Source organism: Spodoptera frugiperda, chromosome 21 (assembly GCF_023101765.2).
Source record: "Spodoptera frugiperda isolate SF20-4 chromosome 21, AGI-APGP_CSIRO_Sfru_2.0, whole genome shotgun sequence".
NCBI classification, from domain to species: Eukaryota; Metazoa; Arthropoda; class Insecta; order Lepidoptera; family Noctuidae; genus Spodoptera; species Spodoptera frugiperda.
Window position 1 is genome coordinate 6,216,993 of NC_064232.1, and position 50,808 is coordinate 6,267,800.

A 50,808-nucleotide genomic window follows, 5' to 3' on the forward strand; every position below is an offset into this window, starting at 1 on the left:
AAATTTTGTACATTTATTTATTCTCTCTTTTAATTTTTGTAATGTATTAATTGTGAAATGTGTTTTTTGTATTGTTCTATTCAATTATATAAATAAATAAATAATGTGTCGGAGGCTGCTAATGCTCTCGTCTGCGAGTATCGTAAAATTAAATGTTAATTCATTATTTAATTGATATTTTCAAAATAGGAGGTTGTTTTCAGTTCTTCAGTGCATTTTTATCGATATCAATACATTGACGGCATTATTGACAGTCGTGCGGACGGCGAGCAAGGGTAGCTCGCCGCCCGACCAGAACCAGACCCGTCGGCCATTGGCACCCGAAACACCAGAGGCGTTACAAGTGCGTTGCTGGCATTTTGGGGGTTAGGAATTTAAAGATTGTTAGGGAATTGTGTATTGGGAAGATTGGGAAAGCAGGTAATTTAGCCTCCGGTAACCTCACTCACACAACGCAAGCGTTGTTTCACGTCGGTGTTTTTTTGAGGCCGTGGTATAACTCCAATCGAGCCGGCCCATTCTCTCCCACACTTGAAACCTCTACTTCTCACAGACAGACAAACATACCATCAAAATCATTTCATATCATATCTACCCAACAATACGGACTCCCAAAATGTATTTTCATCCGTATTTCCGAAACCTGGCTATGAAGTCGCAAGCCCGAAGCGCTGTCAATCATTGTCCGGCGAAAATAACTAACTTGTTATTCGGAAACGTTCGGCAACATTCGGCTTGCGTTCGGGAATTAATTTAATGCGTGTGAGTGACAGACTCGAAGGGAATTGTAAATTTAATTAATTAATTAATAATTTTATTTTATTGTTAAGTTTGTAGTTTGATTTGTTTTTTGGGGGTTCTGTGGTTGAATTTGTGTTGTGGAAGTGAGGTTTGGGTTTGATTTTTGTGTTGTATAAGTATTTATTAGGTAAGTAGGTAAAAAACTATTTTTTGTATTTGGGGAAGTAGTGTTGAATGTCTAGATGACGGGGTATGAAAATTAAAAATCTATTTAGTCCGTCAGTTAGGTAATGATAAAATATTAGACACGTATTTTTTTTTGTCATATAGGATAACAATACTTAGATAAAACGAATCAAAGTTTAGGAGTGGGAGCAAATACGTCATTTCTACGTATAAAACGTACCAAGAAGTGACGTCAAACGATATTTCAAATCAATATATCTTTGAAAGTATTTGTTTCCGTAAGAAAACAAAAAATACGTGTCTAACATTTAAAAATAATCTACAAGACGGACATTAAAATAAAAATTAGTCATCTACCCTATTCATGACAAGCTAACACGTTTTAAATGTATCCCTTACATACAATCCCTGCTCACCCCTTTTTAATAAATCAATTTACTAATGACGCGTAAAATGGTATCAATATAAAATAAATATAATATTTAGACGTTTGACATTTTGTATTTTAAAGTTACGAGTCCGCAAATACTATTATTAAAATATCGTAAACTATTTTTTTGCGTAGACATAAATATTTTGCCAATATAGGTATAGGGTGACTGGTAATTAGTGAACGATATTTAAACACGTGATTGTACTCATGATTACAAACAACTTTCCCAAAGAAACTTTTCTTGTATTATAAAAAATTTCATTTGCATATACGCGTTAAGTTCCAAAATATCTACTAGTCTTCCGATAACGCGGGCGCGGGCGTCTCGCTGCTAACAGCTGATCATACGGAAGCACACACGCCCGAAATCTTCTAATTATGTTAATGTGATAAAAATATAACTAACGAGTAAACAAATAAAAGTTTCTTTGATCAATACGGCTTAATGCCGGTTCGCGATTTTAAACTTATAATTAGAAATTATAAGCCCAGGTTTCCTCACGAAGTTTTTACTTTTCCTTCATCATTTGTCAGTGGTGTCTAAATAATCTTAGAAAGTACATATAACTCGGAAAAAGTCACATTGGTACTTGCCCGGTTAGGTTTCGAACCCTCACTAATTCAAAATTCAAATTCATGTTCTCTTATTTCGGAAAATAAACCTAATATAAAAGAGCGAGAAATCCTTATTCTATGTTTACAAATATGCTTTCATGCAAATGAGAAGCGTCTTAAACCTCCAGGCTACCGTAGCAACTACATATTTCATTTATGTTTGTAAAAATATCTAAAAACCGAATGGAAAAATTCGAAAAATCATTTTTAACGTTAACATCTAAACTCTAACCTAACTTTTGTGAATTTTGCAACATGGCTGCCTCTGATTTTGACAGCAGTAGGATTCAGTGAGAGATGATTGAATTCCGTGCCGTTACGTTAAATAAATACACGAACAAAACACGTCACGGTTTGAATTTTTAGAAAAATATTGTTGTTTTACAGCATTGTGAAGTTAGCGGTTTTTGGTTACCTGTCGGTTTGTTTATTTATTTAAAGTTATTTTTTGTGTGTGTTGTAAATTCACTTCTGGTTAAAATATAGCCAATGACTAAAAAAAAGTATCGTGCGACATTTACTTACCTAATTGTTAAATCAATCTATCATAACAATAGTTTTTTAATGAAAAGAAAAATGTAAAGTACCTAATTGACCAAATGGTGAAAATTATGTGTACATTTTATAGCGGCATTACCTACCGTAATGTGCACCTTTGCCTACCCCTTCGGCGATAAAAGGCGAGACGTTGCATTTTGTTGCACTTCTCCCGCCTTGGGTAAGGTGAGAGGGAGTGACTCTCATGGACTAAAAAAGACCCCGTTCCGACTCTTGCTTTTCGAGCCAAAACCTCGGTAACCCGTCAAGCAGTCCGAGATATATCTTCGAAAGTATTAGTTTCCGTAAGAAAATAAAAAATACGTGTCGAATATTTTAAAATAATCTACAAGACGTACATTAAAATAAAAATTAGTCATCTACCCTATTGCACTCAAACCAGCTCCATAATTAACAAGAGAGAGAATATAAAAAATACAAAAATTTGCGCTCAAAAATGTTAAATGTACCGTGTTCAAAAGTAATCAAGTCATCATACCGGTTTTTTTCAAGTAATTTTTAAACATAACTTCGGATCTACTGTAGCGTGTAATCGCGAGCGAGGATTATTTATGATTCGAAATGTATTTTGCGTTTAGAAGCTTTTGAGTTTTGGGAGCGGATTTTTTTAAAGCGGGTTCCGTGAATTTTGAGTTTTAGGTAATTGGATAAGAGAAGTCTGGATTATGCTTTTAATATTCTTGATCTATGGTATGTGGTAGGAATTGTCAGTTTATTTAACTATTTTTGTTTTAACTTAATACATATAATTGAGTTATGCAAGTTCACCTTTTTTAAACGTTGCCCCACACTGGGATTTACTCCTTTGCCATGGGTGCGTTTGAACATACATATGAAACCTTGATCCGAAACAACAATTTGTAAGTAAGAGTTGCTCCGTGTGGGAATCGAACTTTAACCAAGCTCACACGTTGCGCGGCAGCCGGTCGCCCAACCACCGCACCAATCGTGCAGTCAATTTCTTTGTTTCTTAAATTAATTGAATTTTAATAATATTAAATCCAATAGGCATTTTTAACTCTCTAGGTAGGTGGTACTTTTTTAATATAGTTATAATTCTAACATTACCGGTAATTAGTGTCAATATTTATAAGAAACAATCAGTTTAAAACACAAATTAATCAATAAAATATGTCTGAATATAATACCTATCTATTTCTAGACATTTCAACCGATTTTAAACTTTAAAAAGACTTTCTCAACTCACCAACAGAACCCCAAAAGCTAAAATTAATTAATAACAAATAAATTCAACTCTTAACATCGATAAATTATCTGACAATTGAAATCGCGCCTTTTTCAATGTCAAATTAGGTCGGCCATTACGTGAAACGTCAAACAGCCATTGTTCTATTCGGATGCGTTCACGCGTGCACTTAATTTTTTAAAAAAGGGGCCCCGATTTTTTTTTATTATCAAGTTTTTATACATCTTTATACGTATCGTGTGTGGCCTTTTGCGAATAAATGTACCTAATTCCTTTTTATATCTTTTAAAGAATGCATTGTTGTATTAAAATGTTACAAATCTTAGTTATAACACGTGTTCGCGTGAGAATTTTAAGGGTTATGTGTAAAAAATGTTGTGATTTTGATGATGCCCCTTTTTGCTACCCATGTTAAGTTAAATGTGTCACAACAATTTGTTTGGGAAAGGGGTGCGGCGTAGGTGCAATTTGGCAAGTGATGTCTGATATCTATCCTGTTTTGGGTTTGAGGTATGGTAGAAATGTACTTAGTACCATGGTTAGTAATAGATCCATAGCTTTTCTTTTCTTTTTTAAAAACGTTGCCCCACACTAGGATTTTCTCCTGTGTCGTGGGTGCTTTTACAAACATACAAGTTCACATACACATGACACCCAGAGTTGCTCCGTGCGTGAATCGAAAACGCTACCCGTTGCACGGCAGCCCAGCTACCGCACCAACTGCGCAGTTTTAGTCCGTCAGTTAAGTAATGGAAAAAAATATTAGACACGTATTTTTTTTATTTTGTCGTATAAGATAACAATACTTAGATAAAACGAATCAAAGTCCCATGTAATAGGGGGTGAGCCTATTGCCATATACTGGGTAATACGTTGCCTGATCCGGGAATTGAACCCGAGACGCCTTGTCTGACAGTCGCACTTGCGACCACTCGACCAACAAGGCAGGCTTTTAAGCCTTCATACTTACAAATAAAAAAAGTCACATTTATTTTCTCTTCAAAGTACCACAACAAAATTGTTTGTCTTCAACCAAAAACAATATATAAAAACGTCTGTACCACTACTCCTGCCTACCCCCTGGCTGTTACATTAAGCGCTCTGTTATCTAAATAGTATTGAATGTACAAATTGCTTTGAAATGCTATACGATGTGAATTTAAGTGGGGGGCAGGGGTGGATTTGGGGGTACTTATTTGGAAAGTTAATAGTTCAGTTGGGGTTATAAAAAACATGGGATAGAAAATACTTCTAAAAATACATTTAATATTCAATATTTACTTGTAAATTAGTTTCTGTATTCCGTGATAGCAAATATGTTATGTTGTATGAATGTTTGGGGATTTTATTTTTGTAAACGTAGTCTGTTTTGATTATGTGTGCTAGGATAATTTTGGTATATTTTTTATTAAACCAATAGCCCATGTAAGCTGCATGAGCTGTTATAATGTCAGTTTTTTATTTTTTTTAAATTTGAAAATCTTTTTTTAAACGTTGCCCCACGCTAGGATTTTTCTGTGTCGTGTGTGCGTTTACAAACATACATTGTATGCAAACATTGTATACCGCTAATCTAATATTCACGTTTCACCTATTTGATTAGATAATCACATTCTAAGCACATGTAACTACTTAATAAACAAAAAACACGGCTGAAAAAAAATCCCGACATAAATTACGCCATTCCCCGTTCAATCTAGCGTCACTATCGATTCGCCGGCAATTCATCACTGAGTGCGGCCCTGTGCTCGTCAGAGTCATGTTAACAACTGGGAACACACACTAGTGTTGTGTTGTGTTGTGTTGTGACGTCATTGGTCGATGCGACAGTGGATGCGGCAGTTTATTGGAGAAAAGACAAGTTACATAATGTATAAGGACTTTTAAAAATATCACAAATGTTATATATACGGTGTTCTAAAATAATCTGCCACGGCTTTAATGGGAGAAATTGTTGTTTGAAGATTACAGTAGTAAATATAAGTGTGGGAGAGCCATGCTTCGGCACGAAATCTTCCCAATCCCCAATTTCTCAACAACTCTTAAATTCCTAACCCCAAAAGGCCGGCAACGCACTTGTAACGCCTCTAGTGTTTCAAGTGTCCATGGGCGGCGGCGATTGCTTACCATCAGATTATCCGTAAGCTCGTAAGTACCGGCTTATTCCATAAAAAATATTCACAGTGAACATTAAAGTTCACATGTAACCTATTTCGTACATCGATGTCGATTTCCACCCATTAATATCATGTGTGCACAATTACATTCGGTTCAACATTTAGTTTTTTGATAGTTGGCAGGTAAAATCATAAAATTACCTACACATTTCATGAGCTGCTGTTTACATGTGAACATTGGCTCATGACGATACCTAAGTACGTGTGTCGCCTGGACAGTCTACATGAGCTGCTGTTTACATGTGAACATTAGCTCATGACGATACCTAAGTACGTGTGTCGTCTGGACAGTCTACACTACATCCTTGTTGACTGGACATCTACACTACATGAGCTGCTGTTTACATGTGAACATTAGCTCATGACGATACCTAAGTACGTGTGTCGCCTGGACAGTTTACGCTACATCCTTGTTGACTGGACATCTACACTAAATCCTTGATGACATAAGATTGAGTTACACTAGATTGATAAAGTAAATCTTGATTGATCAATCATTGCAAATTGTTGCAATATTCTTGCGGTAATATGATCGGTAGTAAAGTGGTTTGGTAAACACGTGTTGGCTGACTCTGATGTGTTTGTGAGGGGTTCCATGTATCATGTGACTTTGTGCAGTAGTTTTAGTATACAATATGTACATGACGTCATGCCTTTTAATCTTTGAAGGGGTTTTTTTATGGTAGACGAGCAGACGGATCACCTGGATCGGATGATAAGCAATCAGCGCTGCCCATAAATACTCAAAACATCTGAGGTGTTACAAGTGCGTTGCCTGCTTTTTGGAGGTTAGGAATTTAAGGGTTGTTCGGAAATATGGGATTGGGAGTGTGGGTTGTAATTGGGTCTCCTGTAACCTCACTCACACAACGAAACACAACGCGAGCGTTGTTTCACGTCGGTTTTCTGTGAGGCCGTGGTATCACTCCGGTTGAGCCGGCCCATTCGTGCCGATGCATGGCTCTCCCACACTTAGAAATAAAGTTTTTTTCGAATGTTTGATAATTATTACTCCTCAGTAGTAGGTTCAATTTTAGATTGGTGACTAGTATATGGCAATAGGCCCTACTATTGTAATAGCGATTGCTTACCATCAGGTGATCTGTCAGCTCGTTTACCGGCTTATACCATAAAAAAAACACTAACCAACGCGGCAATCGAACCCAAGTCCCCTTACAACGAGCATGTTATGTTATTTGATGCAAACATTTCAATAGTCTGACCCCTATATTTGAACTTCAAAGTAAAGATAAATGCTGGAACTCTGCCGGTGACATGTATACAACCCCCTGTGTGATAAGAAAACTTTTGATTTTCTATATTATAAGCTTTTCCTTGTAATAGGGATGATGACGGGGTAAAAATACGTGTCTAATGTTTTAGAATCCGGAGCTGCGGACTACCTAGCTGGTTTACCGGGGTTCCGGCTCGAAAAGCAGGAGTAGGAACGGTGTGGTTTTTAGTCAGTAAGAGTCTGACACTCCCTCTCGCCTCACTCAAGGCGGGATAGTGAAAATGTTTTAGAATTATCTACAAGACGGACATTCAAAATTAGTCATCTATCCTATTTTACATATTATTATGACTGCCGAATAAGGGGTTGTGTGTTCGATTCTCAGTTCGGGTAAAGTGTTGTGTGTTTCTGTATTTTTTTTTATTAATAGCATTTCTTTTTTGAGGAGAACAATCATCCAATGACTTCTCCCACCTACGCTACGAAAACCGTAGCCAAACATCGTAGTCGACTACGGCGTAGCATGCTACGAATTTCGTAGCAAAGGATATTTTAATTCTAGATATTTGTCGTTTACCTAGCGCGTTTACAGGGGCTCCAGCTCGAAAACAGGAGTAGGAACGGGGTGGTTTTTAATCAGTGAGAGTTTAATACTCCCTCTTGCGTCGCGCAAAGCGGTAGAAGACATTGGAAGATTCTCGCCCCTTATAAAAAAGTACTGAACGATCGTTTTTTTTATGATTCAATACCACGTAATACGGATGTAATAGGTGTTAGTATTGCAACTCAAGAGTACAATCACAATATCAATGTCGATCAATCGGAATTGCATTCAAGACTAACCCCGGTATTCTTCCGACACCCACAGCAAGATTACCGGTATCAAAACATCTGTTCTCCTATACCATTACCAAGAGCGTATTTCCTACTAGTCAAATTCAATACTTTGCTGGCAACGTCAAAAATGATATTTTCTCCTCTGGTGGTCCATGGGCGACGCTGTTCGCTTACCATCAAGCGACCCCCGATATTCCATAGAAATTTTGCTAATCGGAATTGAAAATTCAAGACTAACCCACAAAGTCTTACGACACCCACAGCAAGATTACCGGTACCAAAACATCTATTCTCCTCTACCATCACCAATTTATAAACAAACCATGACATTTGCCATCCCTTTCTAACATCTACACGTCTCTCTCGCACACCATATGTCGAGCCACGTGCCAGTCACGTGACGCCTCAACAGATTAGCAACGGGCTCATGCGTTTGATCTAAAAATTATGATGATTTTCATAAAGATTGCAATTAATTTGTATGTCTGTTTGCAAGCTGTTGTCTCTTTGCTTGAAAGGGATTACAAGTGGTTGTGATTTTGATTAGATTAGGGTATTTTTTTGGGGGAGAAGTGGGGAGGTGTTAATACTAAAACTATGTTGTTTGTAGTGGATACTTATTCATTTGATTGGATTTTTTATGGTATAAGCTGGTAAACGAGCTGACGTATCACCTGGTGGAAAGCAATCGCCGCTGCCCATGGACACCCGAAACACCAAAGGCGTTATAAGTGTGTTGCCGGCCTTTTGGAGGTTAGGAATTTAAGGGTTGTTGGGGAATCGGGGATTGGAAAGATTGGGAATTGGTAATTGGGCCTCCGGTAACTTCACTCACACAACGAGACAACGCAAGCGTTGTTTCACGTCGGTTTTCTGTGAGGTCGTGGTATAACTCCGGTGTTATCAATCATATTCATTGGTACACATAGCTTAGCACTGGTGGCAACAGACTCAATTCGGCTATGCTACGTTTTTTTTTTATATGAAAAGATGCGTGACTTGGATCGCTTTTCCTACTATCGATACATCGCATACTCGAACTGCACATCTTCCTCACACAGCTACATACCTTAATATCACTAGAAACAGTCACATAGTTTCACACCTCAGCTATTACATCTTCGTAGCACATCTCTGGTAGAAAATCACCCTAACAGCAGTATTCAAATAAATTCACTGTCAAATTAAAAAGGAGTGCATGTAATGGTTTGCTGAGAAACGGTTTTATTTCCAATATGGCCGCCATCTGCGTTTGACATAAGTTTTGGCGCGCGACCGCCACGTGGCGTCTGTTTGCAATCGATCGGTTTAGTTCAGTTTAGTCTATTTATTTATTTATTTATCTATTTATTTATGGTGTTTATTTTTGTGGTTTGATGTTTTTTGCCACACTCAGTGTTATGTAATGGTTACTTAAACCAGTCAATTGTCCATACAAATTTGTTAATAAGAAATAGTTTAAGTAATCATTAAATGTCGTCTGAGTGTTACAGTTAGTGTGTTTGGTGGATCGATGTTAAGTAAGTGGTCAAAATGGTTTCTTTTTTGTGCAATAGGTTGCAAACGAACAGGCTAGTCATCTGATGATAAGCGATCAGCACCGCCCATGGACACCCGCAACACCAGAGGAGTCATAGGTGCGTTGCCGACGTTTAAAAAAGGAATATGGTCTTTTCTTGAAGGTTTGAAGGTCGTATCGGTTCGGAAATACCGCCTACGACAGCTCATTCCACAGTTTTGCTGTTGTGGCCTGCCAACCATCTATATGGTGGGGATGGAAATACTGTCGTGTAGGTCGATGGCGAAAAGAATCGGCAGGTATAAGATCAAACAATTTCTCAGAGCAGGCTTTTATAGTTGTTTGTTGAGATGAAATATGTAAAATGTTGTGTGTGTACTGTGTAGTTGTGAATTGAGAACGGCTGTATCGAATGTGATCGTTTTTGTAAATGACATGTAATGTGGGAAAGCTATGCTCCGGCACGAATGAGCCGGTTTGACCGGGCGGAGTGATACCACGGGCTCACAGTAAACCGACGTGAAACAACGCTTGTTGTGTAAGTGAGGTTATCGGAGACCCAATTACTAACCTTTCCAAACCCCGATTCCCAACGACACTTAAATTCCTTACCCCCAAAAGGGCGGGAATGCACGCATAATGCTGCTTGTGTTTCGGATGTCCATAGGCGGCGGCGATTGCTCTACATCATGGGGCTTATACCATAAAAAATTACTTTGTTAGTCAAATTGTCGCAATTTGCGACTGCTTAACAAGATGCTTAGGTCAATATTTAGTTTTGAAAAAAATCATACAGTATTTCTAAAATTTTAGGAACTGTATGGCAGTAGGCCCCCTTTATTGCTACTCTTAAAAGAAATCAAAATTTATTACGTGTTGATATCTATATTATAAAACCAAAAATATTACTAGAACTATATATATTTTTTTCAAAATAAATCTTTTTATTGATTCTCAATTTTTATTTTCTAACAAAAAACAAACCTCAATCGCCTACACGCCACAGAATAAAAATTGTCTACACAAAAAAAAAGTAACACCGGGCACAGGACACAGCGCGGTAGGCGGCACAGATTATAAATATGAAGGTGTGAGCGTGTGTCAACTGCAGTCCGCACGTTCGAACCGTTATTTATATTTCACACCTCTAGTTCACGCCCCGTGGGGCTCGGGGCACCTCTATTGATTATTTGTTTCGTCCGTTAAATATTACGGTTATCTGTGGAACGATTTTGTTTGTGTTTTTTCGTGTATAAATGTGGTTGTGTTGTTTAGATTACAATTCTCGTTATAAACATATTAAGTTAATCTTTATACAATGTGATAGGCGTGGGACTTCTAACCCGTTAAGGCTGAGTACTACATCTCATTTTATCGACAAAAAAAATAATAGGGGGTTGAACTCCTAATTGAAAATATTGGAAAATAGTGATTTTTTCGGTAAAAATTATTCACAAATGATTTTTTTTCTCACCAAAACATTATCAAACATATGAAAAAAGTAATGAATTAGTTAGCCAAGGTTATTAGCTACCGTTTGTCGTTTTTTTTTGTTTCTACGACGCATACAACCTTTGATATCAAAAAAGTTAAAAAAATATTAAAATAGCCATAACTTTTAGGGGAGGGGATTCGACCCTTCGACCCCCGACTTTTGTCGATAAAATTAGATGTAGTACTCAGCATTAACGGGTTAGAAGTCTCACCCCTATCACATTGTATAATTCTTCTGTAAGTGTGTATGTCACTGAACTTCTCTTAAACGACTGAACCGATTTTGATGAAATTTTTTGTGTGTGTTCAAGGGGATCTGAGAATGGTTTAGATTCACAATTTTGTCCACTGGACAATGTTTTTTGAATTAATTTTTAATTTTTAGTAGTTGTTGATTTTGGAATGTTTTACATCGGATCCGACGGACGGCGCTACCATCGCAGTGTCAAATATTAATGACGTTAGATATTGTCATAACATTTGAATAATAATTTTCATCAAAAAGGTCCAGAATGTTTTAGCTTATTAAAAAAAGTTTAAAATTTTCAAATTAACGTGTAGACAGGACAACGTCTGTCGGGTCCGCTAGTTAATTATAATACATAATTAAGTAATAATACTTTACGGCTGGCTCAATTTCGTACTGTTACTCATAATTATGAGCCCATAGCGTAGTTTGAAACTAGACGAGGGACCTTTTTTTGAAGGGGAATAATCATACAATGTTTCTTAAGGTGCGGTCTTCTTAGCAAGTTTATCGAAAAGCTGGTTAGAAAAGCAGGAGTAAGAATGGGGTGGTTTTTAGTTAGCAAGAGTCTGACAGACCATCTCGCCTCACCCAAGGCGAAGTCATTAGATGATTTTCCTTCCTCAAGAAAAGTAAAGCTACTTTCGGAAATACATGTTAAAATTGCCTTAAACTATTGACTTTAAACTCTTTAAACTTTAAACTCTTTTATGATTTCAAAGTTGATTCATCGTTGGTCGAGTGGAATACCGTATCGGGTTACCAGCCTCGTTGGACGAGTGGTCGCAAGTGCGACTGCCGAACAAGGGGTCTCGGGTTCGATTCCCGGGTCGGGCAAAGTATTACTGAGCTTTTTTAGCACGGAGTCTGGAACTGTGTCCAGTATATGGCAATAGGCTCACCCCCTATTACATGGGACGTACTCGTATAACACAAATTTTGAATGGTGTACATTGTATAGCGGCATTACATGCCGTAATGTCCACCTCTGCCGACCCCTTCGGGGATAAAAGGCGTGAAGTTGTGTGTGTGTGTGTGTATTAGAGATGAGCGATAATGAGGCATTTTCGATTTTCCGAAATTTTCTGAAATTTTCTTTTTTTATGTTAAATGGGTCGACGTTTGGCCGCTATCTCGCCTGATGGTAAGTGATGATGCGGCCTACGATGGAGCACGTCTGCCCATAAGCAACCTATTCACTCGGGCTTTGAAGACACCCAGGTTGTACCCATCAGGAAACACAGACTCCGGCAAGGAGTTCCACTCCCTGGCAGTTCGCACAAGGAAGAAACGTACCGAAGAAATACGACCTTCAAAACTTCAAGAAAAGAGCGTATTCCTTTTTAATATAGCAACGCACCTGTGACTTCTCTGGTGTTGCGGGTATCCATTGGCGACGCTGATCGCTTACCATCAGGTCACCCGTCCGCTCGTTTGACCCCTATTCCATAAAAAATTGGTAAATCAAACATTTAAAATGAAAACGGAAATAAATGAAATGAAAATCCAAAGTAATTTTACATTCGTTTATATTTGCACATTGATTTCATTTGTTACATTTAGTTTAATTATACATAAAGTCTTGATCTTATAATTAAGCTGAGATCACTTAGAAACTAAATTAATTAATAATTTATAATAATATGTAAGTTTATTTACAACATTTTTGGTGCAAATGTAACCTTCATTTCAAATGAAATAAAAGTTATGGCGGTTTAAATGTAAATAATAATGGTTCATTTAAATTGGCTTACTATGGCGTATTTTTTACTATTTTATGAAATACCTGTAGGATTTGGTGGGATGTAATTATTATTTTTTCTAGTAATTGGCAATTTTGTATTAGGACAATTAAAATGTAGGACGGATTTTAAAAATATGTCGGTATATAAATAATAAATTTTGCACCAAATTAATCTACAGATTGAATATTTACAATTACATACTTATTATTAAAGTTTCATGTATTTACAAACTTAAGTTTTATTATTATGTTATATTTATTTTTAACAGAATACAAGAGGCAAGACCGGACAGACAGATAGACCGGCAGTTGAATCTTTTAGAGTGCTTTTCCACCAGAGATGTGCTATGCTACGTTGCTGAGGATGCGTTTGGCTTCCACCAATCATATTCATTGGTACACATAGTTTAGCGCCTGATGGAAACGGCTTCATCTAAGCCATGTTTTTTTTTATGGAAAGATGCGTGCTATGTTTGGCTTCCCTACTATCAATACATCGCATACTCAGGAAACTGTCTCATAGTTTCACAGCTTAGCTATTATATCTTGCTCATTACCTCTTAAATTCTGTTAATTATTACACAATTTTAACTATTTAACGACATAACACACTTAACAAGCACCGCACCAACACAGCAATTAGCTTGCTTTAAATTTGAACTTTAAATTGTATGTCGTATGATATATTTTATAACGTCAATACAAAAATGGCGACGGCGGTCCTCTTGGTGGTCCGCGCGCTTTCAGTGTGCAGTCCGCACGCTTATAGTAAGCGTCCAAAGGTCCGCATCGCACGCAACGGATTTTAATTTGTCTTGTATAGAAACTCATACAACTGCGTCCACTGATCCGCATCGTACGGACCGCTCATCGGCAATGCCTACATGCGATGCGTACTGATGACGTCATATGGAATGCGTACGATGCGTATGATGCGGGCCTGTGGACGCTTACCTTGACTGCTCACCGACAGCAAGCGGCCAACCAGGCGCAAGCGAAACGACTTCGCATCGCGCGCTTGCTGCACGCCGTCGGCGCGCCGTAAGCACGGTGACAGCTAGCGGTAACCTTAATTTGAAATAACGCTGTGTCAGAGCCGTGTTTGTTATGTGTGTTTTGTTCTTCATTCGTATTTAGATTATGATGTTATTGTAACACAATGTTTATAATGTATTTATTACTATTGTATGACAAAACCCTGTAAAAATAATGGTTGCTTGCATTGTTATCTAAAAATACCTTAGATACATAATTTTAAATGTAACACATTAATAAAATAATACATGAACTTAGACCCTACTACGACTAAATGTCAAGGTTAGTGCCTGGTATTAAACAAATTACTTTTCATGTCAAACAGTTAAGACGCTGAATAATTGGCAAATCTACTACAAAATATAAAAAGTTATATTGTTTTTATTGAATAGATATTTTTAGTTGTAAGACTATTAAAAATATTGTTTTTAAAATGTATCTAAGGATTTTTAGTTAACATTTTTTTGTAGAAAATTATTCCTGAAAATGTTATTTCAATATTTATAATTCCATCGCTGCTGTTATTTCTTATTAAAAAAACATAGTTCTATTTAGTGGCTATTTATAATACTAAAGATTGGTGCAGACTGATGGTTTAATCATAAGTAGTTCTTTCATGACTTATTTTTTTAGTTTTTTGATAATATTGCATACTGTTTTCCACTCATATTCATTTATTTTATTTAGGTAGTTAGTTAAATTCTTATACTGACAATGTTCCGATCAAGATTGATTTAATAAAATCTTATTTTTGGAGACGATTCAAGGAAAAAAAAAAGGAAAAAGGGAAAATTTAATATGTATTTTTAAAGTAGATATTCAAGATTTACGACCTAAATAAATTCGAAAACTGTGGAAATAAATCCATATTCGAATTGGGAAGGGCCTCCGGTAACCTTACTCACACAACGAAACACGGCATGCCACGTTTCACGTCGGTTTTCTGTGAGGCCGTGGTATCACTCCTGTCGAGCTGACCCATTCGTGCCGAACCATGGCTCTCCCCATACTTAAGATTTTAGGTTTTCACAGAAACTCCTTAAAAGTAATGTCAATATCGGTATCCGTGACTCGAAATTCGGAACACCATCAGTAAAAGCATTTAACCAATTAATAAACTATTAAATTACATCCCTACACTTAGAACCAACCAAAATATACACAACACTACACAATTATCATACAAATTTCTCGTCTAACATACAAAAACAGGTCATGTTACATTAATTTCTTCATCACTGGCGCTAGCGTCGCTTTCAAATTCGTCTTCCTCCATGTTTTGATACGAAATGTCGCGGGAAAACATTTGCCCGCCCGCCATTTTGTCGTCATAACCTCTAAAGTCATTTGACGTAGTTGCATAAACCTTTTTCATGTCCTCAGTCTGTTCTTCATTTGATGGTGAGAGAGGAGATAGTTTTGGTTTATCAGCTTCAGCATCAGATAGGTCAGGGTGGGGGTTGTTCTTGTTTGGTAAGGTTTGTTCCCGAGACCCACCTGACGCGAGGAGTTCTCGCTCTTTTGAGTTCCGCCATTTCATGCGTCGGTTTTGAAACCATATTTTTACCTGTGGATAGAGATAAATTTTGTTAATAATGAGTTTATAGAGTTAAGATAAATCACAATAATATTTTGCAGATCGAGATTCGAACCCGTTTCTCGACAACGTATTATCGATTACACTCGATGAATAAATATTCTGTACCAAAAATACACAATTTTTTATTTATATCTGCGAACACCATCATTATCACCTAAAAATCATAAACCTACTAAATCCTACGTAAATATTTATAATATTTTTTTTAACCTTACATTTTTATTAGCTGTTTTTTCCTAATAGAAATATAACAATAATAACAGCAATCATTCATTTTCTTTATAATAATAAAAAAGTATTAAAACAACATTATTGGATTTACTCCATTACCGAAAAAAAAAGTCATAATCGTCAAATTACAATTGACAAATGACATTAATGACAGCGAAAAGGGCGCGAAACTGCGCTCATACATTTTTTTTTTTTTACTTAATAAATAAAAAATCACGAATCGAATTCTCGTTTTGTATCGTAAAAATCGTTTTTTTTTCGTCTCCCGCAGAAATTCTAACAGTTTTACGGAATAAATAGCGAGTAACAGCGTATTGTGTTTGACGTCGCATGTTATTGATGGTTGGAGGCGGGGCTGTACGGCAATGTTCCTTTGCCCGCGTTCGTTCGTTCGTTGTGTGTTTAGAAAAAAAAAGAGAAGCGTTGACGTTTGACCGCGCGTCGCGGTTTTGTTGTGATTTTATTTTTGTTTTTTTTTTTATTTATTTTTGTATTTTCGTTTTGTGCACGTCATGCAGTTGTTTTCAAGCCTTTAGTTTTGTGTGTTTCCAATTTATAAAATTGTAAATTGTTTGATAGGTTTCGAAATGAAATGTAACTCGTTCTAAAAATATTGCTATTTATCCATTTAAATCTAGATAAATCGGTATTGTTGGTCGAAAGATGCGTCTACCGAGCTTGATTCTTGGCTTTTATTTTTACTATTTTATAAGATTTTTTCAGTTGCAGCACGGAATCTGGAATTGATCTCAGTTTATAGTACTTTATTATTTGCAAAGTGCTATATAAAATATAAAGTGTGGTGACTGGGCAACTGGCTGCCGTGCAACGTGTTACAGTTTTGATTCCCGCACGAAACAACTCTTTGTGTGATCCACAAATTATTGTTCCGGGTATGGGTGTCATGTGTATGTGAAATTGAATGTTTATTAACGCACCGACGACACAGGAGAGAATCCTAGTGTGGGGCAACACACGACGCGGTGATTGTCGTGAAATACAGCTCATGAATATGAGCCTCTAGCATGGCTTGAAATTAGTCGAGTTCCTCGTCAAACAGTTACGTGAGTAAGCCGATAACATAATAATTATTTAAGTATGTCTCACGAAAGTTACAATAAAATAATATAAATATCGATAACCAAATACGCAAATGACAAAAATCACAGAAAATTAAATTCGATACGTTATTTTTCGCAAGAATATAAAAATAAAAATGTCCTATTCATCATCCGATCGATCGATCCGATGACGCGTAGGCGTGAGCCACTGTGTGTAGGACAAAGCTATTGTAATGTCAATATTGAAATGTCATTCTCGCATTGTGTGTAACCAGATTGATATAAATGTGTTTTTTTTTAGTGTCAGTTAACTTTTTATTCCATAAAATGTATTTTTATGAAGGATAATGTGATAATTTTAGATTTTATTTAATCACTAACTTCTGCCAGCGGTTTTGCCCGCGTTTCTGAAAGATAAAAAATATCCTATCACCCAAGTCAGCTCATACCTTCGTTCTTCTCCATAGGAATCTACACTTTGGAACGAGCAAATAGAGCAACTAGAGGACTGAGCGACAGACAGACGTTATTAATATTATTATATTTGCTTTGATGATCAAAAGTGCCTTCCTGGTCTATTTGGAATTCCTGAATAATTTTGACTTTGAATTTGATTATCATAAACTGGCGTTATAAAATATATTCTACAATAGAGCGAGATCCCAGAGCTGTCAGACATATCTTATTTTTACAAGCATTTAACCTTCGGCTTACAGTAGTCTTGTATATACTTTTTAATGCCTGAATGTTTGTAAAGCTTGCCGAGTGACACCTGCGCAGGTCAGAAAGGTAACTAAAAATTAGACTCACTTAACTTAAATTTTTATGTCTGATTTTTATATATGTTTTGTAGAATATTACTCTGAAATCATATTAAAAAATTCAGACATCTTCCATGGACCAAAACTTTTATCAGACGCTTTAAAGCTCTAAAAAATAGTGCGCCTTACAAAATTGTAATAGCAATATATGTGAGGTTGGAGAGAAATATCTTTTCGGCAAAGCAGTAGCACATTTGTAACATTCACGATGGTAATCACGTTCGTGCAAATTATCTGGTAAAACTATGATGATTTGTACTACTGTTTTGCATTACAGGGGCACCATATATTGCTATTACAATTTTGTAAGGCGCACTATTTTTTAGAGCTTTAAGCCGTCTGATAAAAATTTTGGTCCATGGAAAGTGTCTGATTTTTTTAATATGATTTCAAAGTAATATTCTATATATATATTCTAAAACATATATAAAAATCAGACATAAAAATTTACGTTAAGTGAGTCTAATTTTTAGTTACCTTTCTCACCTGGTACCTGCGCAGGTGTCACTCGGCAAGCTTTACAAACATTCAGGCATTAAAAAGTATATACAAGACTACTGTAAGCCGAAGGTTATATGCTTGTAAAAATAAGATATGTCTGACAGCTCTGGGATCTCGGACCACAACCAAAGAACTAGTAATGTACCACTAATCTATAAGAACTTGCAGTTTTTGGATTCGGTCACTTTCATTCTAATTGTGCGACAAGAATAACTACTTAAAATGCATAACTAATCGACTTTCTTCAACCATGATTAGCAAATTGATAAACGACTACCAATTCTCAACAAAACAGCGAATAAAAACGACCGTTTTATATTTTTTATCAAAAAAACAAATATTCTTTAAACGTAAAATGACAAATTGGGCCCGCCGATAGCCCGTGACCAATCAAATTGATCGATGTTCGCGCCCGATTCAAATATCGAAATCATTTGTCAACCATTTTTAAATATGGCCGCGTTTTTTTACGCGCCGAAGTTTTCATTGTGTCAAATTGAATCGTTGAAAATCATGTCAATCTTTTATTGAAATATTGAAATAAAGTAACAGATGTTGTCGGTAATGATTCTTGATTTTCATGGTCTTAATATGGCGTGATTAAAATGGTCTATGTGTTGGTAATGTGTGTTTTTCTTTCTTTGATCTTTTTGTGTTGTATTTTGGGGTAAGTAGTGTCTTAATTTTTTATTGCACGGTTGTTTAGTAGATGATCGATTGATGTCTTGATGTTCATGGTATAATTCTGATAATTTTGGAACAAGTATTGATCATTAATCAAAGAAATTTCCAAGTCGACCCAGTAGCTTTGGAGTAGACTCCACCTTTTGGCTTACTTACTGGGCCTATTTCGCTCATTTTTCGTATATTGTCAGCCAAGATGATAACAAATATGTGGTTTAAATTAAGTCATAAGAGGTTTTCCCATATGGTGTAATTTATTAACGAGGGAAGTAGAAACTATCGTTTTATTTTTCTCCTCTAATAACATCTTCTGATTTGTTTCGTTGCGGGATCCAAGACAGTCATTCATGTCCCTGGGACGCGCCAGACTTCAGTGTTCCGGTGTTTTCATGTTTTGTATCTACTGTAGATCCTGGCTTACAGGAGTTGCAGCGGTATGGGAGGTTGTGGCGGGCTTGTCCCAAAAACAAATAATAATAATATGGTGTAATCTTCTCCATCTTAGGAGGCTGGCGTTGGGTGGATGGATTAAGGGCCTGATGTAGAAGGCAGTACTCCTCGAAACGGCACGTATTGTAAGGAGATTTCTGTCTCTGGAGCCCTAACCACCGGTAGCTTGGATCACGTTCCCACTACTGATCGGCTCCTATTTTCATATTTTTAAATGTTATTTTTTTTTGTATTTTATGAGTAATATTTAAAAATATAATTTTAGAGAACTTTAAATAAATATATGGTGTAATGCAAACAGTCAATCTTATATTAGCTTAAATAATATGTGTAACCCTCCGAAAGAACTCCCAACCAAAATCTAAATCCAACGAATATGAATTCAAAATCCTTCTAAATCTTGGGACTCGAAAAGTCATTGGACCGTGAGGCGCGGCGAAAGATTCAGAGTAATCTGGTGACCGATCCCCCCTCACTTGGCGAGAAGGGTGGCGACAATATGCCGCCCGCAGATGACGCCGGCCCTTTTGCGATTAGGGATGCGGGGGTGGTTAGTAGTAAGGAGTTATCGATATATTTTTTAGCAAGTATAACAGCTCACACATAGCACCCACTTAGTTTTAAGTCAAATTTCCGCGGTACTAGGCGACTGGGCTTCTCCCAGTTGTGGAGTCTCTTTGTGCCTTAAGGCTTAAGACATTCTGTCTCCTGCATTAAATTCACCGAGGGAAGTGGAAACTATCGTTTTCTTTTCTTCTCCTCTAATAATATCTTCTGATTTATTTCGTTGCGGGATCCAAGACAGTCATTTATGTCCCTGTGACGTGTTTCGGTATTTTCATCGTTGTATCTACTATAGATCCTGGTTTACAGGAGTTGCAGCGGTATGAGAGGTTGTGGCGGGCTTGTCCCATAAAAAAAAAAAATTTTTTTGCTATTTTTTCTTCGAGATTGTTTTGTTTTGTGGGCTCAGATTTTTAAGTCTTTGACTGCCAATAGAAAACTGTTGAAGGCAAATCCTCCGCTAACGTCGGTCACCGGTGACCACCACTGCGTTCAATGTGTTAAGAAAGTATGATTTATAATTTATTAGGACAACCAGTAGTTGTTTAATTAGGACTTACATCTAAACACTAATGTTATGAATTATCCGAAACTGCGGACTATTTAGCTGGTTTACCGGGGCTACGGCTCGTCAAGCAGGTGTTGGGGTGGTTTTTAGTCAGTAAGAGTCTGACGCTCGCTCTCGCCTCGCCCAAGGTGAGAGAAGTCGGATGATTATCCCCCAAAAAAATTAATGAATTATAATTCATTTAAATGCACAACATTCACACATCCATCAATCATTAATCAACAATTACTAAAGTATGATTGTGACTATACCCCAAAAGGCCGGCAACGCACTTGTAAGCCTCTGGTGCTTCAAGTGTGCATGGGCTGCGGCAATTGCTTACCATCAGGCTCGATTACCGGCGTGTTTCATAAAAAGCAGCATTCCGCGACAAATCACTCGGCGATTGTCGCGCTGCTACTCGTCGAACAGTTACGTGAGTAAGCCGATAACATGCTAATTAATTTAGTATGTCTCACGAAAGTTATAATCAAATATTATCGATATCGATACTACAGCCAGTAGTGAGCACATCACTACAAGAGACAGGGGTTGCCGCCTAAGTATTAATTACTTTTTGACATATTCACTTTTATTACAATTTATATACGGAATAGAGATGTAACGCGTGATACTGACGTTTACTGAGTAGAGGGGTGCAGGAGGGGGGAGGGGTAAGGGGATAGTTTATTACTCATTTGTTTATTTATTAATTGATTTTGTTTTATGTCCTGATTACTTAATAGGTTCTCTTTTAATCGTTTTGTTTTTTGAGTAGATGGATCACCTGATGGTAAGCAATTAGCGCCGCTTATGGACACCCGAAACACCAGAGGCGTTACAAGTGCGTTCTGGCCTTTTGGGTGTTAGGAATTTAAGGATTGTTGGGGAATTGGGGATTGAGAAGATTGAGAAAGGGAGATTGGGTAATTGGTATCTAATTCGAACGAAAAAATAAATTTTATGTAACCAAATGACTACGTTAATTCGAACTTATCGACGTCAAACTCTAGATAATTTCAGGTTGCAGAGAGAGAAAGATCTTAGAATTTGCAGGTGGTAAGTACCAAAAGCAGAGGAAAGTAAAAATTTTGACTTTAACTTTGAAATATTTTGAAAAGTCCCTCGAATTTGAATTTTGAATTATCGACAGTCGACTGTATTTGATTTATCTTAAATTATACAGATATCAATTTCTGTTACAGAGCCACCTGCTATAGATACATTTGGGATGTAAAATAAAACTACGGGACAATACATTTAAATATTCTATAGAACCATACAATAATACAATAATATTTAAATAGCAATATTTAAAAACGATTTGTTAAAAATCAAACCGCAGTATTTGTTTAAAGGGTTAAAAAAATATGTTTACAATAATTTGAATACTGTTCAATTTGAATAGTCAAACACAAATATACAAAGTGTCAATCAAAAGTCAAAATGTCAGACAAGGATAGATAAATACCACGTTTCACTAAAAAGAAAGAGAAAAAAAATCATGTGTGAGCAAAAATATTCCATATGTTAGAAAGAGAGAATAGATATTTGTATGAAGAGCGAAAAGGATAGATAGAGGGAGACCGTTAAAAAAAATATTTTCGCAAATGGAACGCCGGCAAAAAGTTCCGAACAAAAAGGTCCCGTATCCATAAATAAATAAATGCAAATATTTTGAAATTGGAACGCCGTGAATGTAAACAGAGAACAGTTTGAATATTCATTCGAAATATGAATATTTCAAATATGGCCGATGCGACGGTTCGTCCGACGGCCACGATCAGATTCATGGCGTATACGTACCTACTTATTATGGAGTGCGCTGGACAATATTGGAGGCCAATACTGGTCTAATATGACGACCAATTTATTTATTTATAATAGTTCCCTTTCGCGTACAATTTTGGTTAATCTCAAAGGTGTCTACAGGCGGTAGAGGGCGCCCTAGACGGACATATAGACCAGATTGGCGATATATTAAAGAAGAGCCAAATTAAAAGTACCTTTAACTGACGAGCATGCATGAAAAGACTAATGACTGTTGATGAAGCGAAAGAGGTATGTAAGATTCGTAGCAATTGGCGTTCTATTGTCTCTGCCTACCTCCATGGGTGACAGGCGTGAAGTTGAGATGATCTACAGGACTGAATTTCAACAATTTGATATTACTTCCTCATTAAATTATTATGTTATCGGCTTACATACGTAACTGTTTGACGAGGAACTCGACTAGTTTCTCGAGACAGTCGCCGCGTCGTGTGTCGCAGAATGCTGCTCATTAATATGAGCCTCTAGCATGGCTTGAAACCAGTCGAGTTCCTCGGTAAACTGTTATGTGAGTAAGCCGATTATATTCGATACGGATCACCTGATGGTAAACAATTGCCGGCGCCCACCAGAGGACACCTTTGGACACCCGAAACACCAAAGGCGTTAAAAGTGCGTTGCCGGCTTTTTGAGGGGTTAGAAATTTAAGGGTTATTGTGGAATCGGGGATTGGGAAGAGGGGTACTTGAGCATCCGGGTGCTAAAACTAAAAGCAGGAATAAGACAGAACGCTTGATCGTTATTCGTAAAACAGTCAACAATCATTTCATTAAACAATTTAACATAAACAAAATAAAACATAACCTCCAAAACCGAATCGACGATTTGCCGCCAAATCTTAGCGCGCAATCTAATCTCCGCCATTGTTAGACTTAATTAATTGTCTATGGTACAACAATAGATTATAATATTAAGCTCTTTTGATGTTCCCGACTCCCTTCTCGTATTTATGGCAAAGCTATTATGATTCTGTGTTAAAATTATATTAATATGGTGGCTGTATTAATTAATTATTATAACATGTGGGTTTTTGGTTAAAAAGATAAGGAGTATAGGGCTCTGATTAATTTAAAATGTGTTGTGTAGGGGGCGCTAGAGGTCTCAAAGGGTAATTTGAATAATAATTTTGTTTCAGTGGCTTTACTCAGGTTACGAGGGTAAAAAGAATCCTATGTGTTATTCCAGACTATACCTATTCGGTACTACTGGGCCGGCTCGACCCGAGTCATACCACGGCCTCACAGAAATCCGACATGAAACAAGACTTGCGTGGTATGCGCAATAAAACGAATCAAAGTTTAAGAGTGGGAGCAAATACGTCATTTCTACATATAACGTACCTAGAAGTAACGTCACGCGATATTTCAAATCAATATATCTTCGAAAGTATTTGTTTCCGTAAGAAAATAAAAAATACGTGTCTAATGTTTTAAAATAATCTAAATACAAGACGCACACTAAAATAAAATTAGTGATCAACGCGATTAAAATTAATTTCAATTTTAATGTTTTATTATATTATTATCTACACTAAATAAGATATAAAGATTTTGCAACATCACGCCTTTTAACCTCGAATGTGCACCTCTGCCTACCCCGGCAGAGGTGCACATTACGGCACGTAATGCCGCTATACAATGTACACTCACTTTTCACAATTTGTGTTATAAGTCCCATGTAATAGGGGCTGAGCCTATTGCCATATACTGAGTACAATATTTCTGAGTTTACTGAGTTTAATACTAGTCAAATTCAATACTTTTCTATGAATTTTGCGTCGAATAGCATACTTACTTCTCTAAAATTAGCTAGAAAATTTAAATAAATAAGTAAGTATATCGTCAATTTAATGATTGAAAATAGGATTATTTTGGAATATTTAACTATATATTGAAATGTCAAAATAATAATTTGTTTTTGACCAAGGAAACTAACCAATTCCAGACTCCGTGCTACTACTGAGAAATTTTCGAAAAACCGAAACAAGTCCAGTAATACTTTGCTTGACCCGGGAATCGCACGTGCAATCACTCGACCAACGAGGCTATAAGCAAGATATAAAGATATATAAAATATATAGCACATGGAGGTGGGTTCCGTATCGTAGCTACAATCTTGGAGCTGCTTGCGTCTGACGTTAAATAATTGTTCGGTGCCCGGCGGTGAGCGGCGCTTGCAATGTGTAGAGCCGGCTTTTATTGCGCTGTGGTGTATTAAATTGTTATTGTAAAGAATAAATACTATGTTTAAAAAAATTCGACTTCAACACATTTTTTTTTGTCAGGAACCTAATTTTTTAAGTCAAGTCAAGTAAAATCATGTATTCCAATTAAACCATAAATAGGTACTTTTGAAATTGCTGCACTCAGAGACATTTAATAATTACTTGAACTATATCTTAGTGAACGATTTCGTATCGAAAACAATCGCTACGGACTGAGTTAAATAACCATTAAACGACTCTAAATAGCAGTAATAGTCTGTCAGTCTGACCGTCAGTGAATCTAGCTTAACTCTTTGAAAAGTGTAGCTTCGAATAGATTTTCCCAACGACAAAGAAACAACGCTTGCGTTGTTTCAGACTGTACTAGTTTTACCCATCTTAGTCCGTTCAATAGTTTATTTCATGTAAACCTAAGAAACATACACATCTTAAAAAATTGTGGGAGAATGAGAGAGTATAAGTGTGGGAAAGCCATGCTTCGGCACGAATGGGCCGGCTCGACCGGAGTGATACCACGGCCTCGCCAAACACCGACGTGAAATGGCACAACACTTGTGTTGTGTTTTGTTGTGTAAGTGAGGTTACCGGAGGTCCAATTACCTCCCTTCCCAATCTCCGACTCCCCAACTACTATTAATATGAGCTATTAAGAGGATATTTCAATAATGTAATGCCATGTCTATTTGTTCAAAGTCTATGGCAAAGGGGGAAGCGTCGTTGAAAATTTATTTAATGATGACCAAGTGGTGGGATTTTTGCCGTAATACGAAGATATTCCGGTTAAATTGTGTCGGTATTTCATGGGTATTTGGGTTTCTGAAAATAAGATCTTAAAAGTCCAAGACTTTTCATTGAAACTAGATGTCTAGACCGATATAAGTTATTAAACTGAGATGGTCAATAACACTGATTTGTTTCGTTACTGGATCCAAGACAGTCATTCATGTCTCTGAGACGCACCGGACTTCAGTGTTCCGGTGTTTTCATGGTTGTATCTACTGTAGATCCTGGTGCACAGGAGTTGCAGCGGTATAGGAGGTTAGGCGGGCTTGTCCCATTAAAAAAAAGGTCACTAACACTAACATTAGAACTTAAGACGGGATATTTACCATGTTTATTTATGTCGATGAGTTTCCGATATTTCGGCACTGTTGCAAGCGCCATGATCACGGATGAACTTGAGTTGTCTTCTTGAGTCTTAAGTTCTAATGATAATGTCTAGACCGCTCAATTTAGATCACTACAGCTCATATAGGTATTACTAATAAGCACTAGGGGTCCTGGGAAAACTAACAAATAATCAGTAGATTAATGAAATTCAGCCCAAAATACATAACAATCGAAAATTGCCTTTTTTAATGGGGAAAAATCATCCAATGACTTCTTCCGCCTTGTACGAGGCGAGAGGGAGTTAGACTCTTACTGACTAAAAACCACCCCGTTCCTACTCCTGCTTGTCGAGCCGGAGCCCCGGTAAACCCGCTAGGTAGTCTAACCGATCATAAAAGTATTGAATTTGACTAGTAGGAAACTACCGTATTACTAAACAGCCCTCACCACACAACGATAAAATACTGTGTAAAACAAATTCATTGTTTATTCTATATTCCTAAATAAAGAAAACATTTTCTAAATCGCCGACTCCGTTCGGAAACACCAATATCTGTTCGCAAGTACGTAATAAAATTCAGAACTCGTAAAAAAGGCACCCCCCGTACGAATATCCGAACGCAGTGTATAAAAAAATAATACAACCGACCAATGGGATCGCTTACAAACTTTTATTCGATACAAATCGGCCAATAGAAGCGGGGTTTTAAGACGTCGTTGTAGTCGTAATGCTATCTCTTTCTTACTTATAGGGTTTCTGTATTGCTGTTTCGCGGGCTCAGTGAATTTGTCTCAAGATTGTGAGAATGGTTGCTCGCGGTCGTATTTTTTTTTCAACTCTTTTTCGTAGAAAGGGGTGGTTTTAGAAAAGGTTATTTTTATTTTCAAAAGCGATACAATGAAACGATTATAGCGTTGTGCTCTTTAACTTTGATCTTTGTTTCTGAAAATTTATCTATCTTCAGCCTTTAGGCTTCAGTCATTCTGTCTCCTATATTAAATTCACCGAGGGAAGTGGAAACTATCGTTTTTTTCTTCTCCTCTAATAATATCTTCTGATTTATTTCGTTGCGGGATCCAAGACAGTCATTCATGTCCCTGAGACGTTGGACTTCAATGTTCCGGTGTTTTCATGGTTGTATCTACTGTAGATCCTGGCTTACAGGAGTTGCAGTGGTAGATTTATCTATGTGAAAAAAATGTGTAATTTTCTTGATAATATGCTTGTGTTTTTTGATGTTAGTACTATTTTTGAGGGTTGATAATCATCTAATGACTTCTCCCGCGTTGGGCGAGGCGAGAGGGAGTGTCAGACTCTTACTGACTAAAAACCACCCTATTCCTACACTTGCTTTTCGAGCCGGAGCCCCGGTAACCCGCTAGGTAGTCCGCAGCTCCGGATCGGGCGAGGTTAATACCTAATCTTGGTTTCAACGAGCGTGTATGTTGTGGATGACTTAGATCAAGTAAAAGAGGCATGTCACTGGCCATCGTCCTGTTACTCTTAAGTACCTACCTAATAGAAGACAGGCGTGATGATATAAAAATAAATAACTATCTGCCGTATTCAGAGACCTATAATAATTATAAGTTTTTAAACTGACATGGCCACTAACACTATCATTAGAACTTAAGATATTTACCATGTTTATTTATGTCTATCAGTTCATCCGTGATCATGGCGGTTGCAACAGTGTCGAAATATCGGAAACTCATAGACATAAATAAATATGGTAGGTAAATTATTTCTATTTTTCTAAGCCTGAGAAATACAACCCGGGTCTTTTCAAGGTTAGAGTGAATAGGTACTTTCTAAGTCTGTGTGCTCCATCTTCGGCCACATCTTCGCTTCGCCGTCCTGGCAGTAAGCGGGTTGGTGGCCAAACGCAGACTTATCTACGTTAAAAAAAATATCCCGTTTTAAGTTCTAATGACTGCCTCATTGGTCGAGTGATTGCAAGTGCGACTGCCGGGCAAGGGGTCTCGGGTTCGATTCCCGGGTCGGGCGAAGTATTACTGGGCTTTTTTCGGCTTTTCGAAAATTTCTCAGTGGTAGCACGGAGTCTGGAAATGTGCCCGGTATATGGCAATAGGCTCACCACCTATTATATGGGACTTACAACATAAATTGTGAAATGTGGGTGTACATTGTACAGTGGTATTACGTGCCATAATGTACACCTCTGCCTACCCCTTTGGGGATTAAAGGCGTGACGTTATAAAAAAATATATAAGTTCTAATGATATTAATATTCACATTCAAATCATCTTAAGATTACCACATCCAATTATCATCCATATTCACCCATAAGATACTAAGCAGGAACATCCCCAAAATAACTAAAGCTAAACCAGGGTCTCTTTCGCCCCCTAATTCGTTAAACGCCTTCAATTATCCAAACACATCCCCGAAGCTATCCATTTAATAGGTTCCAACCCCTACCGGTGTGGTTGAATCAAATCAGGGGGCCTACTCCGGTTCTCGAACGAAGTTTCGTTTAATCTTCGGCCGTAGGTTTTATTGATTTACTAATAGAATTACTTGAAATAACGTTTTATTTTTAACTAGCTACTTCCGCGCGGTTTCACCCGCTCTGCTCGGCTCCTATTGGTCATAGCGTGATATTTTATAGCCTATAGCCTTCCTCGATAAATGCACTATCCAACACAAAAAGAATTATTCAAATCGGACCAGTAGCTCCGGAGATTAGCGCGTTCAAACAAACAAACAAACAAACTCTTCAGCTTTATAATATTAGTAAGTATAGATTTCATATCAAAATCTATTTATTTATCTTCATTTCATTCGTTCATTTTTGTTCACGAAAGTTCGCAATAAATAGAATTGTAGTATGCAATCTGCGAAGTTTTTTCGTTCATTCGTTGAATTAGAGTAGGCCCCCAGGTTGATTCAAATCGAGTTGTGTTTAAAATTTCAACTCGACTTGTTTTAAACGGATTTTTGATACTGATACTGATTTCTTTTCTCTATGAGAAGGGTTTTTGGGAAAAAGGGGTGTTGTTTTTTGTTTTCTTTTTTTTTAAGAATGAGTGGTTGTCGATTTGAGTGTGTCGTTGAACGTTTGACTTTTAAGTTGTTTTAAAGTACCGTAGATACTTATTTGGTGGTTGGAGTTATTTGATATCAATTCATACTTTTAGGTAGGTATGTGGGTGAGTTTACGTTGCTGCCGAGGTATAATTTTCTTCTTGCAACTATTCTTATGTCAAAGTTAAAGTTAAAGCATTTATTTCAATTAATCTTTAATTAGGCACTTTTGAAACATCAAATTGAATTGTCCGTCAGTCTGTATGTCAGACTAGGTGCTCGTTTCAAAGTGTAGTTTCGAATGTAAATAATGAATTTATTCGAAGTAGCACGTGTTTCAATCGCACTTTTCATCTTTATCTATCTTCTATAAATAAAAATGAATTGCTGAATGATTGATTTCGCTATTTTTGGTCTTGAATTATTTGTGGAAGTCCAGGAAAGGTTTAAAACGTGATAAATAAATGTTTGAGGCGATACGAAGTTTGCCGGGTCAGCTAGTTATTAAATATAAATGATGTAGTCAAAATACTCCACATGTATTCAAAATAAAATCATTAATTACTTATTTAAGTCAAGTACTAGTTCCAAAGAGATTATTTTAAAAGAAAAACGACCAATAATAAATATTTAATATTAGCCATTGGACCTTAAATTGCGTGACAGGGTCTTTAACTGTTACCCACATTTTATGTAAGAACTATACTACTATATCACACACACATTAAATTTTAATTTGAATAGGTAATAATCAGTTTATTAATATCTCGTATATACCTAAGACAACAATAGAAAACACATTGTTATTAACTATCGTGAGACATACTAAATTATGTAGTTCTTTAATTTAATACATCACGGTTTACTCACGTAAATTAATGGAGAACAGCTCTATTAGTTGATCTACTACTCATTATGAAAAGTCCCTCTGTGACTCGAAACTAGTTCAGCTTTTCTCTATGTACGTGTTTTTTAGTAAAAACCGCGTGGATCCGCGTTCCAACACACGAAGGGTTATAATAATAAGTATCATTCAAAACAACAAAATTACATTAACGCTCCAATAATCGAAATCACAAAAAAAAAAACACTTAAATTCTCGAAACCGAACTCATAAAAAAGGCATCGCCATACCAACGCATCGCAGCCAGAAACTCCCGATACTAAAATTCAAATACTCCCCCCTAATTGTTTTAAATGGTTCCTAGGGGCGGGCCGGCTGTATATGACAGCCCCCTCGCTACCCTAAGGGGTAACAATTTTTTGTAACACCCTGTGTTTAACTCACCCCTTGGGGGGTTATTGTATCCTTGCGAAACTCCTTGGTACGGTTTTGATGTTATGATTTTTTGAATTATAGGATTATAATGGTATGGTTTGAAGTTTTGAAGATGGGAATGGGATTTTTGTATGAGTATCTAGTGATTTTGTTAAAATGGAGTATTTGAATAATGTTGGTTTTTTGTTTATTTGGTGATAGATAGATATGTGTAGTTTGAGTGTTAAAAGGGAAAAGAGTGGGAAAAGCTTTAGTATATGTATTAGATACAAAATGTTTATTGTTATACAGCTATTTTTATTATGTACTAAAGCTTTTCCGTAACGTAAACGTAAACGATCTCAAAACACTTTAAGAAATGAATGATAAAGAATAGGCAGAGGTAATGCCGCTATACAATGTACACTCACTTTTCACCATTTGTGTTTTAAGTCCCATGTAATAGGGGGTGAGCCTATTGCCATATACTGGGCACAATTCCAAACTTCATGCTACTAGTGAAAAAATTTCTAAAAACCGAAAAAAGCTCAGTAATGCTTTACCCGACCTGGGAATCGAACCCGAGATTTCTTGTCTGGCAGTCGCACTTACAACCACACGATCAACGAGGCAGTCAAATCATAAATTAAAAAAATAAATTAATTAAAAGCATCTCCAACTAACCTGACTATCCTTCAATCCAAGTTTCTCAGCCAGTTTCTTCCGATCTGGCTTGGAGATGTACTTCTGGACTTGGAACCTCTTCTCCAGACCCTTGCGCTGAAGGTCGGAGAAGACTGCGCGACGCATCATGCCGCGACGGGGTTTACCTGGCAAAGATGGGGTTTTGATAAATGGAGACCGTAACGGGATACTATAGGTAATTTTATTGTAACTTTCGTGAGACATACTAAATTAATTATTATGTTATCGGCTTATTCACGTAATTGTTTGACGAGGAACTCGACTAGTTTCAACCATGCTAGAGGCTCTTACCTAGTATAAGGGTGACAATCGCCGCGTCGTGTGTCGCGGAATGCTGTTCATGAATATGAGCATCTAGCATGGCTTTAAACTGAGTAAGCCGATAACATAATAATTAATTTAGTATGTCTCTGTTGATTAATTTAGTATATCTATGTAATTAATTATAACGGGACTAAGAATGCTCTCGTGTAGATTTATTTTATTAAAGACCTAGTCACTTCCGCGTGGTTAGGAATAGTAAAGTTTAAGTAATCATTAAATGTCTCTGAGTGCGACAGATAGTTTCTTATTAATTACACCTTTTTTTTTTTTTTTTTTTTTGGGGGGGGGGGGAATCATCCAATGACTTCTCCCGCCTTGGGTGAGGCGAGAGGGAGTGTCAGACTCTTACTGACTGAAAACCACCCCGTTCCTTCTCCTGCTTTGAGCCGGAGCCCCGGTAACCTTTTACGTTGTCCGCAGCTCCGGATTAATTACACCTTAAAGACATATAACTAAACTTTTATTTTCATTTACGTTACCTCTTGAACTGTGTGCCCATGGGAAGCCGCCGGGGAGGGGGAATACTTGTGTGTGCGCTTGCGCCGGTCTCACTGCAACAAGATGGATTAAATTAGCATAATTTTACAATTAAATAGTGCTTATAAGTTCTTAATAGTACCTGTGTAATTGGTCACATTTGTGAAAAGTACCCCTTTATTCGCTGTTCTACTGTTCAACTCTCAAAATAAAGATTAAAAATTCGTCTTTTTTAGTATAAGCCGGTAAACGTGCAGACGGATTACCTGATGGTAAGCAATCGCTGTCGCCCATGGACACTTGAAACTCCAGTGGTGTTACAAGTGCGTTGCCGGCGTTTTGAGGGTTAGGAATTTAAGGGTTGTTGGGGAATCTCCGGTAACCTCACTCACAACGAAACACAACGCAAGCGTTGTTTCACGTCGGTTTTCTGTGAGGCCGTGGTATCACTCCGGTCGAGCCGGCCCATTCGTGCCGAAGCATGGCTCTCCCATACTTATTGCAAACGATATACGAGTATTGTTCAAAGAAGAAATTAAAACCCCAAATATGGAATATTATTTGCAGACGATTATTCTAAGATTTACTTACAAAAAAACTATCATAAAACACTAATAAAGGTAGTAAAAGCTAATAAATTCCCAATAAAATACGAGTAAAACCAGAAGCGAATATTGTATTATCCATAATTCTATTGTGTGTGCCTTTCAACAAATAATACACGATCAATATTTCAAAAAAAAACATACAATAGACTACAAACGTCACATCAAGATACCCTAAATCGATCAAACTATTACCAACCCTATAACTAACAGGATTAAAGTTCAATATTGCATGTAGAAAATTGACAGTTTTAGGGTATCTTAATATGCTTACACGTCACGTCAAAATACCCTAAACCGATTAAACTATTATCAACCCTATCGCTTATGAATTAAAGTCCAAAATCGCATGAAGAAAAATGACAGTTTTGGGTAGTTTCATATGCTGGTATAGGAACAAAGTCTTTTTGCTCATACTAGGCTGAATACGATCGATGCGTTTGCCATTTTTTGGTGTTTTGTTAAAAAAAATCGTTTATTGGATTATTTTTGGTTAGAAAAAGTTATTGTTTTTTTTTCTATAATTGCCTTTGTGGTTGTGTGGTTGTTAATGCGACTGCTGTACGTATGGTCTTGAGTTCGATATAGTTGGGTAATATGTTATTAAATTTTTTTTATGATAAAATTGATTCTACTGCCTCGTTGGTCGAGTGGTCGCAAGTACGATCGTTGGACATAGGGTTCGATTCCCGGGTCGGGCACAGTATTACTGGTTCTTTAGTTCGCTTAGTTGTTCTTTCTTTTTTAAATTTATTTGCCCCACACAAATATTTTCTCCTGTGTCGTGGGTGCGTTTACAAACATACAAGTTCACATACACATGACACCCAGACCCGGAACAACAATTTGTGGATCATACAAAGATTTGTTCTGTGCGGGATTCGAAATCGCTGACAGCCACCGCCTGCGTCAACCGTGCAGTTGGGTATACGACACCCGTGGGAAGAGTAGAGGTACTCTAACGTCACCACACACCTTGACAATAACACCTATAATAATTTATAAAAAGCCAATGAAAACATAACACAATTTAAACGTTACTAAACTAGAATTCAAAACAGGAGTTGCCCTCTAAAAATATAAAGTTTATCTAACAGATTATTACAACAAAAGATTTGTTTTTCCATCCGTCAGTGAAATTGGGCGTGTCCGGCTTATTGCTCAACAATGTTGCCATTATATAAAAAACTGTTGATGCAACCAACAATGCGATGCGATCGGGGAGGTCTTTAACAAAAAAACGTTGGCAACATTGTCTCAGATTTACAAAAAAGGTTGAGGATTTATTAAAGTGATTTTTATTGTTTGCGGTTTTGTGAATTTTTTTATTGGTTAAGGTTGTGGGATTCTCGTCTTATACGTAACTAGTGCCCCAGCTTCGCATGGGTGCAATGGTGATATATTATGCATGTATAAAACTTCCTCTTGAATCACTCTATTTAAAAAAAAAACCGCATCAAAATCCGTTGTTTAGTTATAAAGATGTAAGCGTACAATGGGACATTGGGACAGAGAAAGCGACTTTGTTTTATACTATGTAGTGATGCCAAGAAAGTGTAAATATTGTAGATTCACGTTTTGCTAATGCTTAAAAAGAAAGATATATAGACCTATTTTTTAAACGTTGTCTTACACTACGATTTTCATTCTTGCGTCGTGGGTGCGTTTACAAACATACAAGTTCACATACACATGACACCCAGACCCGAAGAAACAATTTGTGGATCACACAAAGAGTTGCTCCATGTGGGAATCGAACCCGCTACATGTAGCACGGCACTGCGCCAACCGTGCAGTATGAACCTCTTGTTCTTCATCCAATCAGGAATCCATCCATTTCTTCTCAGAGTAGTCCGATAGGAGAAATGCCGGCCTCATCTAGTTGTTTAACGGCGTACACATTTTGTATGGAGCTTATGTCAAAATTCTACCTCTGGTAGGCAAATCTACCGATAGGTAGGTTATTGGAATGCGCCGTAAGAGATTGACGTGTAAAAGAGTTACATTGTAACCTATTTGCAAAAATAAATATCATTTAACAATAAAGAGTTATAGATTGAATAGGAATATCCAGGATATTTAAGTGTGGGAGAGCCATGCTTCGGCACGAATGGGCCGGCTCGACCGGAGTGATACCACGGCCTCACTGAAAACCGACGTGAAACAACGCTTGCGTTGTGTTTCGTTGTGTGAGTGAGGTTACCGGAGGCCCAATTCCCCCTTCCCAATCTTCCCAATCCCGATTCCCGAACAACAACCCTTAAATTTCTAACTCCCAAAAAGCCGGTAACGCACTTGTAAAGCCTCTGGTGTTTCAAGTGTCCATGGGCGGCGGCGATTGCTTACCATCAGGTAATACGTCTGCTCGATTACCGGCATGTCTCATAAAAAAAACTAGGAAATAGACACTTTTCTTACCTAAGTAGGGATGGTGACAGTGTGCCAACAGATGTTGTAGGTGCTGATGCTGTACTGGTATCGGCCGGCTGGCTATCGGCTTCGCGATGGGCCAGGGACTACCCATTATCGGCTGCCGGTATTCTGGAACAGGAGAAAACAGGGTTTATTTTTAGAATCATTTGTTAAAAAGAGCAAACTAAAATGAGATTTGAAACAGAATAAAACAGAGTTTATTTTTAGGATCATTTGTTAAAAAGACATACTTAAATGAGAATTCTCAAAAGGCCTGCAACGCATTAGTAACTCCTCTGGTGATGTAGGTTCACCGGGGTCCCAATTTTTTACCATCAGATGATTCGTGAACTAAAAATATGTGATTTAATTTCTTAATTTACATTAAGATGGTAAGTGGACACTGTAACCTAAGTACACCAGCAACACTAAAAGCATTGTGAGTGCGTTGCAGACCATGTAGGAAACCGTTTAATTAGCCCATCGGTTGCACAAACAGTCGAAAATGATAACAAAGCAGAAAACAATAGATCAAAAAGTAACCCAAAAAGTGCACATCCACTTATGTTATTACAATGAAATTATAATAAAGTCAAATTCTATATTCATCGATCAAAATCTATGCGTATCCTTATGATGGTTTCTGAACCTATTCTGAGTAATAGCCCGGAGCTGCGGACTGTCTAGCACTGACTGACTGTCTTGCCTACCCGGAGCCCCGGTAACCCGGGTAGCTTTTCTTGGTATAAGTAATGACTTAGTCTTACAAAAACCGCGAAAAATCCTTAAATAAATTTGCCTACCCAATAAATCGAAGTCAAGCAAGCCCAACCAAGTGAATACAATACATATACATACAATATGTGTACAGACAGACAGATCAATATAAAATAATCAAAGTTGAACAGCTCTGTAATGGGATAAAGACGTGATTACTGTACAATGGTTGGGTGTTGGGTTTGGTGCAAGTTGTAAACTGGTAGCGAGTACTTTTATGGTAAATAGAGTAGAGAGATTACCTGATGGTAAGCAATCGCTTCCGCCAATGGACACCTAGACTAGCAATACTAGAAGAGCTGCAGGTGATATTTATTTTTGTTTTTCAAAACATTGAACCAACTGAGGTTTTGCTCCTGTGTCTTGGGTGCCTTTACAAACATATTAGTTCACACATGACAGCCAGTCCCGGATCACACAAAGAGTTGTTCCGCGCGGGAATCGACCACCCTCCACGTTGCACGGCAGCCGGTCATTCAGCCACCGCGCCAACCGTTTAGTCCGATATTAATTTATTCATCTGGGCTGAATAAAAGAGACCTCTGAGTTTGTTTCGGCATTTATTCTCGTAGCAGTAAGATTAGAAATGCCGGTATCATCTATTGTAAGTTATCAAGTATTGTATGTTGACTTGACTATAATAAATCTATTATTTGTTTCTTAATTGTTATTTCATTTCAGTGGTGTTCGATTTGGGAGCTGTGAATGGGCAATCCGACAACTGTGTAATGTCTAGCGAGTTTGATTTCAGCATGCTACAATTGTATGTGTGATGTACGAGTTGTTCCAAAGTCTTGCTAGCGATGTACATTTGAAACTGTATGTTTAGAAACACATACACGACAGACGTTGAAAATCCTAGTCTAAGGCAAAGTTTTATTGCGACAAAGATTTTGTTGTTTCAACCTGCGCAACCTGTTTTTGTCGATCCGCCGCACTCGCCGAGTTATTTAATGGTAACTTAATCCAGTCCTCAATAATTGTTTTGGGATACAAAATCGTTACTAAGGAATAGTTTAAGTAATCATTTAAGTCGTTGACTGCCAATAGAAAACTTGAAGGCAAATCCTCCGCTAACGTCGGTCACCGGTGACCACCGCGGCGTTCAATGTGTTAATGTCTCTTAGTACGGCAGTATGTGTGATTTTTATCTTCTGTCACTTGTCATGTGTCGCCACATATCCAATTACGAATCGAACCAGCCAACACAAAAATCCAACAGTTTATTAATTGTAGTAATCAAATTGAATGAGACATTAAAGCAAGTGCCTAAACTTTCATTGTTTTATTTTTTTTTTTTTTGTTATTATTACATTACTAACATAGGCTAAGAACATTGTTACTAACAAATTATGGAAGCAATTCTGAAATAAAATTTGATTTGATTTGATTTCATTAAAAATAAATATTTCATTAATATAATCAATACGCCTACTCCCGCTCCTTGCACCACGCTCCCTGATTTCTTGCCACCCCGCGTGTCAAAGGCACACTTCTCCATTATATATTGCGCGCCTTTGTGATACCATTAATCACTGCTATCCCTTCAGATTTAAACTATTATGTTTGTTTGTGTAAATACTTCATTATACTGAAGCGAATATAATTGTTAAACGCCGCTACATAAGCCTCATAGACTGGACATCTACACTACATGAGCTGCTGTTTACATGTGAACATTAGCTCATGACGATACCTAAGTACGTGTGTCGCCTGGACAGTCTACGCTACATCCTTGTTGACTGGACATCTACACTACATGAGCTGCTGTTTACATGTGAACATTAGCTCATGACGATACCTAAGTACCTACGTGTGTCGCCTGGACAGTCGACGCTACATCCTTGTTGACTGGACATCTACACTACATGAGCTGCTGTTTACATGTGAACATTAGCTCATGACGATACCTAAGTACGTGTGTCGCCTGGACAGTCTACGCTACATCCTTGTTGACTGGACATCTACAGTACATGAGCTGCTGTTTACATGTGAACATTAGCTCATGACGATACCTAAGTACGTGTGTCGCTTGGACAGTCTACGCTACATCCTTGTTGACTGGACATCTACACTACATGAGCTGCTGTTTACATGTGAACATTAGCTCATGACGATACCTAAGTACGTGTGTCGCCTGGACAGTCTACGCTACATGCTTGTTGACTGGACATCTACACTACATGAGCTGCTGTTTACATGTGAACATTAGCTCATGACGATACCTAAGTACGTGTGTCGCCTGAACAGTCTACGCTACATCCTTGTTGACTGGACATCTACACTACATGAGCTGCTGTTTACATGTGAACATTAGCTCATGACGATACCTAAGTACGTGTGTCGCCTGGACAGTCTACGCTACATCCTTGTTGACTGGACATCTACACTACATGAGCTGCTGTTTACATGTGAACATTAGCTCATGACGATACCTAAGTACGTGTGTCGCCTGGACAGTCAACTTCGCTACATCCTACTTCTAAAATAAACAGTAGCTTTATAAAATACGGTCCCCTAAATTCATTATGTGACTATTAGCCAAACTGGGCGTGTCAAAACACACATTTGTCATAACAAATGATGTGTGAAGCAAATACCCCAAGCTAAAGTTGTTTTAATATTACAAATAGGGCTCAAAAAGATGAAATAAAAACTCCTTTGTTAAAGAGATCAAAAACTATCGTTTATTGTCTATGGATTAGCTCTGTTTGCTTTGCATTATGGTTTTATTGGGTCTATTGTCGATGGTTGCTTTTTTGTTTTCTCAAGTGTTGCCAGAGGTTTGGCGTTGCGTTTTTTTTTTTTATTGTTAAAAGAGTATTTAATGCTGATTTTTTGTGGTGGCAATTTTTAATGTGGTTTTTATTGAGTTTCGTTTTTATTGTTAGTCCATTTTATTAGTTTGTGTGTAGATATAATATGTACTTAGATTTATTTGGTTTTCTTTAGAAATCGCTCGATTGATTCTACACAGATATTTGATTCAAGAAAATTATTGAATGCAATTACTTATATTCTGTAGTTTAAGTACCGATTGTATTGATAACTATAAAAACTTGTACGAAACTGCTTTAGCGATCAGTTTAAATATGATATCTTGATCGATTTATTATGGTATCATCACGGCTGTTGTTGTAGAAGGGTAAAACAATAGAAGTAGCTGTACGGGTAGACATCAAGATCCAGGTCAGCTGACTAGACAATTATTTATATAAGTATACTGGACAGTTGGCGCAGTGGTTGGGCCGCGAGTTTGATTCCCGCGTCAGGCTAAAACTGATAGCATTTTCTCATTCATCCATTATGCCTGTTTATATGTCTATCTAAATATAGTCAAATGTGTGTTCTCTTAGTCGGTTCTTATGATACCCGTGGAAATAGTGGCGATAGTGATATCACTACATAGTATAAAACAAAGTCACTTTCTTTGTCCCTATGTCTCTTTATATGCTTAAATCTTTAAATTTACGCAACGGATTTTGATGCGGTTTTTTTAATAGATAGAGTGATTCAAGAGGAAAGTTTATATGTACATACATATTGTATGTACATATAAACTTTCATATACATGCATAATATATCACCATTGGACGGGACACCTGGGACGGGTCGCTAGTTTAAAAATAATCTACAAAACGGATATTAAAATGAAAATTAGTCATATACCTTATTATAAAAGTGGTCCTTGACCAGAAAAAAGCTGGGAAGCCCTGCTCTAATCTAAAGTGTATACACGGCGTTAACACATAACTTATCCTTACATCCTAAAAATTAAATCTATACTCGAAAATATAAAGCTGAACTTTGTTTGAACACGTTAATCTCCGGAACTACTCGTCCGATTTGAATACTTAATTAGTTTTGTGGTGGATAGTGCATTTATCGAGGAAGGCTCTATAGGCTATAAAACATCAAGTTATGACCAATAGGAGCCAAGCAGAGCGGGTGAAACCGCACGGAAGTAGCTAGTTCTTAATAAAAGCCAGATATATTATTGAAAAAATTAAATCATCATCTAACTCAATTCAAAAGTCACAATCACGAGTAATCAATAAGCGAAAGGAAATCAACCCCTAATGCTTATTATAATAAAATAATTAAAATAACACCCCGGGGGTTGAAATGTTTAAAATCGTTAACCGCCCCGGTTTTGGGGGAAACTTTTCCACGGTAACACCTTTAGGGGTGAAACGAGGGTGGATTTTCACCACCTTTATCCGTTGAGCTTTATTTTCTGGATACATGCGTTCTTAAGGGTGTAGCCAAGATTTAGTATTGTGTCCAAGAATCTTATTGTATTCTAAGGAATCTAGTTTGGGATTTATTAATCTGAAGTAAACTATTTTCCTTACCCAAAGTCCTATTCTGAGAAAATCCGCTCTTGGGTACCGAAAAATAAAACCTCCACTAGTTCAATAAAATTAGGACCTTTATCTTTACACTGACTATTTCCAAGATCTTATTAGTTTCAAACCTCATTAAGGTACCTTTAAAAGTATGTTGCCATCTCCATATTGCATTAACTACGTTAAAACATATTAACGTTCACGACTGGAGATAAATAGCTAAACATATTTTTTTCTGAAAATAAGAAACAGCTACTTTTTGTGTTGAGAAGAAATGAAAATATAATACTTTATGTAATACTAGCGACCCGCTCCAGCTTCGCATGGGTGCAATAGTGATACATTACGCATGTATTATACATATAAAACTTCCTCTTGAATCACTCTATCTATTAAAAAAATCCGCATCAAAATCCGTTGCGTAGTTTTAAAGATTTAAGCGTACAAAGGGACATAGGGACAGAGAAAGCGACTTTGTTTTATACTAAGTAGTGATTTTCGAAGAATACGCGAATGTAGGAGTAAAATGGTTTTGGAATAGTGATAGTTTGTGTGATAAAAATCAGGAAAATGAGTTATACGTTTTATAGGAATAAAATTACATGGATTAGTGTGCTTTTCCACCAGAGATGTGTTATGCTACGTTGCTGTGGATGCGTTTGGCTTCCACTAATCATATTTATTGGTGCACATAGCTTATAGCGCATTTATCGAGGAAGGTTATAGGCTATAAATCATCACGCTACGATCAATAGGAACCGAGCAGAGCGGGTGAAACCGCGCGGAAGTAGCTAGTTTTTATATGGAAAGATGCGTGCTATGGACGGCTTCCCTACTATCGATACATTGCATACTCGAGCTGCGAATCTTCCTCACACAGCTACATAGCTTAGTATCAGTGGAAATGGTCACATAGTTTCACAGCTTAACTATCACATCTTCGTAGCATAGCTACATAGCACATCTCTGGTGGAAAAGCACCGTATGCTTAACACTTATCAAGATTGTATTAAAATCATATAGCGACCAAAAGCGATCATTTCCAAATAAAGCGCCCCTCGTTCCAATTATACGAAAAAGAGTCCAATTTTTATACCCAAACAATAAAGTCGTTCCATAATTCGGGACAGAATTAAAAGCGACAATTTTCGCTCCGAACGACCCCTAGGGACCAATAAAATGGGCCCCCAACCGAAATCAATTATTTCCTCACTTGCGCTGTGAAAAAATTGTCATTGAGGCTAGAGCGGTTATTTAGTAACGGTGACCGAATCGTTTGTACGTTTCGTGGGTTATTTAATAAAGGTTTTGTGTTAATTGGTGTTCAGGGTTTTTGTTTATTGGCTTTTTATTTAGACCTGTTAGAAGGTCTATTGGTTACTGAAGTCGCGTTGAGAAATTATTGAAGATATCGAAACGTCAAAAACGTATTTCATTTTCTATGATTTTTGTATGTAATAGTGCGTTATAACGTCATCAATTTTTTAAGTCGAATAGCAGACTTATTTCCAGAAAATTTACAAGTTTTATTTTTAAATATATTAAATGAAACGTAACGAAAGCGCGTTCGGCGCTCCGATTAATTGGTTCATTCGAGCCGGCCAATCAAAAAAAGTAAAGACAACTCGAAATAAAGGTACTGATTGGCCGGCTCGAATAAACCATTCAATCAAACCGCCGAACGCGATCTCGTTTCGACTACTTTAAATCTAAAGCAAACTCGTACTAAGGGTAGAATTGAAACTTAAAACGGGATATTTACCATGTTTATTTATGTCTATGAGTTTATGATATTTCAACACTGTTACAAGCGCCATGATCACGGATAACAACAGTGCCGAAATATCGGAAACGGAATCGTATCGGAAAAGTTTCAATTCTAGTGTTAGTGACCATGTCAGTTTAAAAACTTATATCGTACTAAGGGAACTGTACTCCAGCATACTACGGGTTAAAGATCAGAGCAAAATAATGCTTAGATTTGTCAGAGAGCGCTGCTGCCCGGTCTCCGTCTGTAGTCTCTTTAAGGTAAGCGTCCACAGGCCCGCATCGTACGCATCGCACGCAACGGATTTTAGTTTGTCTTGTATAGAAACTCATACAACTGCGTCCACTGATCCGCATCGTACGGACCGCATCATCGGCAATGCCTACATGCGATGCGTACGATGCAGGCATGTGAACGCTTACCTTAAATCCATTCTTACAACTTTCATGAGATAGTAAAGTCTGTATTTTCCATTCTGTCATCACAACACTCAAAATAATTTCCATCCCAGTGTTACCAGAGCATAATTCGGAGTATTGCAACATAATAATGTCGGGCGCACGCCGCCGACCGCAGCGTTGGCAACACTGACGTTTATATTCATTGTATTTACCTGCATTTATGGCAACATTGGTTACAAGCAGTCAGACGCACAGACGTAAGTGTTGATTAATTGTTTTATGTTATTACGTTATATTTTATAGTGGTAGCACGGAGTCTGGAATTGTGCCCAGTATAATGGTAATAGGCTCACTCCCTATTACATGGGACTTGTAACACAAATGGTGAAAAGTGGGTGTACATTGTATAGCGGCATTACGTGTCGTAATGAGCACCTCTGCCTACACCTTCGGGGATAAAAGGCGTGACGTTGACGTTGTTATTACGTTATTATTTTATAGTTGGCGAATTTGGTAATTCTTTCTTTAGTTTCTTATATTTACATAATTCAATTGATCAAATGAACCTCATTAAGTGGTTAATATCACTTGTTGAGGTAGAAATGGTAATTGAAGTTGATTTTTACATAACATGACGTCATTAAATCTCTGGTTAAAGTTGTAAGTTGCGTAGCGTTTTACGCTGTTCAACTTATGTTCTATCTAGCTTATTTGCAATTGGCAAATTGCAAAATATCATGAGGGCACCGATTCCGAAAAACTCGTCAGGTCTTTCGTGGAGCACTAATATGACAAATGATTTTTTTTATGGAATAGGTGGCAAACGAGCAAACGAATCACCTGATGGTAAGCGATCAGCGCCGCCCATGGACACCCGCAACACCAGAGGAGTCACAGGTGCGTTGCCGAATTACAAGTACTCAAACACCTAGAGTTGAAATAGACATAGTATATACCACACACAGTAACATTACAACAGGGATGATGACTGGATCAAAAATAAATTATTACAACTTTTCAATACAATAATATATTCAAAAATAATCACACTCTCATTCATATATTTGATGAACTACTTAATTTTCGATTTTTTCTAGCTAAATTTCTAGAAATAAGTCTGCTATTTGACGTAAAAATCTGATGACGTCATAATAGAGTATTTCATACAAAGTTTTTGACATTTCGATAAAAGTATTGAATTTGACTAATAGGAAACTACCGTATTACATACACAGGTTACATTACAACTACACACACACACACACACACACACACACAATAACCACTAAAGCACTCACTAAATGTTGTACACCTGTTAAACGGCTCGCGTTCCAAATTTGAAACACTCCGCGCCCGTTGCACACGACCGCAGACATGTTCTGAATTTAAACGAGCCAATGGGAAAGCGTTAATCCGTTCGGGATTTTCACGAGAATTGTCGATTGCGGTCGGATCGAGTCGTATGGGGTTCGTGGTTAAGTATGTGTGTGGTGGGGTTAAAAGGGGGTTATATGTGATGTGATAGTTCTAATACTGTAGTAGCTATGTTCTGTTATTAAAGAGTTTAAGTTCAAAAAGAACGATTTTAGGGTTCAAAAAGACCGGAGCTCCGGGTCGAAAAGCAGGAGAAGGAACGGGGTGGTTTTTAGTCAGTAAGAGTCTGACACTCCCTCTCGCCTTGCCTAAGGCGGGAAAAGTCATTGGATGATTTTCCCCCCTCAAAAAAAAAAAGGGTTCAAAAAGAACGATCCAAATGGCAAAAAACGGAAACCTTATAGATTCGTCATGTCTGTCTGTCTGTCCGTCCGTATGGCACAGCCATTTTTTGGTATTAGGTGGCGCAGACAGATCATCTGATAACCGATCCGCAAATGAAAACCATTTCAATTACATGTCAAAGTTAAGTGTGGAAGAGCCATGCTTCGGCACGAATAGGCTGCCTCGACCGGAGTGATACCACGGCCTCACAGAAAACTGACGTGAAACAACGCTTGCGTTGTGTGAGGTTACCGGAGGCCCAATTACTCCCCTTCCCAATCTTCCCAACAATCCTTAGATTTCTAACCCCCAAAGGCCGACAACGCACTTGTAACACCTCTGGTGTTTTGTGTGTCGATGGGCGGCGGCGATTGCTTTCCGGTCGAGCCAGCCCATTCGTGCCGAAGCATGGCTCTCCCACACTTAAGCTTTTGCCTACCTTGGACATAGGCATCGAACCCGAGAGCGAGCTAGATCAATGTCGATCATCGATAGATAGCCACTTGACAAATGAGCTAACCTTTAACTAGTTATTTATAGTTTTGACGCTGTCATTACATTGCTCGTTCTTCTCCATTCGAAGCTACACTTTGGAACGAGCGCCTAGCTTCACTGACAGACTGACGGACAATTGAATTTGATGTTTCAAAAGTGCCTAATTTAGGATTAATTGAAATAAATGCTTTGACTAAATAAAACTAAAACAAGTCAAAATATTCACCACCGCACACTACAACAATTCAACCCATTAACGTTTTTCATAAAACACAAAGCAAACGGCAATCACGTACATAAAGCCTAAAATAACAGAATAATCATTTAACCCACCTGCTACCCCAAACCCCACCCAATCATTCGATAATCGAATAGAACTTACTGAAACGATAACCGAATCCGAAACTTTACGAGCTCAATAAAAAAAATCGGCTAATACTTTTACCGAGTTACATTTTACTGAGACGTTTTAACCTTTAAAATAAAGCAGATAAGGTTGGGTATCGCTTGATTTGGATGTAATGTGTAGGTGGCGCTGGAGTATTCAATATGGCGCTAGAATGACATGTTAATATCAGTCTTGGGACCGAAATGCATAATTTTATTTAAGTCACGATTCAGATTTTCTGCTCTCTCTCTGTTATTTCATACGATCGCACGCGGTGTAAGGATTTCTGAAGATTCTCACATTGGCATCGGTTTTAGAAATGATATTGGATATTGTTCCAACATTTTCTCGTTGACTTTTGACATTTTTGGTGACTATTACGAGGTACGTATGTTACGTGTGTCGCCTGGACAGTCTATGCTACATCCTTGTTGACTGGACATCTACACTACATGTTATTTAAGGGGGAAAATCATCCAATTACTTTTCTCGCCTGAGGAGAGGCGAGAGGGACTGTCAGACTGCCTGACTAAAAACCACCCCGTTCCTACTCTTGCTTTTCAAGCCGGAGCCCCGGCACTCCGGATCTGGCATCAGCCTTAGTGGGCCTCAACTGTGGTGGTCTGATGGCTCTCTGAGGCGCGTACGGAACGCGACGCGCCGAACGCACAGGTCTGGTTCTGGTCGGGCGGTGAGCCACACTTGCTCACACTACATGAGCTGCTGTTTACATGTGAACATTAGCTCATGACTCACTAAAAGTACTTTAGATCTAAAACAGTTATAACTATGTGCTATATAGTACACTAGCGACCCACCCCAGCTTCGCACGGGTGCAATGGTGATATTTATTATGCGTGTATTATACAAATAAACCTTCCTCTTGAATCACTATATCTATTACAAAAATCGCATCAAAATCCGTTGCGTAGTTTTAAACATTTAAGCATACAAAGGGACATAGGGACAGAGAAAGCGACTTTGTTTTATACTATGTAGTGTTATGGACAATCGTAAAAGGACCCCACCCCTCCCCAAATCTTTATAACATAAAAGCCTTAAGCGCTCAGCACTATCTCTATTCCCCTTAATTGCTCAACTCCTAATATCGGCACACAATAACAGCGTATCAACAGAACAACATCAATAATAAAATAATATAAAAAGCAACTTACTTTCCGTGGAAAAGGACATATTAATTTCGTTGGTAACCCTCGATGTGTTTGTCTCTTTCTAGCTTATGATTGAACGTATAGCGCTGTCTCGTTCGCCCGCCCGCGCTTAAGTGCCGTGCCAGATGTTGCCAGCATTTTATTGAAAAAGTCCCGAAGGCATGTCGCTTCCCGTTACTGAATTAAGATGTTGCAACGTTATAACGTTATTGGACCGTTATTAACGTGTAACTATTGTTTTTATAGTTATTTTTGTAAGGAGTTATTAATTTATTTTGATTGTGTGTTTTCGTTATTGGGTCTTTTCTGTGTTATTGTTAAAAGATCGTGTCAGTTGAGTGGACGCAGGCGTGACTGGCGAACAAGAGGTGTCGAGCTCAAAGCTCTAAGGAAGCTTCCCAATTAATCGACAGAGTGCAAAGTGGACATTCTAGAATAATATTGTAGCCATATTATGACTGTATAATTCTAAGTAAATATAAAGAGTCTTATGTCTTAAAGTCCTAAATATAATATGTATTTGATGGGCCGACGTTTGGCCGCTATCTCGCCTGATGGTAAGTGATGATGCGGCCTACGGTGGAGCACGTCTGCCCATGAGCAACATATTCACTCGGGCAATGAAGACTTACTCGAAACATCCTGTTTTATAGTACGGATTGAGTATTTAATTAAAATTACTAAGTTCGTCATCTTCGTCTTCTGAGCCCCATAATCCAAAAGAAAGATCGAAACCCGACTATCTAAAGCCTAGAAAAATCGAACCATTTGTAATTTTTTACACTCCCCAAGTAAGCTATACGACAAACTTAGCCTTCTAAGGGCGGTAGTTTCAGCTGTAGGTACTCAACTAAATAAAACAGGAACCGCACACTTCAACAATTCTACCCATTAACTTTTTCAGACGTTTATTTAGTAGATCTTCATCGTCTAACACAACCGCTACCAACTAGCCAACAATAAGTCCGTGAAAAGGATCTTATTCCGTCGCCGTCGGCCGTGATGTACTTACAGATAATATAAATTCATTGTATGACCAATAGCATGTAAAATATTTACAAGTTAAATTAATTAAGAAAATACATATATAAATTCTCAATCACACGAAGATATTAAAACTAACACCGTGACCAAAATCGGGTGCATCCTCACTGTGAATTACTCACACTCAAATCCTTTATTTGCATGTTAAGGTATTACAGGTGATAATTTAAATATTTTGTACAGCTAAACGGCCTTTTTCAGGTGTTGCTAGCACTAACTTATCATCTGACCCGGAGCTGCCGACTACCTAGCGGGTTTACCGAGGCTCCATCTCTAAAAGCAGGAGTAGGAACGGGGTGGTTTTTAGGCAGTAAGAGTCTGACACTCCCTCTCGCCTCGCCCAAGACGAAAGAGGAAATTGGTTGATTTATTCCCCCTTAAAAAAACACTAACTTATCATAAACTACATTTGTATAACCTAGGACTTACGATTACGAAGATTACAATTATCAACGTTTATAAAACGTAACAAATTCATCGGTTAGGTTTTTATCAATGCCGAACTAAAACGCACAACGCATAGGCGTAAATCCGTCGCGTAGGTTTAAGTTTCAATGGTCATCCACAATAACTAGGTATAATGTTAAATATTATCATTATCAACTGAGATTTGAACCCGGAACTGTGGACTAACTAGCGGGTTTACCGGCGCTCCGGCTCGATTAGCAGGAGTAGGAACGAGGTGGTTTTTAGTCAGTAAGAGTCAAACACTCCCTCTCGCTTCGCTTATGACGAGAGAAGTCATTCGATGAATTTCCATCTTTAAAAAAAACACTAACTTATCATAAACTAGCTGCGGACTACCTTGCGCGTTACGAAGGCTCCGGTTCAAAGAGTAGGAGTAGGAACGGGGTGGTATTTAGTCAGTAAGAGTCTGACACTCCGTCTCGCCTCACCCAAGGCGAAAGAAGTATTTTCTCCTCTCCGAAATAACAGAGTATTTTGAATGAAGGTTAATAAACAATGGATCACATCATCACCATCAACGCAGAAAAAGCTGTTTTTTTTTTAAAGAAAAAACAAATAGAAAAGTAATAGAACAATCTTCGATGGCCTAGGTTATTAGATGTAAAATAGCTGCCATAGATGTTTCCGACCGACGGCACTTTAGGCCCCATTCCTATGACGGATCAGTTTTTGCAGAAGAGGAAATAAAATTATTATCGGTAACTTGTAATGCACAACTAGCCTGACATGCCCCAAAACTGATCTGTCATGGCTACGAAAAGGGCAAGAAGGAATAGATTACTACCCCGATTACCTACTAGATTAGAAAAAAAGCCTTGGACAGCATAAAATCGGAAAATTAATTACAATAAGCGATGAAAATTAAAAATCTATCAGTTAATAATCCGTCAGTTAGGTGATGAAAATATATTAGAAACGTATTTTTTTATTTTGTCGTTTAAGATTGCAATACTTAGATAAAACGAATTAAAGTTTAGGAATGGGAGCAAATACGTCATTTCTACGTATAAAATGTAGCTAGAAGTGACGTCACGTGATATTTCAAATCATACCGATATATCTTCGAAAGTATTTGTTTCCGTAAGAAAATTAAAAAATACGTGTCTAATATTTTAAAATAACCTTTAAGACGGACATTAAAATAAAAAATAGTCACCCTACTGTGTTCCCAAATATTAGTATTAACAGGTCCACTGTCAGTCAGATACATTACCCTAAGGGCAAAACCACAGCTTCGGGATAATGAAAACTTGGGAAAAGTGGGGCGGAGACGAAATCAACAAATCGAGTCATTGTGATAATTCTTTGTAAACTTTGAATAGAATTTCTACAAAAAGTTTCAGCTTAAAATACGTTTCAAAAATATTGGTACCAAATACTTGGTGTCGCATGGTTCTTGACTTTATAAATCATACAAACGTGTTACAACACTACAGGGGTCACTCGCTAATTACGAAACATTTCTTCTGTAAATCTGATCGCCTGGTACCTGTATCTACCTAATTTTGATGTTCGGTTTCTGGAATTTTATGTATTGGAAAAATTCATAACTTCGTTCCATGAAAACATGAGTTTTAAAAACCCTTCCCGTATCGTTTGTTATGTTATCTAGAAACCGTGCACTTGATATGTATACCCCCTTTTTGTTACACCGTGTATATTACAACAAACTACATAGGTATTTACATTGTAGATTACGTAATATCAGAAATGATGATCTGATTGCACGATTGGTGCGGTGGCTAGGCAACTGGCTACCATGCAACGTGTAGCGGGTGCGATGCCCACGGAATTACACTGTGTGATCTACCAATTGTTGTTTCAGGGCTGGGTGTCATGTGTATGTGAAATCGTATATTTGTAAACGCACCCATGATACAGGAGAAAATCCTTAGTGTACGGCAACGATAAAAAAAGAAATCTAGGAGTCGAAATTAATAACCCATTTTAATAAAGCCCATCTTAATAAAATCTTTCGATTTAAAATTTTATACATTTTCATCTGTCAAAGCTTCGTTGGATCCATATATTTTAATTCATTATTGCTAAATTCACCCCCTGAAGGACTTTAAGATTAGAATATAACAATCTCAATACTGAACAAAGCAGGCCTCTTCTAAAACGACAAAGAAATAAGCATTTATCACCATTTATCACGGATCACCGATTTCAAACACATTCTAATCTTCTTTCCTATCAAAAATCAATTGCTGATCATTAGATTTAGCTAAAATTCAAAACCGCTGATCAAAATTGGAAAATTTTCCTCTTTAATTATTTGGGGAGGTCAAGGAAAGGTTTAAACCTTTAAGGAGAGAAAAGCAATTATTGGGGCGGTACGAAGTTTGCCACGTCAACTAGTCTTCTATATAAAGTATTGAGATCGGTAATCGAACCAGCCATGTTCCTAACGATATTTTCCTATACTGTATGTCAATAGTGCCTAAATTACTCCAGAAATTACAATGCCAATTACGAGCCCGTATGCATATTCTTGCGAAGAAGGCGCTTTACAACCATAAAAACTCATTACAAAATCTTTAAAGCAAAAATGTATCCTAATTAAAATAATCTTCAAACGAAACTCACCGCTAACGTTGTTACTTTTCAAACTATCTTCACCCAAAATGGCACTAACACTGAACTTCAACAAGGGCTTTTTCTGCTCAGTATACTCATCACAATTCCTGACCAGGTCATCTGTATACCCTTTATCATGTTTCTCAGCTTCGTCTCCAGAATTCTCATGGTAGTTTAAGTTAAATCGCTTCTCCAGCTCTTGAAGGCGTCGGATACCGGATTTTTTGCACGCAAACGGCGGGCATTCAAATGACCCACATGTTTGACAGCGCCTTATAAGATTAGGAACGTTTAAAACTTCTTTTTCTGTAGACCGAGATTCATCAGCTCTTGTATAAAACTCGTTGTTGAAGTAAGCTTCGCTTTTAACATAATCTTCATCCCGACTTTTAGAGTCTTCATCCTCAATTTTAGATTCGTCAATCGATTCCTCTTGACGATTTTCCTCGTCACATTCAGCTAGTTTTGCATCGTCTATTTCAGGCGTGTTGTTCCGTGATCTCTCATAGTTTTGTCGCACGTAATTCTCGATCTGTTGGTTGATATACTGATTCTGGAGTTCAGTTTTCTGTTGGTGCAATATATTGTCGACTAAAAACGGCGACGTCATGGTAAAAGGTCCCGCGTTTGACTTGTTATAGCAAAAGTTCTGTATAGTTTTCAGCATAATGTTGTGGTCTAAGTTTTTGCCAAACGAATTCAGTTTAAGCTGTCCATTCTTCAAATCTGTTGGGTACATAATATACTTTAGCTTTAGCTAAAACTTAATAAAAACAACACGAAACTATAAAAAAATTAACTGTCAATTGTCTATAGAACATCACTTCTTTTAAAATCACTAGCGTTCGAATTTGATTATGAGAATCGGCGTTCGTATACGCGTGCAAAAATGTTCTCGACACGTCCGTCCCGTTCCGTGGTTGAACTACGACTGAATAGAAGGGAGTGGTTCTTATAAAAGGGGCGTGTATCCCAACATAGGGTGGCTTTTTAGGTGCGCTTTTGTTCGAGCAACCAATTTACAAAGACCTCTACTTGCGTTCTAAACCGTACTGAGGACAGATCTACCTTTATTAGTCGTTTTCTAGCCTTACAATCTTAAGTCTTGCTTACACGCCAAGCGAAATT

General features: G+C 37.5%; 1 protein-coding gene across 1 annotated transcript; it reads right to left on the minus strand.

Annotated features, from left to right (window-relative positions):
* Positions 1–15,104: 15,104 nt before the first annotated feature.
* Positions 15,105–50,591, minus strand: LOC118280377 (uncharacterized). Its single transcript, XM_050701941.1, has 5 exons — positions 49,690–50,591; positions 34,487–34,609; positions 31,466–31,537; positions 30,642–30,787; positions 15,105–15,594 (listed from the first exon to the last, which is right to left on the minus strand). Exons 1-5 carry the CDS (start codon positions 50,417–50,419, stop codon positions 15,241–15,243), a joined length of 1,425 nt encoding a protein of 474 aa, XP_050557898.1. The 5' UTR covers positions 50,420–50,591; the 3' UTR covers positions 15,105–15,240.
* Positions 50,592–50,808: the final 217 nt, after the last annotated feature.

What these genes read in the sequence shown, in the direction of transcription:
- LOC118280377 (XM_050701941.1), bottom strand. Translation starts at nt 50,419, where the DNA reads ATGTACCCAACAGATTTGAAGAATGGACAGCTTAAACTGAATTCGTTT. An exon ending in GAAAAGTAACAACGTTAGCG is followed by an intron (nt 34,610 to 49,689) that starts GTGAGTTTCGTT and finishes CTCCTGTTCCAG; the next exon opens with AATACCGGCAGCCGATAATG. An exon ending in CTGTCACCATCCCTACTTAG is followed by an intron (nt 31,538 to 34,486) that starts GTAAGAAAAGTG and finishes ATCTTGTTGCAG; the next exon opens with TGAGACCGGCGCAAGCGCAC.